Source organism: Quercus robur, chromosome 3 (genome assembly GCF_932294415.1).
Source record: "Quercus robur chromosome 3, dhQueRobu3.1, whole genome shotgun sequence".
Lineage (NCBI taxonomy): Eukaryota > Viridiplantae > Streptophyta > Magnoliopsida > Fagales > Fagaceae > Quercus > Quercus robur.
Genome location: NC_065536.1, coordinates 46296727 through 46368815, shown reverse-complemented (window position 1 = coordinate 46368815; position 72089 = coordinate 46296727). Strand labels below are relative to the sequence as shown.

General features: G+C 36.2%; 3 protein-coding genes and 2 non-coding genes across 9 annotated transcripts; 2 read left to right on the top strand and 3 right to left on the bottom strand.

Moving 5' to 3' along the window:
* The first annotated feature begins 4940 nt into the window (after positions 1-4940).
* Positions 4941-7889, top strand: LOC126718090 (protein TIFY 9). Its single transcript, XM_050420165.1, has 6 exons — positions 4941-5325; positions 5434-5590; positions 5696-5783; positions 5889-6009; positions 6374-6431; positions 7484-7889. Exons 1-6 carry the CDS (start codon positions 5205-5207, stop codon positions 7518-7520), a joined length of 582 nt encoding a protein of 193 aa, XP_050276122.1. The 5' UTR covers positions 4941-5204; the 3' UTR covers positions 7521-7889.
* Positions 7890-18631: 10742 nt separating this feature from the next.
* On the bottom strand, positions 18632-18713 carry LOC126720165 (small nucleolar RNA SNORD36). The gene has a single exon (XR_007653314.1). It is a non-coding gene; the product is annotated as a small nucleolar RNA SNORD36 (small nucleolar RNA).
* Positions 18714-20972: 2259 nt separating this feature from the next.
* Positions 20973-21054, bottom strand: LOC126720166 (small nucleolar RNA SNORD36). Its single transcript, XR_007653315.1, has one exon. It is a non-coding gene; the product is annotated as a small nucleolar RNA SNORD36 (small nucleolar RNA).
* A 15069-nt stretch (positions 21055-36123) lies between these two features.
* On the bottom strand, positions 36124-37957 carry LOC126719666 (uncharacterized). The gene is made up of 2 exons (XM_050422197.1): positions 37154-37957; positions 36124-37026 (listed from the first exon to the last, which is right to left on the bottom strand). The coding sequence occupies exons 1-2, from the start codon at positions 37955-37957 to the stop codon at positions 36124-36126; spliced, it is 1707 nt and encodes a 568-aa protein (XP_050278154.1).
* Positions 37958-39785: 1828 nt separating this feature from the next.
* On the top strand, positions 39786-55913 carry LOC126718089 (putative pentatricopeptide repeat-containing protein At5g13230, mitochondrial). 5 transcript variants are annotated; one of them, XM_050420162.1, is made up of 6 exons: positions 39786-42489; positions 42589-42653; positions 43483-43550; positions 54823-55183; positions 55290-55451; positions 55578-55913. In XM_050420162.1, exon 1 carries the CDS (start codon positions 39869-39871, stop codon positions 42368-42370), a length of 2502 nt encoding a protein of 833 aa, XP_050276119.1. In that variant the 5' UTR covers positions 39786-39868; the 3' UTR covers positions 42371-42489; positions 42589-42653; positions 43483-43550; positions 54823-55183; positions 55290-55451; positions 55578-55913. The 5 variants fall into 5 exon arrangements, with proteins under 5 accessions (XP_050276119.1, XP_050276120.1, XP_050276116.1 ...); XM_050420163.1 differs by lacking the exon at positions 55578-55913 and having other exon boundaries at positions 43483-43542; positions 55290-55553; XM_050420159.1 differs by lacking the exon at positions 55578-55913 and having other exon boundaries at positions 55290-55553.
* Positions 55914-72089: the final 16176 nt, after the last annotated feature.

The following is a 72089-nucleotide window of genomic DNA, read 5'->3' as shown; positions in this document are numbered from 1 at the left end:
CTGAGCATTCACATCCGAGAATGTAAAAAAAAAAAAATATATATATATATATATATTTTTTATATTCTCAAAACCTACTTTATCTATTTTACCATTATATTTTATAACTCACTCAACATCTTAGTTTCTATTTTTACATACAACTTATTAAAATAATATAAACTACACCATTAAATAAAATAAAAAAAACTGATAGATATGTATGAGAAGAGAGAGAGGGGGGATTAAAATATATTATTTTATCTTTACAACCCATGAACAGTAGGTTGTATAAACACAAACTTACTGTTCATGATTGTTAAACATTTTTAGCAACCCACACCCAAGTAAAGCTCAATTTGACTTACTATCACCATAATTTGACTTAAAAATATTTAGCAACCCACACAAACTTAAGTAGCGTTTGAATACAGCTAATTCAAGCAGAGTCTTGCGTCTAGCCCTTTCTTTTTTCTTTTTTTCTTTTTTTCTTTTTTTATTTTTTTTTATTTTTTTATGAGAAGCGCGTTCTGTGGCTGTCCAATAGGTCTCATGCACTGTTCACGAGACCCAAAAACCTCTTTTTTCAACAAAACTTTCATTAAAAATGGGTCCCACGACACTATTTATACATTTAAAAATTATTTTGCTATAGTATTTTTAGTTTTTTTCAGCAAAATAAACGGTATTCAAACGAACCTTTATTATCACTACAACAATTCTCTACCCATATCAAATGTTGTCATTATTACCGCTCAAACACCTCCTCCACACTGCCTCAACCATCATCCCCATCCCCCACCATGATAGAGTCCTACAAGAAATATTACAACTTGTTTAGTAGAGCAGAATATGAGGAAATATAATTCAAAGAGAAGAATTTTTAACACATATCCTTTTCATTATTTGGGAGTTTAATACGAGGGAAATGAATGGAATTTTTTCCCTTATAAGCCCATTTTTAATCCCTCTAAATATTGAAAAATCAGAGGTAATGAAATGTATTTAAATGAATTTTTTTAATTGAAATCCCTGTAATGCCCCTTATGTTTTTCTTAAAAGCCTAGACCCAATTTTTATTTTAAAAAATGGCATAATAAAAATATTATTATAAAATGATTTATTATCATTCTTTTCATTCAACTCGCAAACAAGGTGTTTGGAAGTTTAGGGAAAAAATGATTTAAGCTGTAAGATTAGCAGCATGTTGTAATTATACCTAAAAAAAAAATACTTTTTTTTTTTTTTTTTTTCATTCCTTTACTTAACAAACTCCCTAAGTACAATGTTAATGATCTCCGAGCAAACCAAATGGCATGAAATATTTTTGGAATCATTTTCAAAGTTGTTACCAAATACAAATATATTTTTATTTCCTTTCTTTCATTAACTTTTTTGCCATCTAAATCATTTTATAATGAAATTCTCTTTTTGATAATTTGATAGTTGCAATGGGAGTTGGGAATTTGAACATTAGATGTTTCCATACTATCTATTCTATCTATGAGACAATTCCACTCCTTGATTTGGACTTTTTTTAAGGTCAAAAATACCTTCTTCCAATATCCAATACTGTCACAATATTTTCCATAAAATTCTCTTTCTTGGACTGGATTTTATGTGGTTCAAAAAATACCCTGATTAATAAATAGTGATAGTGAGTAGTGATTTCTCTTAAAAATAGGGACAACAATGTCAAATAACAAGTTCAAAATACACGTTTTCTACAACACCTATAGCTACTATTGTTTTGAATTCAAAAAAGAGAACTCCTAAAATTTAGGTTTCTTTTCCCTTCAAGTTCATTTTTTCTCCTAAAATTTAGCCTTTTTTTATTCCTTTTTCCTTCACGTTGATCCCCCCCCCCCCCCACCCCCTAAAATTTCTCTTTTTCTCAAAAATTTTTTCCTATTTGAATTCAAATACTCTCAATTACTCCAAATATATATATATATATATATATATATATATCTATCTTAATTAAATTGGTTTCTTTAAAGCAAAGGAAAAAAGAAATGAAAAAAAATTTATTCTAAACAAATCAAGCACGTTTTTATTTTATTTATTTTATAATCTCAAACAAATTGATAAACTTCAAAATCCTTGGTCATACGTTTTATAATTTAAAACAAATTGATAAACTTCAAAATCCTTGGTTATAGATAAATTTCAATAAACTTCTCTCCCATTACACAGATTCAATTCAAATTGAACCAGTTTCCTCCATGCACACCTCACACAGGTTCAATCCTTGGTTTAGCCTCTCTTTTTTTCCCCCTCATTTTTCATCTAAATAAAACACCTCTAGTTAAAAAATTCAAATCCATTCAAATATTAAAATTTTTTTTTTCCTCTTTGAATTCAAATACTCTCAATTAATCCACTATCTCTCTCTCTCTCTCTCTCTCTCTCTCTCTCTCTCTCTCTCAATTACATTCACTTCTTTAAAGAAAAGAAAAAAAAAACTATTCTATCAAAATCAAGCACGTTTTTCTTTTATTTATTTTATAATCTCAAATAATTGGATAATCTTCAAAATCCTTGTTCATATGTTTTATAATTTAAAACAAATTGATAAACTTTGATAAACCTCTCACTCGCTAGTCACTGCACAGATTCAATTCAAATTGAACTAGTTTCCTCCAAGCATGCCTCTCACAAGTTTAATCCTCGGTTTAGCTCTTTTTTTTTTTTTTTTTTTTTAATCTTAATAAAACCCCTCTAGTTAAAAAATTCAAATCCTTTCAAATATTAAAAAATTAAAATTTTTTCCTATTTGAATTCAAATACTCTCAATTACTCCAAAAAAAAAAAAAAAAAAAAAAACTATTCAATCAAAATCAAGCACGTTTTTCTTCTATTTATTTTATAATCTCAAAAAATATAATTACTCTTTCATGATAATTATTTATCCATTTGTTTGAGGCCAGTATGTAAAAAATAGACTTTTAACATGTGACATTTGTTCTATAATAATTACTCTTTCTCATCATGTCAAAATACTAATTAATTTTTTATATAACCCTACTACATACAAGAATTTTGGCATCTAATGAAAATATTTTTCTTCCGAAACAAACTGTGAAAATGATGCATGTATGTAGAAAGATGAAGACAACTGTATTAATGGTTTTACCTAATTTTTAGCCTGCACGTTTTTGAATTGAGAAGCGTAGTCAAGATTGTTCAAAAGCCAAAGCATTTGCGCTCCCTCTCAATTTCTTGTTGTATGCTCCAAAACTCTAAAAACAACACTCTTTATTCCAAATTTCAAAAAGCCAAAAAGGTTTTTTTTTAAATTGTAGAAATTGAGTAATTTACGCAAATGAATAATGTAAATAAAAGAATACAAGTCAAGGACTCTATAGACAGACCTGTGATTCATATTGTTTATACCTCAAAGACTCGGACCAAAAAGAATAGACCAGATGCAGAATAAGTAAAAGCTGGAGACCATTCAAAAAGCCAAAAGAAATTGGACAAAACTTGGAAGTTACTGTCCATTTGCTGAACATGGCATCTAGAAAAGGCAAACGACCAGGGGCTACAGTATGCTGCATACCAAAATAATGCTTCAAACAGTACGCTGCATACCAAAATAATGCTTCAAACCATAAATGGGCAGACTTGTCAAACAATCCCATTGGTCCCACTTCCCCAAAACAAATAGTAATAGATAACTCCAAACTCACAATAATGTCACTCCAACCATAATGTTACTCCAACCATGAAACCCACATTTTTATCTTCACACTTTTTAGTTTTTATCCTCTCACAAAATAGTTCACAATTTTTGAAATGTCAAGTTTATTTATTATGAAATGTTAACAAGCCAGTTAAGGTGCTCTTTGTGAATGAATTATTATGAGATCTTGTTAATAAATAAAATTAAAAAATTGGCATGAATTAGTAAAAGGAATTGAAAATACTACTGAAAAAGTTGATTTCATTGTTTGTTTCATTGATTTCACACCCTGTAAAACTAAAAAAAATTTGATATAAGGGAAAAAAATTGACATAAAACAATTCCTTACTATGCATCTTATGGTGCCAACTAACTCTACCCTATTAATAATAAATGATAAAGTGATAACATGGTGAGAGCTCGAGAATCAATATAAACTAATAAAATATGTAAACATAATTTGCTTGTCATGTGATTGATTGTAAGTAGTAGACAAAAATTAATGAGTTTATGTATTAGTAATAAACAACTCTTCATATTTTATCATGTGAACTGTGAAAAAGGCTGTCTATTTTTATTTTATTTTATAAGTCTTAAAAAAATTATAGTAATTATTAAAGAACTCAAATAAATTTGCTAACTTAATAAGGGCAGGTTTTAATTTCTGTATCCCACAGAAATTATCAGAAATTATTGTGTTTTTAGTATTACTTTTATTCATAATAATATTCAACAAAATTATGCCAACCCAACAAACAAGTCAAGTCTGTTTCTCAAAAAATAAAAAAAACAAACAAACAAGTCAAGTCGATCACGAGTACAGCCCAAACATGAAAAAGACCAACAACACAACTAAAAGGTACTAAAACTTGCGTTACGGGGCGTTTACCATATATATAATAATAAATAAATATAAAAAAGTTATAAATGAGTATATAAAAAACCACAATTTTTATTAAAATTATTTACCTAAAAGAGTAAAAGGCTGAGTTATAAAAAAAAAATAATAAACTCAGGTAAAAGTAATAAACAACTAATTACTACAATTTAACATAAAAAATAGTTGTGAAAAAATTATAATTATTTATGTGATATTACTATTATCTCACGTTATAATAAATTATTATGAAATTTATTAATGTATCGTTAATATATAGTTTAAGGACGCATATTAATCAGACCTAATTATTATAATACAGTAATTATTAGTCTGAGCCTGCCTCTTTTATTGACGACACCTCGTGGAAGACGTGTGACAACATTTTGGAGCAAGCTTTTAGCTACCGCTCTCAAGTCTCGACACAACACAACACAACACAACACAAGATTCTCTCTCTCTCACGTTTGTTTCAAAATCTCATGTACCTCGTGCCTTTCTTCAACGCCTCTTTATTTTAGCTACCTCTCTCTGTCGCTCCTGTTCTTTACTTTTTTTTTTTTATATAAACTTCTCTTTCTTCAACCTCCCGCCTTAGCATTTAAGTTCCTTACCATTCACCAACATTGACTCATAGAAAGAAAGAAAAAAATTTGAGAGATTATGGCAAAGGCAACCGTTGAGCTTGACTTTTTTGGAATGGAGAAAGAGGGTTCTTCCTCTTCTTCCTCTTCCTCCAAATCCCAGTTCCAAAAGTTTCTCGATCGCCAGAGAAGCATTCGAGGTTTGTTCCGTTCTTCTCTTTTTCTTTGCTCTTTGTTTTGGCTTTTCATTCTCATATAGGTGTTGAATTGAAGGTTTTTTTTCCTTTTTGGGTTTTGGGTTTTGACAGGAATGCAGAGTGCCATTTCGAAGATTAACCCTGAGGTTCTGAAATCTGTGATTGGGTCTGGTTCGGTGAACAATGGCTCAGGTTCAGTGCCCTCGAGTCCAAACAGAGAGCAAATTCTCTTCCCTGTTTTGCCTGTCTCTTCTGCTCCTACACTCAGGTACTAAATTCACAATTTTCATTCTTTGAAATTACAAAAAGAAAAAAAAAATTGAAAAAATTGTTTATATTTGTACTGAAAATAATTTGTTATGTTGAAATTCAGGCCTAGTTCGGAGAACCTTTCAGATTCAGCCCCTTTGACTATATTTTACAATGGTACTGTCTCCATTTTCGATGTGCCTCGAGACAAGGTTTGTTTTGTTCAAGTTAACTAGCTAGCTAGCCCAGCTAGCGTTGTTTCTAATTTTGGTATTATTAATTTAATAATGACACAAAGATTTGCATGATTTGATTAGGCGGAGACCATTTTGAAGCTTGCTGTGGATGGAACCTCGAAAGCTGTTGAAAATACATTGGACCCAAAAATTGCAGTTCCTTCAAGCGGCCAAGAACAACTACTCCATACACTCAATGGAGGTTAGTTTCAGCTAAACCTCTTTTTACCTTTCCTTACCTATCAAGAATATGGGGTTTATTAAATGGTGTATTAATAAATAGTGTGCTAAAATAGGTTTTTTAATTTTTTTAAAATGCTGATGCTTTTAGAAATTGAATTAATTTTTTATTTTTTATGGAATAAAATCTAATATAAGGGATTTATTACTGTGGAATATATGTGTAATTTTGGTATAAGGTTAAATTTTGACAAAATGCTGCTAGTTTCTATTTTTTTGGTATCTAAGAGTGGATGGTAGGCAAGGTTTCAAATCATAACATATAAAGTCATAGGATTATTATTTTTCTTCCAAGTAAGGTAATTATTGTTGAATGTTATTTGCAGATCTGCCAATAGCGCGACATAAGTCGTTGCAAAGATTCTTAGAGAAGCGCAAGGAGAGGTAAAAACACATCCTTTTACTTTTCTTTCCTCTTCTTTTTTCATCTTTACACTGTTTAGTTTTTTTGGAGGAAAAAAGTTCCGGACTGCTAGGAAAAAATAGAGTAAAGGATAAGGTTTTAATTTTAAATCTAATTAAAATTACCAACTTAAGATCTATTGTAAAAATATTGAGGATATAAAATTTTTCAAAATATAAATATTATGGTTTAAAGTGGATTTTGTTAGATAGATTTCAAGGGGTTGTTAGTTAGTTTGTTTGATCCATGTGGTAATGAGGAGAGGAAAGATTGATTAGAAGCCATGATTGACCTCTCCATATCTTCTACCTAAAGGGATATCATATCGTCTGTTGAGATTTGGATTAGATTTAGTAGATTTACTCATATCATGTCATAGATTACGGTTGATTTCTTTTCTATTATTAACATCTCTTACCTATATGAAATTAGATTGTATATCTTAGTATAACTTTTTTTTAAAATGTACTTTAATCATTTCCATTGTAATTCCAAAAATAATTTCTATAATAAAATCCTCTTTCCATCAATAATAATGAGATTAAAAATTGGGTACTTAACCCAAAAAAAAGGGATTAAAAGTTGGGGTGAATAACATGGACTTCCCATCAAAAGTTATCAAAAAATGGTTCAAGTACATCCCCCTCAGTATTTATTTATTTATTTTTTTAAATCCTCTTTGAATCCCATAGGAAATTTGAGCTAATGTATTTGGTGGTGTTGTTTAGCCAAAAAAGAAATAATTAAAAATTAAAAACTATTGGTATTGCTACAAAGCTTAGGTAGATGAGGGAGCTGTTGGGTCTCATTAAAAATGCACCGAAAGACGAAAAGCAATTGAAAATGCACGCGCTTTTTGACTGGGTTTGCCGTACCGATCTGAAATGTTTTTTGCGTGTAAAAAGAAAACATTTTCCACGAATGTTTGAAAGTCTATATTATCTCCCTTTCCCATAGGATAAGCAATTTAGCTTAATAGTATTATTATGCTATTTCAAAATTTAACACGCGGTTTTGATTCTTTTGTGTGCAGGCTGACTTCCGTTTCGCCTTACAGTTGCTACACCTAAATATACGCGTTTTTAGAAGACCAAAGGAAGGAGCTATATCCATCCGATGAAGTTGAAGAGGATGAACCGCACATATATAATATATATATAATACTAGTAGTTTTAGAATACTTTTGTCCTTTTGTCCTTCAAGGATTTCAGCCTATTATTGTAGTAGCCTTTTTTTACTTGCTTGGACAAAATGGTACTACTGGCATTAGAATTAGCTTTGCTTAAGTAGGGACCGCTTTTGGGTGGTTCACGTTTTAGTTATGGGTGTACTGAATAGTATTTCTTTCTTTCCTTCTAAGCTTTTGACAATTTCTCCGAACTCTCCTTTGGTCTTTCCATGTGGATTTGAAATTGAAGCTATTCATTTGTTTATTATAATGTTCTAATTGCTGTCACATCTTTAATTTATACCTTCCTGTATTATTTATTTTGTTGAATTGAATTTCGTAGAATATTTTATTCAATTTGTCTCTTTCTTTTAAGAATGGTTTATAAGTTGTACTTGTACCATGTGCATCGTTTGTCCTTGATGTCCAATATAATTAAGGATCAGTTGACTTTTCTTTCTCCCCCGATTGTATTTTTGTTTGGATGAAAATTTCTTTAGGCAGCAAAACCAAACAGATTACTAGAGTGTAGCAAAATGATACAACTTTTTTTGGTAAAATGATACAAATTTCAGTTATGGGAATATCATGAACAGAATTCCTTATTCCCATCTTTACCAAGAGATCAAAACGAGAATTCCCTAATACCATGGTAGTATATTAATCAGGCACATGAGAGGCTTACAAGCAACACTCCCAACACATAGGAGCAACAAGTGTAGCTAAACAGGCTCTTAGAAATGGATCATCATGATAGAGAAATACTGAAATGGCTGGGAAGGGCGGGGAGGTGTAGGTAGGAGTGTGCATCCAACCTGTCAAAACCGACCCGACTCAATCCAACCTGCCGGATTGGGTCAGTTTTTAGGGGTGGGTGGGTTGGGTTGGGTTATGAAATTTTTTTTAATAGTGGATTGGGTTGGGTTTGAGTCATAACAATCATAACCCGCCTAATCTGACCCAACCCCCCTATATATTTAAAACTATATTATATAATTAATTTTTTTATTTAATTTTTTCTCCTATTCAGTTCTTCCTATATAAAACTCAATTACTTCGTAAACTCTAACAATCTTATTTCTCTCTCTGCCGCCTCTCATTCCCACTCTCTCACTTCATTCTTATTTGTTTATAACTGAGTTGGGATACTAATTTATGTATATTTTTTTTATTAACTCAGTTGGATATATTTTGTTTATAACTGAGTTAAAATACTAGTTTATGTATATTTTGTTTATCAACTCAAGTGGCAAGTGAGATATATATTTTTGCTCAATTTAATAATAATAGTAATAATAATAAAAATTGTAGTTGGGTTGGGTTGGATTTTTTTTAACCCACCATGATGAGTTGGGTCAAAAAATTCCTTTAACCCAACCCAACCCGACCTATGCACACCCTAGGTGTAGGTGGAGGTGGTTGGTACCTAGCATAAAAGTAGTTTTGATATTCGGATCCACAGTAGGATCTTTTTTGGGAGTCAAAAAAATGAAAAACTTGAGAATCAAATTAAAAACATGGCCAAAGTATATAGGGAAAAAAAATATATTTTTGCCACCCAAAAAAACGCCTAAATCGTTTAACAAAACTTCAACTTCAACTTTTCTTTTTTCCGAAACTTTTCAATTTAACATTTGTACACATATTATATGTGTAGCATATATGTACTTGTAAGGACTCGATTTGTAACGACCCCAAATTGGTGTATTGGGCTCGAACGTTAAAGACCCAAACAATAAAATTTGTAGAGAGTGGGCTAAAAGGCTAGGCCTTGGTGAACGGACAGCCGTTAGTCATGGTGTTCGTTATGATTGCACTGCGGTGAACCTAGCGTATCTAAGAAGACTTTCTCCTCGGCGCGGCCTGAGTGGCTCCGGTCCTTGGACCTCGTCCGAGGAGCTTAATGTTCTTATTATTCTTTTTTACGTTAGGGTTCAATGGCCCTGGAGACGATCTGCCTCCCACTCTTCTGGACTGCTTTCTTCTCCTTTTATACTAACTTTTCCCCTCCCTCCAACGTCCACGTGTAAGTTCAGTTTTCTAAGGCTGATACTTGTCCTATCAGCCCATACCCAAAGTGATTGGGAGTGGTTGTAAAAGCTGAAAAGCATGGCTCTGTCAGGCGCAGAGTACTTAATTGCAGTGATGGCAGCCTTTCCCTTGTCCTTTATCGTCACACTGTTCAGGGGTCCTTTCTCCATCAATGTGGAGGTGTTTAGCTTTTCCTTGAACCGCTCCTATACCGTACTCACCCTTTCTTCTAGGAGCGCTTTGGGATGCCGAGGACAGAATTGTCCTCGGTTATACCACTTGGCCATTTGGACTTCCGTTGCATGTCCTCGGCAACGCCTCTCCTCGGCGTGGGTCTTGGACCCTAACGTAAAGTGGGCCGGGATCACAAATTCTCTGGCCCCACAATAGCCCCTCAAAATCCTACTGTCCGACTCTTCGGACGGAAAGGAGGGTTTTGATGATGTAAGGCCTATGTCACGGCTTGCCAAGTCTTGTCCTTCATCAATGCCGAAGCTTCTTCGTTTGCCTGGGACACGCTCTTGATTATGAGACATTCTTTTAGTTTTACCTACACCGCGTTCCTATCGTTTTGGTGCACAAGGCACGTCTTTAATAAGGTTTCTTTACGAGGCGACGCAAATCCAATGGCCGAAGACGGCTTTGGGAATTGAGCGGATCTTATCTCGTTTGTAATTTTTCTTGGAGATTTGTACAGATTAAATGCCATCAGGCTTGCCCTCCATATAAGAAGCACGGTGGAGGTCATTTCCTTTATGTATAGGCCCTTTAGGCTTTTCAAGTCCCTAACGCTCCAGTTGTGCTCAAAGTCCTCACTACCAGTGTGTCTAAGTCCTAGGGAGTGATATGGTCAAGTCCAGGATGAGGGTAAATGGACCACACCCTCTTCAGAAGCATTGGGTTTCTTTGAGACTCAAGATGGCCCGGTCAGGGCAAGGGAGAGAAAGACTCAAGACACTTCTTCCCCTTGATAAGGCAAGAAAGGAGTCTTTTCTTCCTTCAGCCAAAATCCGAAGCAGGTGGAGGTCGCATCAGATTTTTGGTGCGACAGCACTGAGGTTTCTCATCGTCGGTACCATCCGCTCTCACTCGATTACTGCTAATGTAATACTTGCTCGATTGCAATCAGAGCTGGTATGGGGATTTGGCAACCCCGCTTCTTCCTCTCTTCCATCACTGGTGCTACCTAGGTACCTCTGCTTCTTCTTCTCTTCCATCACTGGTGCTGCCTAGGCGCCTCCGGTTCTTCTTCTCTTCCATCACTGGTGCCATCCGTACATGCTTAGTTGCTGCTAGAGCAAAATTGAAGGATTTATCGTTCCCATTTATCTTTTTTTTTTTTTTTTTTTTTTTTTTTTTTGCTTCTGTAGTTAGCTTCTGGTATAGGCTTGTTTAAGCCCCTTATTGTACGTTGTACTACTTCTTTGTCTTAATAAAAGATGACTTTATCCCATTTTGCGTGTTTTTTTTTTTTTTTTTTTTTGCAATAATTATTTTGTGAATGGATGTGCTGGTGTCCTTTTCTTTTGAACAATACTTAGGGCCGAAACCCTTGTTAACAAAGAGCTATCACTTTGAACTTATTAAAACTAACGGGCACAATAATGCCGACTTGAAGTAGGTTAACCATATGAGACTAACCGAGATACCAGCTGAATGCTCTGTATCGCATATGGGGTGATCACCTGAGGATGGGTAACTCAAAATGAACTATCTGAGAGGGTTGCCGGGCACTAGGGTGCTTTGCCGCGTTCCTGACAACATTCATAGCCTTAACTTGTTTTTGGCATCTGGTCTGAAGACCGAGGTATGACTGTATCGGGTCTAAACGCTCGGTTGTGTTAGTTTCCTTAGAGTCAGGGATCCGAGGATCGTGAGGGATTTCCATTCTGTCTAGGACTTAAGCCATTTTCTAGTGACTAGTTTCCCATAGGTTTGAATTTGAGGACCATACAAGACCTTGGTTCTGTCCGAAACTTATATTTTTTCTTAAAGTAGTTGGTTTCCCCATAGGTTTGAGTCCGAGGATCATGCAAGACCTTGGTTCTGTCCAAAACTTATATTTTTTCTTAAAGTAGTTGGTTTTCCCAGAGGTTTGAGTCTGAGGACCATGCAAGACCTTGGTTCTGTCCAAAACTTATATTTTTTCTTAAAATAGTTGGTTCCCCCACAGGTTTGAGTCCGAGGACTATGCAAGATCTTGGTTCTGTCGAAAACTTATATTTTTTCTTAAAGTAGTTGGTTTCCCCATACGTTTGAGTCTGAGGACCATGCAAGACCTTGGTTTTGTCCAAAACTTATATTTTTTCTTAAAGTAGTAGGTTTCCCCATAGGTTTGAGTCTGAGGACTATGCAAAACCTTAGTTCTGTCCAAAACTTATATTTTTTCTTAAAGTAGTTGGTTTCCCCACAGGTTTGAGTCCGAAGACCATACAAGACCTTGGTTCTGTCCGAAACTTATATTTTTTCTTAAAGTAGTTGGTTTCCCCATAGGTTTGAGTCCGAGGACCATGCAAGACCTTGGTTCTGTTCGAAATTTATATTTTTTCTTAAAATAGTTGGTTTCCCCATAGGTTTGAGTCCGAGGACCATGCAAGACCTTGGTTCTGTCCAAAACTTATATTTTTTCTGGTCCCTCGGGGATTAGCCCCTTGGCATATGTGTGGAGTATAAACTTTATATTAGAAGCCCCTAGAACTGCCCGTGCCACTGACACTTCGAAGTGTAGCCTCGAGTAGGAGCTGCGTTAAGGCAACCACCGTGCATTGCTGGAAATGATAGAGGGGCTTTCGCATAGCTTGCACCTCTACCAAAGTTATTTCTCTCGAGGGGCCCTCGTTGACAGGGGCTTGATCCTACCATGACTAATCGCCGCCTGCGCCAACGCACAAGCCTCCCCACAGATGGCGCCAATTGTAAGGACTCGATTTGTAACGACCTCAAATTGGTGTATTGGGTTCAAACGTTAAAGGCCCAAACAATAAAATTTGTAGAGAGTGGGCTAAAAGGCTAGGCCTTGGTGAACGGACAGCCGTTAGTCATGGTGTTCGTTATGATTGCACTGCGGTGAACCTAGCGTATCTAAGAAGACTTTCTCCTTGACGCGGCCTGAGTGGCTCTGGTCCTTGGACCTCATCCGAGGAGCTTAATGTTCTTATTATTCTTTTTTACGTTAGGGTTCAATGGCCCTGGAGACGATTTGCCTCCCACTCTTCTGGACTGCTTTCTTCTCCTTTTATACTAGCTTTCCCCCTCCCTCCAACGTCCACGTGTAGGGTCAGCTTTCTAAGGCTGATACTTGTCCTATCAGCCTATACCCAAAGTGGTTGGGGGTGGTTGTAAAAGCTGAAAAGCATGGTTCTGTCAGGCGCAGAGTACTTAATTGCAGTGATGGCAGCCTTTCCCTTGTCCTTTATTGCCACACTGTTCAGGGGTCCTTTCCCCATCAATGCGGAGGTGTTTAGTTTTTCCTTGAACCGCTCCTATACCGTACTTGCCCTTTCTTCTAGGAGCGCTTTGGGATGCCGAGGACAGAATCGTCCTCGACTATACCACTTGGCCATTTGGACTTCCGTTGCATGTCCTCGGCAATGCCTCTCCTCGATGTGGGTCTTGGACCCTAACGTAAAGTGGGCCGGGATCACAAATTCTCTGACCCCACAGTACTTATTTCTCAAGGAAGAATAAGAAAGTATAAAACACTTTAATTTTTCATAGATTTGTAAGAGGAAAGGAGAAAGACATTTACTTTAGGCATATACATTAAAAAAAATAGATTTATAAGAAAGACATTTTAAATATTTAAATGAAAATTTGGATAAATTTAAATACTGTAATAAAATCCAAATCCAATTCGATAGAAATTGGGTTCAATACTCTTATTTTAATAACATGTCACAATCCTGATGAGTTTCAGTGCACCAAATCACTGGATCAAGCCGAATCCAATCTTAAATGCATATCCAAACTTTTACAATTAAAGATCACTACAATTATAGAGTAGTTTGAAGTCCAAACCCTCTTCAAAAATGGCAAAACCCAAATAGTTGGTGCTTTAAATCTTTTGACATTTTACTATAATGGCATGAAATACACGAATCCGCTACAACCAAAATGTTGATTTCAACGAGTGCAACCCTAACCAAAAGATATCTAGCAGTGATGGTCCAAGACGATTTAATGGGCAAATCTCTTCAGCAACCTTTTTTCTATCTTTAGAAAAGAAATCAAAATCTGAATCATGTATAAGTAGGAACGTGGATGAGGATGTCAAATTCATTTTTGGTAGGCTAAAGTGGGAAAGGTTGGGTATTATGTCGTCCATCTGTGACTATATAGTATATCCGGGCTGAGTGTTGAGGATTCCTTACCTATAATAGGTAACGCTTCAATTGGAATTTTTCTTCTTCTTCTCTTATTTATTTATTTATCCTTTTGAAACTTTCTTGAATTTTGGCTTGATAAATTCGTTAATTGCTGACGTTGACAAGTAATTCAGTCACGTGGAAATCATTAATAAATCTGTGAAGCAAAAATTTGTTTTATTTGATTATAGACTTATAGGTAGATGATATTCCATAAAAAATAAAAAATAAAAAATAAAAAATCATAAAGAAAACAAAGATAGATAGGTAGTGGAGAAAGTAGAAGTAGAGTTCGAACAAGTGACATATGGTACTATAAAAGATGTCATAATTATTACACTATTACTTAAACTCTAGTACATTAAGCAAATTAGGGTAGGGGTATGTATATTACAAAGATTAGGTAAAATTTTATTATTCGAGATTTCTTTCTTTATTTAATTTTTTTTATTTATAATTTTTATAATAGGTTGGAGAGAGGGGATTTAAATTGTGATTCTCCTTTTAAAGAAGACCAGTCAATGCCACTGAGTTATAAAACTTTTGGTTTGTGAGATTTCTTTTGTCAATAAGTAACTATTAAGTAAATCACATCTTACAATTTAATTAAAATCTTTTTGCTTTTTCCTTAAACGAGAAGCTTTAATTTTTTTTACATGTTAACCAAATACAAAAAGGCTGCAACTTATTGTGAGAGATGGCCACCTTGGGGTGCACTCAGGTTTGGTTTGAATCAAAGCCCACCTAAATGGGTGAGATGTGTCTCTCAAAATGTATGGCTGGAATATATATCATTCTATTGATATGAATCAAAATTTACATTTGATAGAAAAATAACATCAAAAGCTTTGGTCATCGATACTATCCAAGAATTATAGCACTTTGGTCCTAGTTACGTTCTAAAAAAGTAAAAATACAAGATAGAGCTTAGTTTAAGAACCAATGTTGATTTCAACGAATGCGACCCCAGCCAAAAGATATCTAGCAGTGATGGTCCAAGACGATTTAATGGGCAAATCTCTTCAGCAACCTTTTTTCTATCTTTAGAAAAGAAATCAAAATTCGGATCATGTACAAGTAGGAACGTGGATGAGGATGTCAAATTCATTTTTGGTAGACTAAAGTGGAAAATTATTAGGTACTCCTGGAGTATCATAAATGTGTACTCCCTCCTCTCACATGAATGGTGGGTACCACTAATTAAATTCATGGTGGGACCCACCATTCATGTAAGAAGAGGGAGTACACATTTATGGTACTCCGGGAGTACACAATAATTTCCCGACTAAAGTGGGAAAGGTTGGGTATTATGTCGTCCATCTGTGACTATATGGTATATCCGGGCTGAGTGTTGAGGATTCCTTACCTATAATAGGTAACGCTTCAATTGGAATCTTTCTTCTTCTTCTCTTATTTATTTATTTATCCTTTTGAAGCTTTCTCGAATTTTGGCTTGATAAATTTGTTAACTGCTGACGTTGACAAGTAATTCAGTCACATGGAAATCATTAATAAATCTGTGAAGCAAAAATTTGTTTTATTTGGTTATAGTCACATGGAAATCATTAATAAATCTGTGAAGCAAAAATTTGTTTTATTTGGTTATAGACTTATAGGTAGATGATATTTCATAAAAAAATAAAAAATCATAAAGAAAACAAAGATAGATAGACAATGGAGAAAGTAGAAGTAGAGTTCGAACAAGTGACATATGGTACTATAAAAGATGTCATAATTATTACGCCATTACTTAAACTCTAGTACATGAAGCAAATTAGGGTAAGGTTATGTATATTACAAAGATTAGGTAAAATTTTATTAAGGTAGGTTTGCGAGATTTCTTTCTTTATTTAATTTTTTTTATTTATAATTTTTATAATAGGTTAGAGAGAGGGGATTTAAACTGTGATTCTCCTTTTAAAGAAGACTAGTCAATGCCACTGAGTTATACAACCCTTGGTTTGTGAGATTTCTTTTGTCAATAAGTAACTATTAAGTAAATCACATATTACAATTTAATTAAAATCTTTTTGCTTTTTCCTTAAACGAGAAGCTTTAATTTTTTTTACATGTTAACCAAATACAAAAAAGCTGCAACTTATTGTGAGAGATGGCCACCTTGGGGTGGGCTCAGGTTTGGTTTGAATCAAAGCCCACCTAAATGGGTGAGATGTCTCTCAAAATGTATGGCTGGAATATATATCATTCTATTGATATAAATCAAAATTTACATTTGATAGAAAAATAACATCAAAAGCTTTGGTCATCGATACTATCCAAGAATTCTAGCACTTTGGTCCTAATTTCGTTCTAAGAAAGTAAAAATACAATATAGAGCTTAGTTTAAGAACCAATGATTCAAGATCAAAGGTTAAGTTTTGAAATAGTAAGATGTTAAGCATCTACCTCAACTGGTGAATTGATTCTCTACAATATGGTGGCCATGCTCATGTGATGTAATAATTATCCAAATATGTCACAAATAAGAAAACATCACGTTACTACTGAAAAAAATGATGAGAGTTTTGAACATATAAGCTTTTTATTTACCCTAATTTAAGCTAGCATATTCATTGTGTTCATCCTACATCGTTGAATATAAAACATTTTGGCATACCTTAATCAACCAAAATTTAGATCTAGTCGAGTTCGGTTCAAGGTTTATCATGCCTAATTCCACATTCAAAAATATAAACTTCAGCTCTTCATACGACATTTAATTTAATTTTTCCCCAAATACTTCATTAGAACCCCTTATCTTATGAATTAAATCTTATGTTGCTTCAATAACTTCATGTTGCTTCAATAAAATTCCAGGTAAATCTGGCAGGAAATTGGGTGGGCTAGACAAGTTAATCAGGCAAAAAGTTGGATGGATCCGAGCAGCAAATTTTCCTGATCATTTTGGTGTTCAAATGCCAAAATTGTTAGGCTTATTTGCTGATGTGGGCTGCTTTTGCTGTGAAAAGTCCCTAATTTCTGCAACTTATTGTCGAAATTGTTCTCTCTAATTTGGGTCCAACATCTAGTTTCCAACTCCAAAAGAAAGGCCCATTAAAGTGAAGATGGTGATTGATGAATATTATCATAGAAGCCTGAAGTCGATTGCCATTCCTTTTTATTTTGTTGCTAAAATCATAGGCATTCAAGCATCTTTTTTTTTTTTTTTTAAAAGAAAAAAATTATTGAAAGGTAATCAAGCCAAGAAATTTGACAAAAATTGTTCATTAAAGGTAGGTAATATCAGGCTAACGTAAATATTTGCTGAGATTTCAATTGGGTCGTGGCCGAGGCCAAACGGGCCATTTAGCCATGGTAATTTTTTTTTTTTTTTTTTTTTTTGATGAACAAAAGGGGGGGCGGGGGCGACCATATGTGACTTACCCCCCAAGGCGTGACCTAATAGGGGCACCCCCCGCTAGGGAATGTTGGATTGAGCCATAGCTACTGTGACCGGGACGCCACAGACCTCACCCTAACACCCCAAGAGAGCCAGAGTGTGGGGCGCATTGCATGCCATAAATCCCCCCCCCCACATGGTACCCGCCACGACTCGAACATGGGACCATGAGCATGCATGCGGGATCCGCACCGCTGGGCCACCCCTCTTGGGGCAATGGTATTTATTGCTACATGGTCCGAGCAGACTTTTGATTGTATCCTTGTTTATCTTAAAGATGCTTTCTTTGAGGAAAAAAAAAAAAAAAAACTGACTGTATTTGAACAAAGTTCCTATCTAAACTCCTTAAACTTCTAATATTTTTTTTTAGATGTAAATTTTAAAAATTTAACCATTAAATTTTATGTTTCTTATGATTTTAAGATGCATATCAAATTTCGTTTAAATCGAATGTTATTTACTCTTCAATCAATAAACTTATTTTCTATAAACAACTTTAAATTACATAAACTTGACATTTTAACATTAATTTGATAAAATAGTAATTTATCTTTGATTTTCATAAAATTTAGTAAGCAGAGAATACAATAAAAATATGAAATTCAACTTATTAAATTTTCAAAATCCACCTTCAATATAAATAAAGATAAATTTATCTCCATACTTTATTGATTATTATTACTACAAAATAAATGCAGGCATAAAACTTTTCAAATTTCAAAAATCCTAATTCCAGTTTTTAATTCCCTTTGTGCCTCTAGTTCATTAGCATGATATATATTTTTTTTTTTGGTAAACACATTAGCATGATATTAGAAGTATAGAACTATGCCTAATTCGATTCTTTTTCTTACTGTATTACATCATCTTTGTCAACTGAGGTGCCTAATACGCTTTCACTATGATGAGAAAATATCAAACACAGCCACAGATTTCTACCAAAACAGAATTACCTTATCTAATTTGATTGCATTCTATTAATTAGATTAGATTTCGGTAAAAATGCCGATTCTCTTTATGCTGTCAATCTTGCTACAATTTTTACGACCCAATAATCGAAATTCAAAAAAGAACATCACGAAAGTCTTAGCAGTTAATTAACTCAGCTCTAATTCTAAATAGATCGAAGGTGAAATTAATCAAAAAAAAAAAAAAAAACGAAAATCAAATAATTAAAGAGATTAAAAATGAAAGAAACTGTTAACTGTGGATTTTGGGTGAGCATCAGTTTTAAAAAGCTCGGTTTGAAAAGCTTCACGGAGTGTCAGCATTCAAAACTAATAATTCTCATCATCTGCTCAGATCCCAATTCCATCTCACATAAACCAAACCTAAAAAAATTAGACCAGAGCCAAAGAAAGATACACACAAAATCAAAGAAACACGAAGACAAAAAAAACATAACAACAAAAGTAAAAACGAAGACTTTGTAACGGAGGGGAGATACATGTACTTGAGTTCAGTTTGCAGAAACTTGAGGTTTTGCTATCTACAAAGCTCCTTATATATACTGCATAGAGTGAGGAGGGAACCCCGGAAACCCTAATTGCTAAAAACCTGCTAAAGTGACGTCGTTTTACTCGCATACTTAAGCTTGACCGCCGCACCGTTTCACTTACTCATCGCACCCTTTCACACATGCTATCTTTGAAACGCTGCCGTTCAACTTCTATCTTTGAAACGCTGCCGTTCAACTTCAACTTTTCTTTTTTCCGAAACTCTTTCAATTTAACATTCGTACCCGTATTATATGTGTAAGCATATATGTACTTATTTCTCAAGGAAGAATAAGAAAGTATAAAAATAGATTTGTAAGAGGAAAGGAGAAAGACATTTACTTTAGGTATATATATTAAAAAAATAGATTTATAAGAAAGACATTTTAAATATTTAAATGAAAATTTGGATAAATTTAAATACTGTAATAAAATCCAAATCCAATGTGATAGAAATTGGGTTAGGTATTATGTCGTCCATCTGTGACTATATATAGTATATCCAGGTTGAGTGTTGAGGATTCCTTTACCTATAATAGCACTTTGGTCCTAGTTTCGTTCTAAAAAAAAAAAAGTAAAAATACAAGATAGTTTAAGAACCAATGATTCAAGGTCAAAGGTTAAGTTTTGGAGTAAGACCTTAACTGGTGAATTGATTCTCTACAATATGGTGGCCATACTCATGTGATGTAATAATTGTCCAAATATATCACAAATAAGAAAGCATCACGTTACTTTTGAAAAAAATGAAGAGAGTTTTGAATATATAAGCTTTTTATTTGCCCTAATTTAAGCTAGCATATTCATTGTGTTCATCCCTTAATCATTGTGTTCATCGTCGAATATAAAACATTTTGGCATACCTTAATCAACCAAAATTTAGATCTAGCTGAGTTCGGTTCAAGGTTTATCATGCCTAATTCCACATTCAAAAATATAAATTTCAGCTCTTCAGACTACATTTAATTTAATTTTTCCCCAAATACTTCATTAGAACCCCTTATATTATGAATTAAATCTTATGCTATCTCCCTTTTCTGCCCAATTAATTAAGTGTTGAAGACTTGAGGGTAGAACACTATAACTTCATGTTGCTTCAATAAAATTCCAGGTAAATCTGGCAGGAAATTGGGTGGGCTAGACAAGTTAATCAGGCAAAAAGTTGGACGGATCCGAGCAGCAAATTTTCCTGATCAGTTTGGTGTTCAAATGCCAAAATTGTTAGGCTTATTTGCTGCTGTGGGCTGCTTTTGCTGTAAAAGTCCCTAATTTCTGCGACTTATTGTCAAAATTGTTCTTTCTAATTTGGGTCCAACATCTAGTTTCCAACTCCAAACGAAAGGCCCATTAAAGTGAAGAGGGTGATTGATGAATATTATCATAGAAGCCTGAAGTCGATTGCCATTCATAGGCATTCAAGCTTCTTTTTTTTAAAAACAATTATTGAAAGGTAATCAAGCCAAGAAATTCGACAAATTGTTCATTAAAAGTAAGTAATATCAGGCTAACTTAAATATTTGCTGAGATTTCAATTGGGTCGTGGCCGAGGCCAAACGGGCCATTTAGCCATGGTATTTATTGCTACATGGTCCGAGCAGACTTTTGGTTGTATCCTTGTTTATCTTAAAGATGCTTTCTTTGAAAAAAAAAAACTAACTGTATTTGAACAAAGTTTCTATCTAACCTCTTCAAATTAAATTTTAAAAATTTAACCATTTTTTAAATCCAATGTTATTTACTATTTCACCAATAAACTTATTTTTTATACACTATTTTAAATTACAAAAATTTAAAATTTTAACATTAATTTGATAACATAATAATTGATCTTTCGTAAATTTTGAAATTTAAATTTGTAAGTAAAAAATATAATAAAAACATGAAATTTAATTATTAAATTTTCAAAATTCAAAAAAAGAACGTCGCGAAAGTCTTAGCAGTTAATTAACTCAGCTCTAATTCTAAATTTAACGAAGGTGAAATTAATCCAAAAAAAAAAAAAACGAAAATCAAATAATTAAAGAGATTAAAAATGAAAGAAACTGTTAAATGTGGATTTTGGGTGAGCATCAGTTTTAAAAAGCTCGGTTTGAAAAGCTTCACGAAGTGTCAGCATTCAAAACTAATAATTCTCATCATCTGCTCAGATCCCAATTCCATCTCACATAAACCAAACCTAAAAAAATTAGACCAGAGCCAAAGAAAGATACACACAAAATCAAAGAAACACGAAGACAAGGAAAAACATAACAACAAAAGTAAAAACGAAGACTTTGTAACGGAGGGAGATACATGTACTTGAGTTTAGTTTGCAGAAACTTAGGTTTTGCTATCTAAAAAGCTCCTTATATATACTGCATAGAGTGAGGAGGGAACCCCGGAAACCCTAATTGCTAAAAACCTGCTAAAGTGACGTCGTTTTACTCGCATACTTAAGCTTGACCGCCGCACCGTTTCGCTTATTACTCATCGCACCCTTTCACACATGCTATCTTTGAAACGCTGCCGTTCTGATAGTCTCCACAGTCTTGAGAGTTTTGTTTTGTTTTTGTTTTTTTTTTTGTTTTTGTTTTTGTTTTTTTTGTTTTTTGTTTTTTTTTTTAATTTTTAATTTTTTAATTTAATAAATATTTTCGATAATACAATTAAAAACAGTGAGAATTTCCCAATAATATTAATGGACGGAAGTATAAGGTTATGTTTGGTAACAGTTTTTGTTTTCTATTTTCAAAAACTTGTTTTGGGAATATAAAGAAAAAAAAAATTCTTGTATTTTTTAAATCAAAAATATGTTTGGTTAGTTGAAATTAAAAAAATAGTTTTTTGAAGAAAAAAAATAGAAAATACTAAAATATGTTGTTACTAGAATTTGAACTTTAATGCTAACTCATTAAATGAAACAGATTCATTAAATTAAATACGTGTTTTCATTAACTTTTGAAAATTAGAAACTGAAAATAGTCTTTTGCATGTTTTCAGTTTCCTTCACAAATTGAGTTTTGAGATCAGTTTTTGTTTTCTGTCCATTTTGGGTTACCAAACAAGTTTTTTAGTCTCAAAAATAGAAAATTATTTTTGGAAACAGAAAATAAGGGGAAAAAACAGTTACGAAACATACCCTATTATTTTTGGTCCTTGAATTTTTGGGTTTTTTACTTGGCAAAGGAAAACGAGCTGAGTTACAGGTCAAATTGGGTCAGGTCATTAGTGGGTTGTCCTAAACGGATTGCAAGTGAGTTAGGTCAATCGGGTTGCGGGTCAGGTTGATCGAGTTACGAGTTGACTCGTACTTTTCCATATACATGAAAAAATAAAGTAATAATAATAGATAATAGATAAACTAAATATGATCATATTGTATTTATCTCACTTTCAATATAAATGAAAAAATAAATAACTAGTTACTTAATAAATAAAAGTTAAATAATACATAAATTTTTAAAGGACAAAATTTTGTTACAAAATTGGTTATAGCATAAGACTACGACTTCTTCTTATATTCTTCACACTTGCAAAATTTATAAAAAATTAAATATCAATAGCTATATCATCAATATATTGTTTAAATTGTAAGTTTTTGTAGCCTAAAATTATGGATAAAATACAAGCTTACAGATTATATAGTAAATAATATCTGATTGACACAAAATTTGATATGTGTATTAACAACATAAAGAACATGCAATTCAATGGTTAGATTTTCAGAATATGTAGTAATATTTATTTTATTGAATAAGGTTGTAACCTTATTCTACAACTAATTTTGTAGCTAAATTTGGTTCATTTTTAAATATACACAATTCGTAACAAAGATGGGGCACAGTTTGACTTAGGGGACAATGGCCATCCCCCAAATTTTTTTATAAAAATATTAGTGTATGTATATATATATATATATATATATATATATATATGTAGTAATTATAACAATTTTGTTTTATAAAATTACATTTTGCTTTCTCTTAAGAGAAATGGTTTTATTTTATTTTATTTATTTTATTTTATTTTTTTAATTTTAGAATACTAAGTATTTTTAACACACACACACACATGGGGAGAGGGGAGAAAGTTTTTTTTAAAAAAACTTACAGTGAAGTATATTCAAAAGGGTCTAATTCTTGGATATACAGCACAAAAAAGAAAAAAAAGAAAAGAAAAAAAAGAAGAGCATTAGTGTTGGTGGTCCTAAAATATTTAGTATTTAACAACTCAAAAAGCTACTTTATCTATTTTAATACCTCACTTTATAATACACTCAACATTAATGGTTCTATTTTTTTACCACTTTATTTAAATATTATTTCTTTATTCATTTTTTATTCTTCTTCCATGCATCTTTCTCTCTCTTCCTATCTATCTATCTCTCTCATTTGAAGATTTTGAAGAATAACCAACAAAGCCACAGCCACCTCCATAGTCACCTATAACCTACAGCCACTTCCACTGCTCATAGCAAAGCCACAACTACCTCCATAGCCACCCACAGCCTATAGCCACCTCCACTGCCCACCGCAACTTTGATTTAAAAATTAAAAAAAAGAAAAAAGAAAAAAGAAAAAACCCACCTCAACAACCACCGCAAATAGCCATAAACCTAGCAACCCACCACCCCTGCAACCCACTGGAGCCAAAACCAAATACAACCAAAACCAAATCAACCAAAACCAAAACACATCAGATATAACCCAGTCAAACCCACCATAACCAAAATCAACCACCACCACTACCGTTGTAGCCAAACCCATGAAACCCACAACCACAGCCAAAATCAACCACCACCACTACCGTTGTAGCCAAACCCATGAAACCCACAACCATTATCACTACCACCACCACAATAGCCAAAACCCACACCCAAAATCAACCACCACCTCTAAATCCACAGCCACCTAACCCTTATGAACAAGTCCAACCATAACCAACACATGGTCAAATCAGGTCAGGTCATTAGTGGGTTTTCCTAAACGAGTTGTAAGGGGGTTATGTTAATCGGGTTGCGGGTAGGTTGATTGAGTTACGAGTTGACTCGTACTTTTCCATATACATGAAAAAATAAAGTAATAATAATAATAATATATAATAGATAAACTAAATATGATTATATTGTATTTATCTCACTTTCAATGTAAATAAGAAAAATAAAACTAGTTACTTAATAATAATAAAAAGTTAAATAACATAAAATTTTAAGTTAACACAATCCTTAGTAGAGATGAAGCATAGTTGGACTTAGGGGGCAATGACCCTCGTCCAATTTTTTTATTTATTTATTTATTTTTATAAAGTATTAGTATATATATAGGTAGCAATTTTGTTCTATAAAATTACATCAATGGTTCTATTTTTTTACTACTTTATTTAAATATTATTTCTTTATTCATTTTTTATTCTTTTTCCACACCTCTTTCTCTCTCTTTCTAGCTTTCTCTCTCTTTCTAGCTATCTCTCTTTTTCTCTCATTTAAAGAATTGAAGAACAACTAGCAAACCCACAGCCACTTCCACTGCCACCCACAACCTACAGCCACCTCCACTGCCCACAGCAAAGCCACAGCCACCCACAGCCTACAACAAACCCATAGCCACCTCCACTGCCCACCACAACTCTTATTTAAAAAAAAAAAAAAAAAAAAAAAAAAAAAAAAAAAAAAAAACCACCACCACAAACCCACCTCCACAACCACCACAAACAACCATAAACCCAGCAACCCACCACCCTTGCAACCCATTGTAGCCATAACCAAATACAACCAAAACCAAAACACATTAGATGTAACCCAGCCAAACCCACCACAACCAAAATGAACCACTACCACTACCACCAACACCACCACCATCACCACCGCCTTAGCCAAACCCACAAACCCCACAACTACAGCCAAAATCAACCACCACCACTACTGCTGTAGCCAAATCCATGAAACCCACAACCATAGCCAAAATCAACCACCTCTACCACTACCACCGTCACAATAGCAAAAATTCACAAAACCCACACCCAATATCAACCACCACCTCTAAATCCACAGCCATCAAACCCTTATGAACAAGTCCAACCTTAACCAACACATGGTCAAATCGGGTTAGGTCATTAGTGAGTTGTCCTAAACGGGTTGTAAGTGGGTTAGGTTAATCAGGTTGTGAGTAGGTTGATCGAGTTACAAGTTGACTCATACTTTTCCATATACATGAAAAAATAAAGTAATAATAGTAATAATAATAATAGATAATAGATAAACTAAATATGATTATATTGTATTTATCTCCCTTTCAATATAAATAAGAAAAAAAAAAAACTAGTTACTTAATAATAATAAAAAGTTAAATAATACATAAAATTTTAAGTTAACACAATCCTTAGTAAAGATGGGGCACAGTTTGACTTAGGGGGCAATGACCCTCTCCCAATTTTTTTTATAAAGTTATTTGTATATATATAGGTAGAAATTTTGTTCTATAAAATTACATCAATGGTTCTATTTTTTTACTACTTTATTTAAATATTATTTCTTTATTCATTTTTTTATTCTTTTTCCATGCCTCTTTCTCTCTCTTCCTATCTATCTCTCTCTTTCTCTCATTTAAAGATTTTGAAGAACAACTATCAAAGCCATAGCCACCTCCACTGCCACCCATAACCTACAGTCACCTCTACTGCCCACAGCAAAGCTACAGCCACCCACATCCCGTCGCCACCTCCTCTGCCCATAGCGAACCCATAGCCACCTCCACTGCCCACCACAACTTTTATTTAAAAAAAAATAACCACCACCATAAACCCACCTCAACAACCACCACAAAAGCCATAAACCTAGCAACCCACCACCCCTGCAACCCATTGCAGCCACAACCAAATACAACCAAAACCAAAACACATTAGATATAACCCAGCCAAATCCACTACAACCAAAATCAATTGCCACCACCACCAACGTTGCCGCCACAGCCAAACCTACAAAACCCACAGCTACAACCAAAATCAACCACCACCACTATCGCCGCAGCCAAAATCCACAAAACCTTCACCCAAAATCAACCACCACCCCTAAACCCACAACCACCAAACCCATATGAACAAGCCCAACCATAACCAACAGATACCTAAATTACTATAGTACAAATGAGGAGAGAGGGACGAGGTGGAGAGAGAGAGGGGGGTAAGGCGGAGAGAAATAAGAGCAAAAAGGAGAGAGAAGAGAGATGAAAGAGAAGAGAGAAATAGATAGGAATGGGGAAAGAGAGAAATAAAGCCACGAGGAATGAGAGAAAAGAAAGAAAAGATTAAAAAGTAGTAGCAACTTGTTACAGTAGTCTGTTACTTGTAACAAATTACTGTAGCAAGTTGTCAATTTTTTTTTTGGCTTTACCACTATTGATGTAGTGTATATTTTGGTTGTTTAGAGCTAAAAATTAGCAATTTAGCCTTTTAGCTTAGCACTATCAATGCTAATGCTCTAACAATATCATTGAATTTTTTAATAGTATATAGCCATACATTTTTTATAACATTTTTACAAATTGTTGAGGTAGAAAACTCTTATTGGTTCGCATATAGGTCCACCACTTATACAACTTTTTTACTTATCAATAATCACTCACCATATCAGCAATTTGTAAAAAAATTTACAACTCTAACATTTTCCTCATTTTAAAGACCAAAAAAAAAAAAAACTATAGATCTAAAGTCTAAAACAAAATATAAAGCCCCAAAAAATTAGCTCAACAACAAAAATTACCAATAGTAAAGCTAAAAAAATTAAACTCAATCAACAAAATTTACTAAAGACAAACAACTCAACCCTTTAAAAATTTTAAACAAAATATTTTTGTCCTTACCCAATAGCCACCAGTAGCAAAACCGCCTCAACCAATAGCAGAAATGACTCCTCTAACTCCAAGTCTTGACTTCGTCCCAGATCCATAGTTCACTATTACCATAAAAAACAGGAAAAAAAATTAAGGGTAAAGTTTAGCTACAAAACTTGTTGTAGCCTAAGGCAATTTTACTCAATAAAATAAATATTACTACATATTTTGAAAATTTAACCGTTGAATTGCATGTTCTACGTGCTTTTATTACACATGTCAAATTTTGTGTCAATCGGATATTATTTACTATATGATTTATAAATTTATATATTGTGCATAATTTTAAACTACAAAAACTTGTAATTTGAACAATTAATTGATAACATAACTATTGATCTTTAATTTTTTAGAAATTTTGTAAGCATGAAGGATATAAGAAGAAGATGTAATCTAATGGTGGATTCCTCAAAATTCACTTCTAATAAAAAGATATTGAGTAAGTTTGTAACCTTAGGCTATAATCAATTTTGTAGTTAAATTTTGTTCAAAAATAAAAACTAAATGAACTAGACCATATATATTTGTTTTCAAATATGGTATATCATTACCACGACGAATATTGTTTTCTCAAAAAAATAAATACCATTAATACTAAATGTGCATGCGAAATTATGAAAAATGAATGTACTGTAATATCTCATCTAAATTTAATATGTGGGAAAAATAAAAAGTAAAAATGGGTCAGATTGAGTCACAAGTTGACTTAACTTGACCTAAAGTTAAACTGGCTAGGAATAAATTAACCCGTTTTTCACTCTTGGTCAAAAAGTCCTATGTAGGAGTGTGCAGCTAACTCACCAAAACCGACCCAACCCAACCAGCCGAGTTGGGTCGGTTTTTAGGCTTGGTGGGTTAGGTTGGTTTACAATTTTTTTTTTGATAGCAGGTCGGGTTGGGTTTGGGTCATAAAATTTCAAATCCACCAAACCCAACCCGACCCACCCATATATTTAAAATATATTATATAATTAATAAAAATTTTAAAATAACTAGCTCTTCCTGTCCTATATAAAAGCCAATTAGTTCACACAAACCCTAGTAAATTATTATTGTTGTTTAGTCTTTAGTGTTGTTTGCCTCTAAGGAGTTACATTGATACTAATCCTTGGGTTTTTGAAATACATTTATGTAGGGACTGGGGTCGAGCACTTCTACTGTTGGATGAATAGTCTTAAGCCCAACTAGCCCAATACAATAAATTTGTAGAGAATGGGTTTAAGAACTAGGTCTTAGTTTGGACTACAACAACTAGACGCAGTTATATATGAATTGAGTAATAAGGATATGGGTTAAAGCATGAAATTTTGTTCTCGGGCGCTTCGTCCGAGGAACTTAGTGTTCTTCTTCTTCCTTCAATACTAGGTTACAAAGGTTTCCAAGATCATGCAGATTGCTACCGTCTTCTCATTTTTCTTTTCTCCTGCCCTTTTTTTTCGATCCCCATTCTTGGAGGGTCCCTATCATTATATATCTCTTTCCAGTTGATCTTGGCCCTCCATTTGTTGATCATGCAGGTCATCACTCGAGTGCTTGTCCCATCAACCACCTTCCCAAACCCTCTGTGAGTTGCGGCAACCAAGGCCGCACTGTTCAGGGGTCATTTCCTCATCAATGCGGCCAGAACGTTAGTTGGGTGCATTCAATGCGGATGTGACAGTTTCTCCTTGAATTGCTCCTACACCATACCCCATGGGTGTCCTACTATACTTGTCCTTTTTCTGGGGCCGCTCTAGGAGGCTGCCTTTGACGACGTGCCGTTCTTTCCTCTTGGGATTTGGGATGTCGAGAACAGGATCGTCCTCGGCAACGTTTCTAGGTTATTTGGGCTTTCTTTATTTGTCCTCGACCATTTCTCCCTCTACGGCATGGGCCTTGGGCTTAGTATGAAGTGGGCCGGGGTTGTCAAATTCTTTGGCCCTACAATAGCTCCTCAAAATCTTGTTGTCCGGTTTCTTGGGCGGAGAGGAGGGTTTTGGTGTCCTCGGGCTTTTATCATGGCTTGTCAAGTCTTGTCCTCCATCAATACCAGGGCCTCTTCGCTTGTCTAAGGCACGTTCCTGGCACCTTGGTATACGAAGCGCGTCTTCATTAAATTCTGGTGGCTTTGTGGTCCCCACATTCAACGGTGCGATGGTAATCTAACGGTGGAGATTTCCTTAACTATATGGGCGGGAAAACCCGCACAGTTACTTTTAATGGGAGGTATAAATACCCATTTGAATTGATGCGTTTATTTACTTTTGCACTCAAGAGTTCTTGCGCACATATCCTGAGTTCAATCAAACCTCCAGCCAAACTTAAGTCTCTTTCCAACATAAAAAGTCTGTTCGAGGAGCTTCTCCTCAATTCTGTAAGTTTTCCTCTCTCTCGAACTCGCGTTTTCTCTCTTCTAAGTTTCTTTTTCTCTTGCTCCTCTCCCTCTTTCGTCATTCCTTGAGTCTCTTTAGCTATTTCTAGGGATAGGTAAATTAAAAAAGTTGGTTGGGACTGAAGAGGCGATGGAAAAATTCATCACTGATTATAGGATACCCCCTAATGTAGGTTTGAGGTATTGTGAGGAAGGGGAGTGGCATTTTAGGAGAAACGAGGGCGAAGTGGTGATTCCCCTAATCGCCTTTATAGAAGGTGGTGTGAGGATCCCTATGGGGCTAGTAATGAGGGATTACTTTAGACATTTTCGATTAGCTCCCACCCAGTGCGCTGTGAATGTGTTTAGGATCCTGGGTTGTGTGGATGCCTTAAACGAGAAAATGGGACTGAGATTAACTCATCACGATGTAAACTGGTGCTACAACCTCCAACACCTGAAGGGAAAATCCTACCATATGAAGACGAGGGACGATAAGGTTCGGCTTATTCAGTGCCTCTCCGAGACTAGCAAAGAGTTAAACAAGGACTTTCTCACTGTGTCTGGGGAGTGGCACGATAGCCTTCATTGCCCAACAGAGGAGGGGGAACTAGGTGGGGTATCGAGAGTAGGAGAGGGTTGATCTTTTGTGCCTTCATAATTTGCACGATTCGGTTACTAATATGAACATGTTTTCTTTTTGCAGATCCATACACTTTTGAACGACACTTTCACTTGACCAACCGGGGAGATTTAGAGAATATTCTCAAGGCGGCGGTTTTTGTGAACGAAGCTGACAACCAAGTCAAGGCCGCTCATAAGATCTTAGGGTACAATCCCATCCAGAAATCATTTGCCGCCCCGAAGCACGTGATCAGATCTAACGATCCTCGGCTTCAGAAAATCGCTGTAGTAGAGCACGGATTTTTGATCCCCAAAGGATCTCCTGTCCCCGAAGGCATCCCGTTGGCAAGCTCTTCTTCATCCCACCAAGCAGCGGAGGCCAAGGGTGATTTGGGTCTGTCCGAGGAAGAATTTGGTGTGTTTGACCAAGTTAGTCCATCCAAGGATCCTTCTGGTGACTTGGGCGACCCCGATTTGTCCGAGGTGGATCTCTTGTCAGTTGGGACATCTTCTCAGGCAGAGATAGGCTTTAAGAGGAAACCTACGACCAGCTTGTTCGACCTTCTTAAGGGCCAACTGGGGAAGGACGCGCCGTGTAAGTCACAATCCAAGCCTCCTCCTCCTCCTCTCCCCAACCTCAGTCTGCCCAGACCAGGTCGTCTTCCACCCAATCACAGCCACCATCTCCACAATCTGGACTTCCTCCTCCCCACCAATCGACTTTGCCTCCTCGGCCCGAGCCCACCGATCCAAAAAGGAAGAGGGCTGCCAAAGGCAAGGAGCCCATGGACAGGGGGAAAGCTCGCTCCTTTCGGGAGGAAGACAAAGCCCCACGAGCTTCAAAACAATTGAAGATTGGGCATCAAGGCCAGGGAAAGGAGGTCAATGTTTAATTTGCGCCCCAGGCCTGGTTCCCTACCCCAATGCTCTACGGGGAGCCATTGATGGACAACGCCTCCCTAAGGGACTTCCGAGGCGGTGAAGGCACTTATGTGGCCGACGCGTTGGAGAGAACCCCGCTTCTCCCCACTGATATGGCCGAATTGGGGAATCTGAGGAGGCAGGAGGTCTTCCTCAGCATCAAGAGGTATTTGGGCATGGTAAGGCTTCTAACATTTGTGACTCTGTTGATTTTTGCTCCTTGATTTCCCATTTATCGCGTGTTTGTTCCAATTGGCAGGCCGTCCAGGCCACTTATAGGCTAGAAGATGAGGCTAAGAAGCAGAGCAAGTCCCTAGAGCTTGAGCGTAACAAGCGCGTGGGTGCTGCGCAGACCCTCAAAAACTCCGAGGCTGATCTCTTGAAGGCCAGGGAGGAGCTAAAGGAGATGACTAGGGCCAGGGACAGCGCTGAAGCAGGCCTGACTGGTGCCTAGAAACAGGCCGAGGACCAAATGGGGCACTTACTTGAAACCGAGGAACAGTTAAAGATTGCCAAGGCGCAGATTAATGATTTAAAGAAAAAACTGTCCGAGGCAGAGGGGGCCAAAGGCGTCGCGGAGTGGGCCAGGGATGAAGCCTTTAGAGCTAAGACAGAGGCGGAGTTTCCCAGGACAGAGGCCGAGAGCTCCAAGGAGAAAGCCGAGGAAGAGGCTTATGACTTGGGGGTGGCTGAGACTCAGGCCACTCTCAAGGCTCAAATCCCAGGAGTATGTAGGATCTACTGCTCCCAGGTCTGGAATAAAGCCCTCAAACAGGCTGGGGTTGAGGCTTCATCCGATCTGTGCAAAGTGGAGAAGGTATACTATCCTCCGGCAATCCGTGAGACCGCCCCTGTTAGCTCCGAGGCTGAGAGTGCTCCGGAGGAGGCTGAGACCGCTCGGCCTGAGGCTGCTCTGGCTGTAATCACTCCTAATGAGCCAGCCGAGAAGGGCGAGCTTCCTGGGGCGACGGAAACACAGAGAAGTTTGAATCCTGAAGCGCCCCAAGAGGCTGCCGAGTCTACATCCGGTGCCCAGGCCTCTCATGTCGAGGAGCCAGCTCTCTTGGTTCAACCCCTTCAGACCGTTCCCCCGTCTGATGTCTCCCAAGGTCCTGAGGTCACTCCTGCTCAACTCCCCAAGGAAGGGGCCAAGATAAAGTTGAAAAAGTAGGGGACCCGGCCAATTTTTTTATTAGTTATAATTTAGTATTTTTTTTTTTAGCAAGTTCTTTTTTGTTTTAAGGACCTTGGAATTGTTGTAATTAACATTTTTTGACTATGTGTATGAAATTCCTTTCTTCCCTCTTTTTTTTTTTTTTTTTTTTTTTTTGCATTATGTGTTTATTGTTATCAATGCTATTGTTATTACTGTGAACCTTGTGCCTCGTGAATTGGTTACCCTAATGGGTAAGAATGGCTTTGTTCATGAACAACTTTACAATCCTAATTATCAAAAAATTGAACTAAGCAATTGGTAATAAAACGTTACCATCCGTCCATGAATTGCTTGACAAAGCGTATGAGAGAAGGTGAACTTTAAACTGAAAGAAATAATTCTACCAATTTGAACTTTAAGTTCCATACATACACTATTGCTGCCGAGTGTACGTATCATAATTGAAATCAAAACTTTGAATTCTAACTCATCGGCATTAAGGGGACACTTAGTTTATGTCTACCCACATTTTTGGGGGCAGGGGCCAAGTCTATGATCCAAGGTACCGAGCGCGCACTTAGGCCATGTTCACAACTCTTGCGAAACTTGAAGTAGCTAGTTTCCCCATAGGTTTGAGTCTGAGGACCATGCAAGACCTTAGTTCTGTTTAATACTTGGACTTTTTTTGAAGTAGCTAGTTTCCCCCATAGGTTTGAGTCCGAGGACCATGCAAGACCTTGGTTCTGTCTAATACTTGGACTTTTCTTGAAGTAACTAGTTTCCTCATAGGTATGAGTCCGAGGACTATGCAAGACCTTGGTTCTGTCTAGTACTTGGACTTTTCTTGAAGTAGCTAGTTTCCCCATAGGTTTAAGTCCGAGGACCATGCAAGATCTTGGTTTTGTCTAGTACTTGGATGGTTGCCAAAATGCAAGACATACACTCATGAAAGACTTAAGATTTGAACTAGAGAAATGCTTCTGTTAATAATAATACCTTTTCAGGTTATTTACATTCCATGGACGAGGTATAGCTTTTTCATCTAAGTCTTCCAAGTAGTATGCTCCTATTCCTGCTACTGAAGTAATTCGGTATGGTCCTTCCCAATTGGGTCCGAGCTTTTCCCAGGATGGGTTCTTGGCAGCACCCACGACTTTCCTCAGCACTAAGTCCCGTGGCACTAACGGTCTAAGCTTTACATTGGCATCATGTCCCTGCTTGAGCTTCTGGTGGTAATAGGCCAACTGGATCATTTCCTTTTCTCTTCGTTCGTCAATCAGGTCTAGGTTCTTCCCTAGTAGTTCATCATTGTTGTCCGGGGTGAAGGAGTTCGTCCTTAGCGTTGGGAAGTTTGCCTCTAGAGGGATAACAGCCTTGGCCCCATAGGTCATGGCAAAAGGTGTCTCCCCTGTTGATCGCCGTGGTGTAGTTCGATAAGTCCATAAGACGTGCGGCAGCTCTTCCACCCATCTTGCCTTGGCTTCATCTAGTCTCTTCTTAAACCCACTGACTATGACCTTGTTGACAGCCTCGGCCTGCCCATTTCCCTGAGGGTAGGCTGGAGTTAAGTACCTGTTAGTGATTCCTAGTTCGTAGCAGTATCTTCTGAAGGTCTTGCTGTCAAATTGGAGTCCATTATCTGAAATGAGGGTACGAGGGACCCCGAATCGGGTGACAATGTTTCTCTAGATGAATTTCTTAGCATCCACGTCTTTGATATTTGTCAATGGCTTAGCTTCAACCCATTTGGTGAAGTAATCTGTGCTGACCAGCAGATATCTCTTATTTCCTGCTGCCTTTGGGAAAGGGCCTACAATATCCAGGCCCCACTGGGCGAACTGCCATGGATTGGTTAAAGGGTTGAGGACCCCGCCTGACTGATGAATATTTGGGGCAAACCTTTGGCACTGGTCACACTTCTTAACGTATTCCAAGGCTTCTTTCTGCATCCCTGGCCACCAATATCCTTGGGTAATGGCTCGGTGCGACAGAGACCTTCCTCCTGTGTGACTCCCACAAATCCCTTCGTGCAGCTCCTCAAGCAGTAACTTTGATGCTTCTGGGTGAATACACAGTAAATATGGCCCAGAATAGGAACACCTATACAATTTGTGGTCCTCGGACAACTAGAACCAAAGGGCTCTCCTTCGTATTTTTTCAGCTTCTGATTTCTCATCGGGTAGGACATCATTTTTGAGGAACCTCACTATAGGGTCCATCCAGCTAGGACCCACTCTAACCTCACGGACATGGACCATGCCTTTGGCTACTTCATTTGCTCTATCCAGGTGCTCGACAGGAATAATTCAAGGCAGACCCCCTGCCGAGGAGGTAGCAAGCGTGGCCAGTGAATCTGCATGAGTGTTTCCACTTTTGGAGACGTGTGACAGGCTGAAAAGATCGAAGTCTAACTGCAAGCGTTTGACCTAGCTTAAGTACTCCTGTATTCTCGCGTCTCTGGCTTCGAACTCTCCTTTTACCTGGCCTACTACTAGTCTCGAGTCTGAGAACATCTCCACTGCTTTTCCTCCCATTTTCTGCACCATGGCAATTCCTTGTAGCAAGGCCTCGTACTCGGCTTCGTTGTTCGTGGCCGAGAACCCGAGTCTTAGGGATTTCTCTATGATAGTCTTCTCAGGAGATATTAGGACTAGCCCCACTCCGGACCCCCTTTGATTTGCTGCGCCATCAACGTACACCTTCCAACATGGGGGTCCTGGCGTAGAGATAACTCCAACCGATTTTCTATCCATGTTCCGCTCCTTTGCTAATATCTCTACTGGTGGTTCAGCAAACTCGGCCACCAAGTTAGTTAGGACCTGGCCCTTTATGGAGGTTCGAGGCATGTACTTGATGTTAAAAGCTCCCAGAATTGTGCTCTATATGGCAATCCTTCCAGTGTAATCAGCGGTCTGAAGCACAGACTTCAAGGGTAGTTGGGTTAGAATAACCACTGTGTGGGCTTGGAAATAATGGGGAAGCTTTTGCGTAGCGTGGACTACAGCCAGTATGGCCTTCTCCAGGGGTAGGTATCTGACCTCAACTTCATGCAGCGACTTGCTCACGTAATAGACTGCCTTTTGAAGGCCATTGTCATCCCGTATTAGCAACAAGCTCACAGCATGGGGGGTCACAGCAATATATGCGTATAGAACTTCATCGGCCTCGGGACTAGACATGATAGGTGGCCGGGATAGGTATTCCTTGAGTTGTTGGAAGGCCACAATACAGTCCTCGGACCACTCAAACCCCTTCCACTTGTTGATCAAGAGATAGAACGGTCTACATCTATCCGTTGACCTGGAAATGAATCGATTAAGGGCTGTGATCATCCCAGTAAGTTTTTGGACCTCCTTTGCGTTTTGCGGTGGTTTTAGATCTTTTATAGCCTTGATCTAGTCGGGGTTAACCTCAATTCCCCTATGAGTAACCATATAGCCCAAAAACTTGCCTGATCCCATGCCAAATGAGCATTTGGAAGCATTTAGGCGCAACTTATGCTTCCTTAAGACACCAAAGGTGCTGCCGAGGTCCCCTAAATGCTCGGACACCACTTTACTCTTCACCACCATATCATCGACATAGATTTCGATGCTCTTGCCCAACTGCAGCTCGAACATTCTTGTCATCATCCTTTGATAAGTGGATCTCACGTTCTTCAGACCGAATGACATTACCTTGTAGTGGTAGTTCCCAGTTGGTGTCACGAAAGCTGTTTTCTCCTGATCCTCCAGCGCTAGTGTTATCTGATGATAGCCTTGAAAGGCATCTAAGAAGCTCATCCGGGGATGGCCTGCTGTCGCATCCACTAGCTGGTCTATCCGAGGCATAGGGAACGGGTGTTTTGGGCACGCTTTATTTAGGTCCGTGAAGTCCACACAAACCCGCCATTTCCCACTTTTCTTCTTGACCACCAAGGTGTTGGCTAACCATTCGGGGTAAAAGACCTCTTTGATAGCCCCAGCACGCTTAAACTTCCCCACTTTGTCCCTAATCGCATCGGCATGCTCTCTTGACGGGCGACGGGGTGGTTGCTTCTTGGGAGTGATGGTCAGGTTGACATTGAGATGATGACAGATGAAGGTTGGGTCAATCCCGGGAGCATCGCAGGCATCCCATGTAAATACATCAATATTTCTTTTGAGAAACTTAATCAGCTCCTCCTTCTCTTGAAGAGGCAGCTGAGCCCTTACCCGAAAGAATTTCTCCAGGTCAACACCAATAACCATCTCCTCCAAATCTTCGCATTTCGCCTCCTCGGCAGTTGTGTCAGGAGGCTAAACCGGGGCTCTTGATTACTATAAATTCTTTTTAGCAGAGGCTGAGGATTCCACATTGAGCCGATGTGAGACAGTAGCCACCACACATTGCCTTGCCGTGGATTGGCAACCACGGATTTCAAAAACTTGGTCTCTTGACGGGAATTTCACCTTTTGATGCAAAGAGGAGGCAACGGCCCCTAAGGTATGGAGCCAGGGCCTATTGACGATGGCTGTATAGGGAGAGTAAGTGTCCACCACGATAAAGTTCACCTCTACTATCTCTGGGCCGGTCTGAATGGGTAGCCTAATCATGCTTTTTGGAATGACAAGCTTCCCGTTGAAGCTCATCAGAGGAGAGTTATAGGGTATCAAATCTTTTGGTTTTAACCCCAGCCCTTTGTAGAGGTCAGGGTACATAACCTCGGCCGCACTGCTAACATCCACCATCACTCTTTTCACATCGTAGTCCCCGATTTTGAGAGTGATCAATAGCACATCGTCATGGGGCTGGATGGTTCCGACCTTATCCTCTTCTGAAAAACTCAAGACGGGACGAAAGTTCATTCTGGCCCTCTTCGGCCCTGGCTGGGACTCCTCGGCAGGCAGTTGAGCTACCGATAACACTCGTGAAGGGCGCGTGCCTGTTCTTCCTGGTGCAGCCACAATTACATTGATCATCCCTGCGGGTGGCCTTAGGGCAGCATCCCTCTCGGCTTCTTGATGGGCCTGGCCTTGATGACTACTGGAATGATGCAGAAGGTGCTTTAGCTTTCCTTCCCGGACTAGTTGGTCCAGGTAGTTCCAGAGGTTCCTGCAGTTCTCCGTGGTCTTGGTGGTATTGGCAATAAAAGTTCTGATCACGCCTCGAGGACTCTCCCGCCATCTTATTCGGCCATCTAAAGTATGGCTCGTTCTTGATTTTCTCCAACACTCGATGTACTGGTTCTCAGAATACAGTATTGACAGTCTGTGTGTTGGCTGTTCCGGGTTGCCCTGCGAAATCTCTCCTTGGGCGGTTGTCGTTAGACCGATCCAACCTGAAATCCCTCCTCCCCTAAGGGATAACCTTCTCTTTTCCTTTACCCTGCAACTGGTCTTCCTCCACTAGTTTATATTTATCGATCCGATCCATCAGTTGGCGCATACTGGTGGCGGGCTTGCCAGTCAGAGACTTTCTCAAGCCGTGATCGGCTGGGTGACTATTTTTGAAGACGATAATGGCGACATCGTCAAAATTGTCTTTCATTTCATTGTACGTCTCCCAATATCTGTCAGAGTAGGCCTTTAGGGTTTCTCCATCTTGCATGAATAGCGACAACAAAGCACTTAAAGGCCAAGGAGCTCTGCTGTTTGTAACGAAGTGGGAGCCAAAAGCTTGGGTTAGCTGCCTATACGAACCTATGGAATTTGTCTTTAGGTTATTAAACCACCTCATCGCCACTGGTCCCAAACTAGATGGGAAAACCTTGCACATCAGCGCCTCATTTTTAGAATGGACAGCCATCCTTTGGTTGAACTGGCTCACATGCTCCACAGGGTCTGTTTTACCGTTGTAAATGGTGAAGGTTGGCTGCTGGAACCGTCGAAGAAGTGTAGCCCCTTCTATGTGATGCGTGAAAGGCGACTTGGAGAGTTGATCCAATGCCCTGCTCATGGCATCGTTTCCCAAGCCCCTAGGAGATGGGCTTTTGTGCCTACGCCTCCGGTAGTGCTCTTCTTCATGAGAAAAGGTCTTACTTGGGGGAGTCCTCGATCTTTGTCTATAGTCATCGTCACTTTCATCGTCGGAGGGCATGTCAGGCCTAGAACGAGATCGCCTTTGCTGTGCATGATGCAGCTTTCTTTTCAAATCGTCTATCTCTGGCTGCATGGCCCACTTATCGTTCTGTTTCTGAGATATATGGCTCCTAACTTCTTCTGGTTGCGGGGCCCGGTTGTTATTTTGTCTCTAAAGCACGTGATTGCTCGCGTGAGAGTAGCTTTGCTGGTTTGAGTGGTGTTTACACTTCCCTCTCGAAACCTTCCATTCTCTTTATTTTGATCACGTTCAGTGTTAAGAAAGTTACCTTGTTGTTGGGATTTGGCTGGTTCGGGCTGATGAGAGCCTGTTTGATAAGAGCCTGATCCTACCATGCCTAATTGTTGCCCTTACTAACACACAAGTTTTTCCTACAGGCGGTGCCAATTGTAGGGACTGGGGTCGAGTACTTCTACTGTTGGATGAATGGTCTCAAGCCCAACTAGCCCAATACAATAAATTTGTAGAGAATGAGTTTAAGAACTAGGTTTTAGTCTGGACTACAATAACTAGACGCGGTTATATATGAATTGAGTAACAAGGATATGGGTTAAAGCATGAAATTTTATCCTCGGGCGTTTCGTTCGAGGAACTTAGTGTTCTTCTTCTTCCTTCAGTACTAGGTTACAAAGGTTTCCAAGATCATGCAGATTGCTATCGTCTTCTCATTTTTCTTTTCTCCTGCCCTTTTTTTTTCGATCCCTATTCTTGGAGGATCCCTCTCATTATATATCTCTTTCCAATTGATCTTGGTCCTCCATCTGTTGATCATGCAGGTCATCACTCGAGTGCTCATCCCATCAACCACCTTCCCAAACTCTATGTGAGTTGCGGCAACGAAGGCCGCACTATTCAGGGGTCATTTCCTCATCAATGCGGCCAGAACGTTAGTTGGGTGCATTCAATACGGAAGTGACAGTTTCTCCTTGAATTGCTCATACACCATACCCCATGGGTGTCCTACTATACTTGTCCTTTTTCTGGGGGCGCTCTGGGAGGCTGCCTTTGACGGTGTGCCGTTCTTTACTCCTGGGATTTGGGATGCCGAGAACAGGGTCATCCTCGGCAATGTTTCTAGGTTATTTGGGCTTTCTTTGTTTGTACTTGGCCATTTCTTCCTTCTCGACATGGGCCTTGGGCTTAGTATGAAGTGGGCTGGGGTTGTCAAATTCTTTGGCCCCACAATTTATATTTATATTTTTTTTCTACTCAATTTAATATTAATAAAAAAAAATTTGTTCAACCTATGGGTTCAACCCTACCTAACCTGATCCATGTGGGTTGAGTTGGACTTATGTGATGAGTTGGGTTGAGTTGAATTTTTTTTGACCCACCATGGTGGGTTGGGTCAAAAATCCCCTTAACCCAACCCATATACACCCCTAATCCCATGTTAGGTTGAATATTTTTCTCTGAGTTAAAGTCAAGTTATTGGGTTCGGTCCAATTTTATAAGGTTTAATTGTTTTCATTTTGTTATATTATAAGATTTTTATTGGGGAAATTACGCTTTATTTTGTTCTTTCATGTTTGATTCATTACATATTGACCTTTTTCCTCTCAAAATTTTCATAATGATCATTTATGTTTGATTCAATTTTCTAATAAAGCACCTTAGGTTTTACAACTTTGATTTTGAAGCTCCATTTTAACCTTGAGTAATGCTACAGACACAAACTATTTTATAATATTTTTACAAACTGTTGATGTAGCAAATTCTTACCAGTTCTAATATGGGCCAATCACTAACATCATATTTTTACTTCCAATAACTATTTAGAAAATATTAAAGTTACATAAGCAGTTTGTAAAAATATTGTAAAATAGTTTGTATCTAAATCATTACTCTTTAACCTTTGCCAAAAGGATACCATCCATATGGTCTGCTATTGTTATTTATTCATATGTTTTCTTCTACTATTTTTTAGAAATTTTAGATTCGAATTTGTGAGATTGAGAATCCAACCCCAAATCTCCAAGGCGCATGATCAGATTGTTTTGTTACAGAACTCTGCCTTGTATAAATTTCTTAACACATTGCAGAAAATCCAACGCTTGGATATGCTTCTCACAACGTTATTTCTCAGCCCAAGTGGCCCATTTGACCCAGCAATGCACGACTTGTATGGAGCTTCCAAGCTCAGAGTTCAACTCTCACGCATACGCCACTATGCTTCAAGATTGTGTCCAAAACGGTGACCCAACTTCAGGGAAGGCTCTCCACTCTGAGATTCTGAAAAGAGGTGGCTGTTTAGACTTGTTCGGATACAACATTCTTCTCAACATGTATGTGAAATCCGAGTTGTTGTGTGATGCTATTAAACTGTTCGACGAAATGCCTGAGAGAAACACGATCTCATTTGTTACGTTAATTCAGGGATACGCGCAGTCCTTGCGATTCGTTGAGGGTGTGGAGTTGTTTGCCAGGTTACATAGAGAGGGTCACGAGCTTAACCCTTTTGTTTTTTCTGCTATTTTGAAGTTGCTTGCGAGTATGGGATGGGGTGAGCTAGGTTGGACACTTCATGCTTGTGTTTGTAAGCTTGGTCATGACTCTAATGCATTTGTTGGGACTGCTCTTATTGATGCTTATTCTGTTTGTGGGCAAGTTGATAATGCTAGTGAAATTTTTGATGGGATTGTTTGTAAGGATATGGTTTCTTGGACCGGGATGGTAGCTTGTTATTCTGAGAATGGTTGTTTTGAAGAGGCATTAGGAGCCTTTTCTCAAATGAGGATAATTGGGTTCAAGCCAAATAATTTTACTTTAGCTGGTGTGCTCAAGGCCTGTCTTGGACTGGAGGCTTTTAGTGCGGCAAAGGGTGTTCATGGGTGTGCATTGAAAACTCGCTATGAACAGGATCTTTATGTGGGTGTTGCATTACTTGAACTGTACACGAAGTCTGGAGACATTGATGATGCTCAGCAGGCATTTGAGGAGATCCCTAAGAAAGACGTGATTCCTTGGAGTTTCATGATTGCACGTTATGCTCAAAGTGATCGGTGTGAAGAAGCTGTGGAATTGTTTTGTCAAATGAGGCAAGCTTTTGTTGTACCTAATCAGTTTACATTTGCTAGTCTTCTGCAAGCTTGTGCAACTATGAAAGGTTTAGATTTGGGGAAGCAAATCCATTCTCATGTACTCAAAGTTGGTCTCAACTCAGATGTGTTTGTTTACAATGCCCTCATGGATGTCTATGCTAAGTGTTTGAGGATGGAGGACTCTATGGATCTATTTTTGGAATCGCCAAACAGAAATGATGTTACTTGGAACACTATGATTGTTGGCTACGTGCAGTCAGGTGATGGGGAGAAGGCACTCAAGTTATTTTTAGATATGCTTGAATACCAAGTGTGTGCGACAGAAGTGACATACTCTAGTGTACTTCGAGCTTGTGCTAGTCTGGCAGCCATGGATCTGGGAGTCCAGATCCATTCCTTGACAGTCAAAACCATTTATAACAAGAATATTGTTGTTGGTAATGCTTTAATAGATATGTATGCTAAGTGTGGGAGCATTAAGGATGCCCGTACTATATTTGACACATTGAATGAACGAGATGAAGTTTCATGGAACGCTATGATCTCAGGATATTCTATGCATGGTTTGGGTAGGGAGGCTCTAAATTTTTTTGAAATGATGCAGGATATGAAGTGTAAACCAAACAAGTTAACTTTTGTTGGCGTTCTGTCAGCTTGTAGCAATGCTGGGCTGCTAGATCAAGGACAAGCTTATTTTAATTCTATGGTGCAGGATTATGGCATCGAACCATGTATAGAGCACTATACTTGTTTGGTCTGGCTTCTAGGGAGATCAGGACATCTTGATAAGGCTTTCAAGTTGATTAAGGAAATCCCATTTGAGCCTAGTGTTATGGTTTGGCGTGCTTTGCTTGGGGCTTGTGTTATCCATAATGATGTTGAGCTTGGTAGAATTTCTGCACAGCGTGTCTTTGAAATGGAACCCCAAGATGAAGCAACCCATGTGTTATTGTCAAATATATATGCCACTGCAAGGAGGTGGGGAAATGTTGCCTCAGTTAGGAAAAACATGAAGAGGAGAGGGGTAAAGAAGGAACCAGGTCTCAGTTGGATTGAGAACCAGGGAATAGTTCATTATTTCACTGTTGGAGATACTTCACATCCTGAAATGAAACTAATTAATGGGATGCTGGAATCTTTGAAAATGAAAACTAGGAAGGCAGGATATGTTCCTAACCATAATGCAGTTTTGGTTGATGTGGATGATGATGAAAAGGAGCATCTCTTATGGGTACATAGTGAAAGATTAGCTCTTGCTTATGGGCTAATAAAAATGCCATCCGGGAGCCCTATTCGTATCATTAAAAACCTCCGAATATGTGTGGATTGTCATGCTGCAATGAAGTTAATATCAAAGGTTGTGCAGCGAGATATAATTATCAGAGACATGAATCGGTTCCATCATTTTAAGGATGGGGTTTGCTGTTGTGGTGATTATTGGTGAGTGTAGGTCTTTAACAAGATCTACCTTTCTTGAAAGACCGAGGTTTGTATTTCTTCATGGAGGTTCATAATTACAGAGGTTCATTGGTAAGAAGCAGGCAAGAACTTGCTGTCTTCTAGGTAATTCTGCATCCTTTATCATGTAGAATAATAGTGCTTTGCCACAACCATTTGATTATTGATCTGCAGTTATTTGACTACTCTATGTTGGGTTAGTAGGAAACACTAGAGAAGCAAAAGAGCCAAAAAGGGGAAAAATAGCAGTCTCTTAATAATGCAAAGAAGTGAGTTAATTTCTGATTATAAGACTTAGTAATGTATTTTCAATTACTCATGTGTAGACCAGTGACATATGGAGTTCATGAATGAGTATTGATGACATTCTGTCTCAAAAATTGTATTATATGTTGGGAATCATATCTCTTGTATTGTTTTATATGTTGGGTAATCATCTCTTTTGTACATATACTTCCTAATTTGGTTGTCTACTCTATCTATTGAGTTATGGTCTATGCACTTGAAGTTAAATAGACTGAGATTTGGTTATTGGACTCCTCTCCTGGTTTTGTTTCTCATATAACGGTCCTACCTTTTTATTGATATCTAGGAAGGACTTTGACCTGCGATATTTGCAAGTGAAGTTATTGGCAGTGACATTTGCCATTATTACAACAATACCAGTAACTTGGGATTTTAAATTGAAGGAATATACTTGTTTGAATACTAGTTGTCATTGTAAGGGAAGAAAGCCCCAACCAGAGACTAAAACCTTTAAGTACAATAAGTAAATTGGCTTTATGACAGTTGGCTCTTAATATAGCTATAGTTTGATCCTATTGTGTTTTAGAGTTGTAAGGGGCCCACCGTCTAATGAAGTGAAAATTTCCAGCATCATCAATAAGTTGGAACTGATTTTAGTGTATTTGTGTTTGTCTAGAACACTACGTTTGAATTTTTATGCAGTCAAGTTTTGCTAGTTTGCATGTGCTGCATCACTGTATCAAGGATCAAAGTTTGCTCTTTTGTCCTATTTTTACAAGAGTTCACAGTGATGGGTGCTAGAACCTGATTCTGATGCAATTTTAAAGGCTTACACCATTATTTTATTTGCAGCTGTGATGTCCAATGTGAAGAATGGGTCATGATTTTGTCTAACAAGATGTACTAGACAAGGTGTGAAGGTATGACTTGTTTGTTGTTTGTGCTCACTTTGCTTTCTTGTCTTGTGGTCTTATATATAAAATATTTTTCTGTAATTCATAAGACCTTTGGTTATACTCCTAGTGTGGTCTACTGTTTATACTTCAATATGTGTGACCTGGTATGGTTTTCTTATTTGGTTTTTGCAAGTTCTTTTCTCCCTAAAATAATCCAGATTCAAGATCCGTTGAGAGCCTCCATCATCCCCCCCCCCCCCCAAACCAAAGTATTAATACTTTTATTTGGATTCCCTAACAGTTTATCATGACTGACCTAGATGAATGCATCACTCACCGTTCATTTCTGAAAGAAATTTGCTTCTGCTACTTAAAAACCTAATAAATATAGCTGATCTAGAATTTTGCACCAATTCAAGGATTTCAGACTTTATATCCCCTTTGTCCCACAATAGATGAAAGTTTGAAAATGACACAGATTTTAAGAATCAAAATAAACATAATCTTCATAAAATGCTGAAAGTCAAGTGATGGGTATGAGTGCAGAGTATTTCCAAGCACACATGGTTCACCTAACAGTATTTTTGGAATATTGTTATGTATATTTTGTTTCATTAAAACACATGGCATTTTGTAAACTTTCAAATATTTTGAGACGGGAATATTTCTTTTCCTAAGCTTATTCTTGCTTAAATTATCTAATTGTTTGAGGTTTGTGTGATAACGTTCTCAAAGGAAATCCTAGGTGCGGTGCCTAGATGTTTATTGTTTTTCTTTTCTATTTCTAAATTCCCAACAACTTAAAACCTTGCAAGTGCGCATTGATTTGTCACATTTTAAAACCTAAAATTCAAAACTTCAAAATCCTAACCACCCATCCATCAAATTGCCCAAATACCCCACAAAGTGCCAAAACTTTGTTCACTGGTTACCATTTGCAACCCTGGAACAGCAACCCGGACCTTAGCTTTTGTCCTTTATTTCATCCCCAAATCCTTCTAATTTCTTTTCACCATTAGAAACCCTATATTCCTTACTATTTTCTGGCCTTTTCCCACAAAACCCTAACCCTAATTCCTGCCAGACCTGACTTAGGAATTCTTTTGTTCTCCTTTTTCCTACATCAATTTTGGTTTCAAAGTGGGTTACACCATATGTTTTCACATGGTGGTAGATTTTACATGCCTTCAATGATGGGATAGAAGGAGTTACAGATGCGCTTAAAGAAAAGGTTCTTCAATATAGATTTAGACAAAGACTTTACAATGAGATGGTTTTCACCAAGGTAATGTATGAGTAATTGCTTATACTAGAAAGTTTGATGAGCTAACTATCAAATGTGGAGTAGTTGAATGTGAACACATGACAATTGCTTGATTCAAGTGTTGGCTAAGATCTGATATTTGAGAGAAAATTTCCCACTCTACAGGTTTTCTGATCTCCAAGAAGTTATTGATACAACTATCGTGTGGAAAACTATCACTAGGGTTTTTGGATCTAATCATAAAGTGAAGGAATCCACTATATGTATGACAGAAAGCTGATTTTCCATGACAACATTCGAAAAAGTTAGAACATCTGCTGTTAAATTTGAACAAGCAATCAGGGAAAAAGGAAAAAAGAAAAAAGAAAAATAGGTATTAATCTTTAGTTTAGGCTTAGTAGTAAAGCCCAAGGAATCCAAGTCCAAGTCTTATTAGGGTTTCAAGAAGTCCAAGTTGTACTGGGAATAGGTATTAGTCATCTATTAATGTGGATGCAATGCTTTCTATTCAAGAGAAGGAAAATAAGTTTTCTAAATTTTCAGAAGGTATGACGCTTTATTTGAGTTTTGTGTGATACAACTTTCTCCGACGTGGTACCAAGGAAATCCTAGGAGTGAAGCCTTAAAATTTATTGTTTTTCTTTGTTGTTCTTAAATTCCTAGCAGCTTAAAACCTTGCAAATATGCATTGATTTGTCACCTTTTAAACCCTAAAATCCAAACTTCGCACCCTAAATCACCCATCCAACAAATAGCCCAAAATACCTCATGTAGAATCAAAACACTATTTGGGTTACTATTTACAACCTTGGAACAGCAACCCTGGATCTTGGCCTTTTGTTTTATTTCATTCCCAAATCCTACTATTCCTTTTCACCATTTGAAATCCTATATTCCTCACTATTTTCTTGCATTTTTTCCACCAATCCCTAACCTTGAATCCTCGAAATCAGAGCTGTCCAACCCATGAAATCTAAATCTGATTTGACTTTGTGATGCAGGTAGTGAGAATTCAATCTCTATTTTATTTATTTCTAAGTGTCAGGGAAAATTTTGTAATTTCCTAATCACTGGACAGGCTGTAGTAATAGTCCATTAGGTCTTATTCTAGGATTTTATTTTAGTGTAGTTATTTAGTTGGGTTTAGTAGTAAAGGCCAAAGCGGTCCAACTCTTATTAGGGTTTTAAGAAGTCCAATTTCTTTTAGGAATAGGTATTAGTTTTATATTTAAAGGGATGTAATTCTTTCATTTTAGAGGGAAGGAGAATAAGTTTTCCAAACTTTTAGAGGCTATGAGCTTTATTTGGGGCTTGTCTGATACAACCTTCTCTAAGTTGTGATGCCAAGGAAATCCTAGGTGTGATGCCTAGAAGTTTATTGTTTTTTCCTTTTCCTTCTTAAATTCCCAGAAACTAAACCCTTGCAAATATACATACATACATATATATATATATATATATATATATATATAGAGGTTTGTTTGTCACCCTAAAATCCAAAACTTCAAAATCTTAACCCACCCACCAATCAAATAACCCCAAATAATCCTTAGACCACCCTATTACTGTTCAAATGTTATTTTTCACAGACCTTGAACGCCACTCCAAATCTTGGTTTTTCCTTTTGTTTCATTCCCAAATCTTACTATTTACTTTCCCTATTATATTCCTATAATCCTTATCATTTTCCAGCTTTTTTCCCACCAAACCCTAACCCTAACTCTTCAAAATCCAAGCTGCCCAAGCACTGCCAGATGATTTTGCTTTGTTCACCCTTGTCCTATATTTTAGTATCAGAGCAGGTTGCATTTCACATAGTTATAGATTTTACGTGACTTCAACGATGCGTTGGAGTGACAGATGCATCTTAAGAAAAGATTTTTCAAGATTGACTTAAACTAAGACTTTATGATGAGATTGTTAGTTTTCACAAGGTAATCTATTAGTGATTGATTATGCTAGAATGTTTGGTAAACTAACTATCAAATGTGAGTTGTTGAATGCAAGCACTTGACAATTGCTCAATTTAAGTGTGGGATGAGATATGAAATTCAAGAGAAGATGTCTACTACAATATTTTAATCTTCAAGAAGTTATTGATACAACTATCATGTGGGAAATGATAACAAAAGTTTTAGATCTGATCATAAAGTAAAGGAATATGCAATATTTAGGAAAAGCTGAATTTCAAAGACAGCATTCTAAAATGCTAGAATAGCCTGGTCTAAAATTTGAACAGCAAGAAGAAAAAAAGCTAAACAGGATGTCCAAATGCTTAAAAAGCATGAAGAGAGCCCAAAAACAGAAAGAAGGTCAAAAACAGAAACTTCTGATGTAAAGAAGGTTTCTGAATTGCTTGGCAAAGGGAAGTTTCAAGATAAAGGCAAAGAACCAGAACCTATAATTTCTGTTGTAGCAACAGAAGCTACCAAAACATTAGCCGACCATCCTAGAGAAATGCCTCGAATTCAAGCTAATATATCCAAGAATTGCATTGATTTGTTTTTGAAAAAATTATCGAAATATTTATGTCATATGTAGCTGTTGATTTTGTCAAAGGTACAAGTTATCTAGTAACATAGGAGAGATACAAGCATATTAGCAAGAGGATTTTGAGTGACAATAAATGGAAATATGATAAAGGATCAATGCATTTATAAAGTGCCATTTGTTCAAGGATTGGAATTGCAGAAATCAGTCTCAACTACCATTCTCAATAAGGTCAAAGCTGAAACAAATGAAGATCTTATAATAAAACAAGACTCTAAAGGGATGGAAATTGCTAATGAAGCTGAAATTGAGCAATCGATGTATAAATACAAGGCAAAAGTGAAGGATATAAAGGTCGAAGCATCTTATTCCCAGGTTCATGTTGCTTAGCAAAGCAAAAAGCTCTATTGCATACATCAACTTTTCAAGATATTGATTTTGTCATACCTGGAAAGTTTAATGGTTCAACGGTTTAGTTAGTTTGGTGGGTGTATCATTATCATCATTGATACCTTAGACAAATAAAAGAAAGAAAATTCAAATTCAATTGTTTTATTCAGTGTTTATGGACGCACTTCAAGAAGTCAAGATTCTTATTTGAACACCTCAATGGGCTGTATCAATGGTCCATAAGTTTTTGAATTTTATTAAAGTTGTTTTTTAGTTGGTCTTAGTAGTAAAGGCCCAAGGGGTCCGACTCTTTTTAGGATTTTAAGAAGTCCAAGTTCTACAAGAATAGGTATTCGTTTTATATTTAAAGGGATGTAATGCTTTTATAGTTTAATTTGAGAGGGGAAAGGAGTATAAGTTTTCTAAATTAAGAGGTTTTGAAGCATTATTTGAGGTTTGTGTGACCTTCTCCGAGGTGTGATGTTAAGGAAATCTTAAAGTGTGAAGCCTAGAAGTTTATTGTTTTCCCCTGTTTGTTTTTAAATTCCCTAAAACTTAAACCCTTGGAAACGCACGAGTTTGTCACCCTTTAAACCCTAAAATCCAAAATAAGACCTAGTGGCCCATGTCCAAGAATTAGGAAATTACAAAACTATCTTTGACACAAAAAAAAAAAAAATTGAGATTGAATTTCTCACTGCCTTCATAAAAAATTCAAAATTCAAAACCCTAAGCTACCTATCCATCAATAACCCCAAATAACCTTTAAACAGCCCCATTACTGTTCACAGCCCTGGAACAGGAAGCCAAATCTTTTATTTATTTATTTATCCCCATCCTATTGTCAAATTACTGATTGTTCTAACCACACAATTCTAACACTCTCCCTCATATGTGGGCCGAAACTACCTTTTTAATAGGTGAGGCTTAACATGTGGGAATTTAAATGGAAAGTAGAGTGGAGGAGACAAGGATCGAATTTAGGACCTCTTGCTTTGATACCATGTTAGGTTACTGATTGTTCCAAAAGCTTAAGCTTTTGGAATATGATAAATTTGATCATTTAATCAACCAATTCTAACACCTACTATTCCTTTTCCCTATTAGAAAGCCTATAATCCATATTATTTTCAGCTTTTTTCTTTTCCGCAACCAAAACCCTAACTGTAATTCCTCTAAATCCAAGCTACTTGAGCGCTACGAGATCTGACCCATGAATTCTATACATGATTTTTCTTTGTTCCCCCTTGTCCTCTGTCACTTTGTTTCTATTTGTCCTACTTAACCATTGCATTTTAATTCTTGTTGTATGCAATGATAGTTTTACTTGTGCAAAATAGCATCATTGCATTGTAAACATGAATGTAGATCTTGTATATAAGTCTTCTTGTTCTGGCTGCTGGTCTATAAGATACGTGCAGGGGCAGAACTACATTGCCCCCCCAAAAATTTAAAACAATTTTTTCTACTATATATTAGTGAAAATTTCTAAAGGATTCATTACAAAATTAGGAGCTGGGCGCCCCCCCTCCTCCCCCCCCCCCCCCCCCCCCCACAAAAAATTTTCAAGTTCTCAAACAATGTTCTAAAAACAAAAGAAAAAGAATTGACTAACATACCAATAATTATAGAAATAATGTACTTTTTTCTCAATTGCATTTGTTTCTTAACAATACTCTTAAAGTTTTGAATCATTCATAATTTTGAAGACTTCATTGGTTTCATTGTAAGTTTATTTATTCACTTTGGTAGAAAACTTAGTAATTTATATTGCCAATGAAAATTTTAATAATTCACTATGAAGATGATAATAATTGAATTTTATTCTATGAAATATCATTGTTGAGATTCTATAAATTTTAAAGATACCGAGTTCTTTTTTTTAATTAATTATTTATTTTGTTGTACAAACCTAATATCAAACTAGACAACATTTATATAATCACTAGAGTTTAAAAGATTATAAGTTCTCTTCAGTGGGTGATAATGACAGAGTGTGGAGTTTAAGATTTCAGAGGGAATTCAATGATTGGGAGTTGGCGGCTTCCTACTCCTTTCTTCATTTCATCCAAACCCGAATCCCTAGGGATGGAGGGTGTGACAGGCTTTGTTGGGATCTTAATGGCAGTGAGAAGTTTGATACTCCGTCTTTCTATCATAAGATTTGAAATGCAGCTCCCTCCACCTTACCTTGGAAGGGTATTTGGAAAGTTAAGGTTCCTAAAAGGGTGGCTTTTTTTATGTGGACAGCAGTTCATGGTCAGATTCTAACTTTGGATAATCTTATGCTTCGTGGTCGCTCTTTGGCGAATTGTTGTTATTTGTGCTGTTGTAATGCGGAATCTGTGGATCACTTGTTACTTTTTTGTCCGATAGCTCATTCTTTGTGGATGTATATGTTTCGGTTGTTTGGGATCGATTGGGTCATGCTAGGTTCAGTTGAGGACTTATTATTTTGTTGGTTTCATTGGCTTGGGAAGTATAGTTCTGATATTTGGGATTTGGTCCCAGGCTGTTTAATGTGGATTATTTGGTTTGAACGGAATCGGCGGGCTTTTGAGGATGAGGGGAAAACTGTGGTTCAGTTATTAGAGTTTTGCCAGATGACCCTCTTTGATTGGTCTCGATGTTGGGGTTTCTCGGATTGTTCTACCCTTACAGATTTTATTTCTTCTATTAGAATAGATTAGGGGCTGTTTTTGTCTTGTTGTTTCTTTTTTTCCTTTGTTCACTATCATGAACTCTGTGTGTTTCTCTTGCTTTTCTTTTATTAATAATATTCTCTTCTTACTTATCAAAAAAAAAAAAAAAAAACAGTTAGGAGTCAAATTCATGGTTCCTCCCTTGGGGACGTGGACAAAAGCAAAAAACGGATGCAACAGCAAATTGAAGGGCACCGAAAGTTATATTAGAATTTATTGTTTAAACTTTCCTTTGAAATAAAACTAAATTATGAATGTTTTTCTGTTGTTTGGTGGTGATGCCAAACACCCTTTGGTGGAGATGCCTAAGGATGTCAGGCAGATTCTAGGTGGTAAAGCTTAGGATTTGTCCCATTTATCTTCTTTTCCTCTTTTATCACTATTTTCCCACCACTGTCCTGCATCATTAGGATAAGAATATCTTTGCACGTCCTGCATCATTGTTCCCTGGTCGGAGAAAACTTGATCTTGAGTTTTCAAGTGTTGAGGGATACGAGATCTGGCATCTGACACTTGCACCAAATTTTGGATCACTTTTGGCAACACTAAGAACATAGAAGCCATGCATTCCACCACATCATTAAATTTGTCTCAGGTTGGAATTAGTGTCGCAAATAATACAACCTTATATTTAGGCACATAGAGCACCATTGTATATGTCCTTTCCACTTCGTCAAAATATTTAACTTCATGCACCATGGAAGGTTGATGTAGTAGATGCATCAAGTTCACTTTTCACAACATGTGCACCCTCTAATTTATTGCTCTCTTGTTAAACTTTCTTCTCATTAAGTAGTGGAAAATCTTCACTTTCAGTGGTAAACAACATATTTGACTCTTCAACAGGCTGAATCTATTACACATAGTTTAGATATTTCACCTTGTTTTAGGCTCTATAGTATATTCTTGCTCCACCAACGTTGAAGCAATAGCTCTTGGCACTTGTACTTCTCTTTCAACACTAAGTTTTGTTGGTACTTGATGTTCCTTCATTACTAAGATATCTCATTTCAAATGTTGTCTCTTGTGTGGGAAGTGGGAATTTCATTGGGTCCTGAGTGAGATGTTTTATCATGACTAGTCATCCTAGAGGGTTCTAATGACTCAAGCTGGGTGTTAATATTGTTCGAACTTTACAAACAATTCTTGAACATCAATAACATTTCTTTAATCCACAATTGAATTTGGTCTGTTACCAAAATTGACACAACATAAAATCAAATTGGATGGAAACAAAGACGGAGAGTTTGGGGGGGGGGGGGGGGAGAGGGGTGAGGAGATAACCTAGGAATCAACATCTACGCTTACTTGGAGTCAGTGCCAAGCAAGAGAGAACAAACTTAGGAGTCAGCACTTCAGTTGGCTAAAGTCAGTACCACATCATTGGAAAAATCCCCATCTATATAATACACTTATATAGACTACTAAAACAAACCTAATAACATGCTCATATAGACTACTAAAGCTAAATCCTAATTCTAGTTAACTTAGGAAAGCCAATTACTAAATTACAAAAATAACCTGGACTCTAGGAAATTAAATAAAGTACTAACCTAATTAACTACTAAGACCTAAAATAAAATTCAATTGAACAATCAACTTACAGTTGACTACTAAAATTAAAAAAAAGACTAAACTAGAATATTCTTTTTGCATCATGCATCCCTCTTCAAGATCTTTTGCACAGCAGGTTTAAGTGACAGAGTACTCCTTATATATATATATATATATATATATATATATATATATATATAAAGTAAGCACATGATTGAGTATTCGTCTTTATTGAGTTCGATTTCTCACCTTCTAAACTTCTTTCTCCCTTGAATGCTTTTTTTTCCCCCAATATACTCCCTTTTTTTTTATTATTATTATTTTCTTTTTATTTTATTATTATTATTATTTATTTTTCTCTTTTTTTGGGGGAAGGGTGCACCGGGGGTGGGGGATGGTTTAGGGGGGTTATAAATGTGGATCTCAGCTTACCTGATCAGCACGACAAGTTGTGTCAATAAAGCATACCCTGTAATGATGGTGGGATATTGCCTTATATTTTTAAATTTGTTTTTCATAGTCATGAATGTTGAATTCGTACTCGTCATCATAGTTTACCAGCATGCCATTCTCATTCTGTGAGTTTGTCGGCATGCGATGTCATTGTCACCATCAAGCTTGCGTGTGGAAGGGGATGTCTTCTAACACCCTATTTATAAGTTGGTCATGTTTACACTAAGATGGATGTTTTGCGTACTTTGAGCCATATTTGTTTTTATTCTTGTTTCCTTTCTCATGCTCATGTTCATACTATTCGCAGTGATGATTTTTTTTGCAGAAATTTATTACTATATATTATTCTTTTATTTGTAAGATATTATAATATCATTTAGATGTTTCAGTGATGCATACCTGCCTACATATGTTTGTCCTTGCATAATATACATAGATTTATGTATATACATAAGTTCATATTCAGTTATTCACATCAAATATTCACTAACAAAAAGCAGGGGAAAAAAAAATCTAATATATGTGGGATCTTAGCTCAAAAAAAGAAAAGAAAAAGGAAGAGTTGAATGATTCAATCCTTGACTGAATACACAAACTTGCATCTTACATATTTCACTAGGTAGGGATTATTTTTTGCGATATATGAAAGTAGCGTGGATATATCAGCATATTGTTGCACTGCAAGTGCAATTGTCACAGTTCACTAATTGCAATATTTGGTGTCATATCGCACTTTCAGTAAATGCAGTGATTTGTGGTATTTAAGACCATGATCTTCCAAAAACTTAAAACATCTTATTCAGATTTCTAAAATCATCAACATTTTGACTTTAATCTTTAATATTTGTTGGTTACGTTGTAGGTGGTAATGGTTTGTGAAAAAATAATACTTGGCAAGATAAAAAGCTTAGAATAATCTTATCCCAAAAATATATAGAATATTCTAAATTCTCCTCTATCAATAGCCAGTAGTAAAGGGGAGGCTTCATATTTTTGCTATTGGTTTCAAGGCTGGGACCAGAGGCCAGAGGTCTTCAAGTATTTTGGTCAAAGGGTTGGAAATAGAGCATGTACATCATATTGAACACCAGATGTTAACAGCCACCAATGTTTAATACTACTTTACTACTGTTAATTTACCCTATCTACTAAGCCTCACGCAAGTGTCAGTTTTCATCAGAAATTAGATTATAATATGAGTGGTGGCAATTCTAAGAACTAAAGACAAGTGATTTATATCTAAGGTAACATATTTACTCTAAGGAATGGTGCCAAGATTTAGTGGTAGAACTTTGTTATCTTTATGTTTAAGCAGAATATTATATGTCTGGGCATTTCTTCATGGATAATATTCTTTAGTGAATGCAGTTTTGTTTGTAATCTATTACGGATGAAGTGCTTTTGCATTGCTCCAAAAGAAAAAATCTATAACTATTTCCATTATACTAATAGAATGTTAGCTTTTGGAAAGCAACGGTTGATCTTGCAGAGCAGAGAATTTAGTTTGTTGGTAGGGTTAAGCTGCAAAACACAATTGACAAGCCAACTACAACGTTTTCTTTTTACTCCATAGTTGCCACTATCACCTGAATTATACAACTATTTCAATCCATTTTGTAATACTATTTGACTTCTGTGCATATTTCTCCCAATAAAAATAATATTTTGAGTCCTAATCTACCCTCAAATGGAGCGTTAAAGTGGAGTAAAAAATTGTATTAGATTTTCACCTATCACTTTCAAAGAGAATTAGAGTGTATGTTTCCTAAAATCAACTGATAACATATTATAATGTTTGCATATCAGCAACATACTTGTTCTCCAGAACTATTTCTTGTAAAATTGCTCATTGATAAAAGTAGGAAACTGTCCTTGTCAGAGGCTTGATGAAGATACTCATACTTGCTTTCAAAATTAGCAAGACTAAAATATATTTTAAGATTTAAATTTGTGGAAAAAATTATATACTATTCATTATCTTTTTATAAAAATCTCTCAGTTTTGTACCATTGGTAAGTCAATTCACTTCTCTAGGAACATTTCACTAATTAAACATGCCACATTTTATAAACGTTCTGCCATTTGTCCATAGCATATCTAAAAGTTGGCCTAAACCTCATCCATGTGATCCCTTTTCATGAGTTGCTGTAATTTTCAGAATAGCCTTCCCCGTCTCCTATTGATATGTCATTTTCTATCATAGCTCAAATTGCAAGCAAAAGTTGTCTTTTGTTTTTTTTTCCCCTCATTCTTTCTGAAACTGTTAGATAGAATAGAATGGAGGAAAATAATACATGTGACTGACCCTAACTAATATGTTGAGGATCCATAGCCGACGCCAAAATTTTGGGACTAAGGCTTTGTTGTTGTTGTTACTGTATCTTTCCAAAACTGCAAAATAATTTCAATCAAAATATACTTATTGTATATGTTTTGGTTTCAGGTTGCCGATAAATGACTACTGTGGAAATTCTATACTTTGAATGTAAAAATCATAGCTATAGAAAATGGGGTTAATACTTTGCTAGCAGTCTATAAATATACTGCATGGAGATTGGTGAGATCAGCTGCAGAAGCAGAAATAATATTCTCAACGGTAGCTCTGGGTAAAACTTACAACTGGCCATTGTGATGACTTATCTTTGTGTGTTTGACCTTTGCAACTGAAAATTTCTTGCATAAGTTCCTTTACCAGATTAGAATTTTCGGGTGTGATTGAGCTTCCTTTGAATTTAAAGATCCTGGTGATTGATTGAAGTCACATAGAAAATCTTGCTATAATCTCTTCTACAAATGGTTATCTGGTGAGTCTCATCTTCTGCAGTGTTTCAGAAAAGATTATTCATCACTTATACACTGAAGCTGCATTTGGGTGTTTCTGGAATTTAATGGCTCTATTTTTTGTTGCAGATTGAATAAGAATGAATGCTGCATTTGGTTGTCTTGGCACTTTCCCTTAAAGTAAACATATACTCCCCTGTTGCTGTAACTATCCCAAAAAAAAAAATCCGCAATGGAAATTTTGTGGCTATAGAACTGATAGTACAGGTCTAGTTTTGAGCTACCATGGAGGTACACCCTTCTTCACTATGATTTGCTAGATGGTTGTTTTTGTGATGTACCTTTTCAAGTGAATTTTCTATTTAAGATCAATGTAATATACAATTTGCACTCTCCTGTAATCTTATTTCAAAGCAGTGACTGCATTGGAGAGGGGGTGGTAAGTCTTATTGCACACAGTTTGTTGCATCCTGTCGTACACACTCCCTTGAAATCATGTTTTCAGCCTGCGTGGCAGTGTGTACGAGCTGTGTGCAATAAGTGATGCGCAACTTTCACTACCTGAGAAAAAAGGGGGGGTGGTCAGCTGTTTTCTTTTCCTTTTTATATACTTGAAAGCAGCTATTTGAAGAACAAGAGGACATGGGGTGAGGCTTAAATATGCAGTTACCAAGGTGTAAGGCTTAGTTGGGTCAACTATCCATATGCAAGTAACACAATTTTGAAGGGATTCTATCACCCTTTACAGATTCAGTTTTGGTTGTCAACATTTTCTTTTCTTTGTGATTGAAAAAAAAGTTATGCTGACCATTCTAATTGTACCTAAAAGCTAACTCAACGACTTAACATTCTGAAATGGCAATAAGGATTCTCAATAGTGATCGAGTTAAAAGTGTTCAGGGAAGACCTACGTATCACAATGTGAATTTATAAAAGAACAATACAGGATGATGATGATGATGATGGTAATAATAATAATATAATGGAAAGGAATTAATAGAATAGAACATATTATTAATTCTCTAGTGTGTTTTGAAGTTTATGAAAGAATCATTGAAAAGAAAATAAGTATATAATTTTACCATCACATCATTAGGAACAAAATCAATATTTCACTAAATGAGTGTTTCTTGATTTCTCCTTCTTTTAGGAGAGAATGGAATGAAATATAATCATTCTTTTATAGTTATTTCATTCCTTCCTACTACTAAACTCTAAACGTGAGAATATGTACGTATGTAACATGTTATTCAAAAATCCATATCAATCTGTTTCAGTCCATTAAGTTTTTATAATCAATTTTGATGTGTTTTTTGCATGCATCTGTGTGCTTTTAAAATAGTTTCTATATTCAATTATTTTAACTGAAGGGACAAAAAAAAAAAAAAAAAAAAAAAAAAACCTATGCACTCAATCAAAAAGGTTTATAGAATATTTCTTTATAATAAATTAATTATTCATATTAAACTTTTATATATTTTCTACTCATCAAATTTTACATAACCATATCAAAAAGAAATTAACATAATCATATTGTTTTTCTTGAGATAATATTTGGACCAAAATTTTGGATGAAACTCTTTACATTCACATTTATCCTTTACAATATTCTAAATATATTCTTTGAGAGAGTACTCATTATATGTTTGTACATCATAGAAATTGATGATAATATTATCTAGCATGTATCACCATAAGCTTATTTGGTTCTTTCTTTAACGAGTAGTCCAGGTTTAGGAAGCCTGTCATTAGTTGATGACTGATTGTCATACATGTTTAAGTTTAACGCTTGTAAGCCTAACATCACGGACAAAGAGGAATGTTTAGAGGAAGAAAAAGCCCAAAAAATAATTGCAATTTTAGATAAATTTAAAGCTGACATTATCTTGATTCTAGTCTTTTTTGTGCTTGATTATACAGACTTTTCCCAAATACAGAGATGGGCGGATAACAATCTTCCAAAGGATTGGCGGTGGGCTCCTCGGCTGTCTCTCTCTCTTTCTCGGGTCAAATGTCAATCGTGCTTCTCTGATGTAAATGCATGCAATCATAAAATGAAATCCATGCAGATGATTCAGTGCTTGACCATTGATTCATTATGGCCCCATTTGTTTTTTATGTTGTTTCCTGGCCCAAAAAGGACATTCAAGTGCAAAATAATAAAATAGATTTATGTTAAATTATTAATTTGGCCCTCTAATTACCGGACAAACTTTGATTTGATATCTCAACTGTTGATTGTGACAATATTGTCCCCAAGTTTCAAAATCAAGTTACAATTATCAGACCTTAGCAGCAATACCCAAGAATATTGTAACTTAGTGGCATTACATGGTCTCCAGGCCATTTGAAAAGAAATTGAGTTTGAATCCTATCTTTTCTATTGAGTAATAATAATAATAATAATAATAATAATAATAATAATAGTAATAATAATAAATGTGGAAATAACGATGTGCTCCATTGGTTAAGTAAGATAATATTGCTAAGAATTTTAACATAAACCAAAGGAAAAGTTGAAATTGCCTTGATTTTGTTAGTGGGGGAAGATTTAATACAAGCAATAGTTGGTGGACCAAATTAACAATTAACAAACAACTATAAATTAATTTTGTCTTTTCATATAAGTTTGCGAGTACTAGAAAGCACCAAATTGAACCTTGCATTAAACCGGAAGTGTGAACAAGAGAGGGTTGTAAAAGACATATTTTGTTACATTAATTAATGTTTTGATCTGATAGTAAGGAGTAATTATTATAAAGTTGACAATATTTTGGTGTCTTAGTCTGATGATTGCTCTTTATCAGGAGCGGACGCCATAGGTTGAAGCTCTCTCAAAAAAAAAAAAAAAAAAAACCCTATCAACTCATGATGAAAATTCACTGTAATTTCACACCCCTCCTTAATTTACCTACCAGCATACCATAACTACAATTTAATTTTTTTTAATGATGCATGTGTGAGATAATAGAAAAATACGAGGATATGATGAAATGTTATAAATTTTTGTTATCAAATATAATGACTGAAAAAAAGAAGAAGAAAAGAAACGGAAGGTAAAAAAAAAAAAGAAAAAAAAGAAAAAAAAAAAAAAAAAAAGAACGAAAAAGAAAAAGAAAAAGAAAGAAGAAACAAAAGATTTTGTTAATGAGTCGGCTCCTAAAAGCATTCACAATGAACTCAATATGCTTCTTGTTAAATATTTACAAGAAAGTCATTTTTCTATTTTAGCTACATATCGTTTGAATTCACTCCTAACAACACCCCCCCCCCCCCCCCCCCCCCCCCCCCCTTTCTTTATTTTATATTTTATATTTTTTATTCTATTTAAATATTATTTTTATTATTTATATATATTTAATTATTTATTACCAACGAGCAACAAGTTGTATAGATGTAAAAACCCTAAAATTATTTTACATCTCACTCTCCTCCTACACCCCACCACTACCACTCCCACAACTTTGCCCCTCAAAATCATAGCTAGAGCTAACTCATTTGGTGTGCCCTAACACTCTAATCTCTGACCTTCACTCTCTTAACATCAGAATTGAAGTTATCGATACCTCCCCCTACTATTATTACATTACTGCTGAATTCGACCACGATGTCTCCTTTACCTCTTCCCTCTTCCCTCTTCCCTCTTCCCTCTCCACCAAAACCGTGACCTTATCACTTAAAACACTAGCTTGAGCGTAGCCATCATTGCTAAGCTCAAACCAAGGCTTAAATCCTTTGAATACCGGGTCATGGTTCTTGACCTTGTGGCTTCAAGCATTAACATGAAGGCAATCTAAGAGTTACGTTTATACTTCTACACAACTTAACTACCAAAATTTAACCAATTAATTCAAATGTTAACTAGGTAATTAATTAATCAATATTTAAGCACAATGATCAAGATGGATAATGTTATTACGAACACACACACACACATAGAGTATATGTTCACAGCGTGAAAACCCTAAATAATAAAAACATTAATTCCAGGGATAATCCTAAACAACAAATTCACTATAGAAGGTTGTTATGATTTAGACTATATTCACAGGACTTCCCGTACAATTAATTGGACATTGTACCCAAGCCTTCCAAGCTGTTGCTAGCAATTGTTGACTTCTATCTTGTGCCTTTTAAGTTTTCTACTATGCAAGTCGATATGCCACTTGCAAACCAATCTCTCTACTATTCCAAGACTCAGATTTAATGTAGTCTCTGTTGTTTCAATAGCACATCCAACACACTATGGTGATTAGTTGTTTGGAACTATTAAGTCTCAAGGATATTCTCTCTCTTTCTCTCTCTGTTTTGCTTTTAAAGTGCAACTGTCTTCCTCTCTTCTAATTAGGGTTTTAATTTTGGTTTATATAGGTATGTGGTTTTGAGGTTGGAAGGCTTTAGAAAATCCCGTGTAAAACCAAGTTAGTGGTTTCCATAATAGGTTCGCTCGACCAATGGTCAGGTGAGCTTCTAAAAAAAATTTCTACCCAAAACCTAATCAACCTTCATGACTTCTTGCTCAATTGAGGTCTTCAGCGAACAAAAGTTCAGTCTTCAACCTTGATCACACCCATAAATAAGACAATGGTAACAGTGCCCAAAATTACAAATAAATTGTCATGTTACTCAACACCAAAAATCCTAACACAATATAAGATGTTTATTCAAGAGATGAAAAAATGGGTTCGTTAACCAAAATTTGGAAAAAGTTTAGTAGTTATAGAATACTCTAGGAGTACAATATATACATACTCCCTCATTTTCTTTTTTGGCTGAACACCTCCCTTCTTATTTATGTGAGATGAAAAAGTACGCATCTATGACATTCTTAGAGTTTTCTACAATTTTCCATTTGAAAACTCCTAAGAACCTTCTCAAAAAAAGAAAAAAGAAAAAAAGAAAGCTCTTAAGAACACAAGTTAATATGAAATTTAATATTCTATTATTAAAATTTTAAATCTCTTTTAGAAATATTTTATCAATTTTATTAATGAGTGTCATAATGGTAGAAGTCATTATAACATTAAATCTTGATAAAATCAATTTTAAGGACGTGTATCACATTTTGTGTTGTAAAAATGTTGTGCATGTAGTATTACTCATTAATAATCCTAACTTATGTTAGTAGGGTATCCATGTACCATTAATACTCATAACACACATCAATGCCTCTCTCTCTCTCTCTCTCTCTCTCTCTCTCTCTCTCTCTCTCTCTCTCTCTCTCTCTCTCTCTCTCTCTCTCTCTCAAGCAATGGAAAACATGGATCTACTATTAAAAATATGTTCATGGGTTAAACATGGTCTAATCATTTGGGAGAAAGGAGTACAATCAATGTTGATGAATCAGACACACTCCTCTAACATAAAAAAGAATATTGTCCTAACTAAGCTAAGATACATTTAACACTCAATTTAATTTTTCAAAAATAAAAACACTCAATTTAATGATTTTTATTTTTATTTTGTATTTTATAAAATAAAGTCAAATTGTATAAAAAAAAAAAAAAAAAAAATACACATTCACCTTGAACATGTATGTTAACTAATGAATCATTGATAAGTGCATAGTAGGCTTTGTAGCTCATAATTAAGCATTTTAGTATTACTTAATTTGTGTTCTTAGTGAACCTTTATTTAATGCAAATTGTATGAGTTAATAATTTAAATCATTTATCATCTAAAATAAATTAAGGAGGGATACTTGTTAAGTAGTATTCAAAATTCTCTGAATGTTGGTCAATTTTCAGCTAGCAGCTGTTAAATTGTTAGGAGCTAGAATATAACTTAACATACAAAATTCATCGGACTTGAATATAACTTGTGAAACTTAAAGTACGAAATTCATCGGACCTGAATCCGTTTTCAAAGAGAAATTCATAGTTGCTACGGAAACAATTATGACACGTAACTAATAAGATCTTGAGGCGTGAAATTAGCTTGAAAGTCTTGATATTCATGAGATTTCAATATTAAGTTAGGTCCATCAAGATTGATTAAGATTGAGTTTGCTTGAATTCAGATGAACTAAGCCTGAAGAAAGCTAGTTGAATCAAAGTCAACCTTCAAATGAATTTCACTTTGATCTCTGCAGGGAAGTGTCTTAAGCCAATGTATAACCCGTACCATCAAAATAGATGATGAAAATGATGTTTGCTAATTGTCACATCTAGTTTGCATAGTTTTTATTTATTATTATTTTGGGGTAATTGTATTTCTAGGAGTCCAGTTCGTAACTTATAATTTTTGGCTTAATGGTCAACATTCCACGACTGGACATTTTAAACAAAACCTGTTTGAGGTAATGATCATCTTTGGGCTTCTCTGATGAATTAAAAAAGAGTTTCAAACTTTCAAATGCAGAAAATAATTGGTTGAACAAAGATTTGGCCATTCCAAATGTTTTTTTATTCTCTTAGGTTTACACGTAGTTTGTTATATCCCTCTAGAGAAAAAAAGAAAAAGAAAAAAGAGAGAGACAGGTTTAGGTACTGGGGTGACTCAAACATTGCTACCTTAATATAGTATTAGGGGTGGCAAATGGGCGGATTTGGGCGGGTTTGGGGTGGGCATAATTGGGTTGGGTATATAAAACCCATTTACCCATTAAAACCCATTTAACTAATTCCTTCTAACCCAAATCCAACCCAACCCAATTATTATGGGTAAACCCCAACCCACCCAATTGCCCAATTATCAAAATTACCAAAATGCCACTAAAGTGAAAATGACCAAAGTATTCTAAAATCTTCAAAAATGATCAAAATACCCCCAAATTTAAAATTACCAAAATACCCCCGAAACCTAAAAATGATCAAAATACCCCCAAAACCTAAAAATGACCAAAATACCCCAGAAACCTGTAAAATGACCAAAATACCCCCAAACCCAAAAATTACTAAAATACCCCCGAAACCTAAAAATTACCAAAATACCCCCGAAACACAAAAAATGATCAAAATACTCCCGAAACCTTAAAAATGACCAAAATACCCCTGAAACCCAAAAAATTACCAAAATACCCTCGAAACCCAAAAAATGACCAAAATACGCCCGAAACCCAAAAAATTACCAAAATACGGCCGAAACCCAAAAAATGACCAACATACCCCCGAAACTTAAAAATTACCAAAATACCCCCGAAACCTAAAAAAAAGACCAAAACGCAAAAAATGACCAAAATACAATTGAAACCCAAAAAATGACCAAAATACCCCCAAAACCCAAAAAATGATCAAAATACCCCTAAAACCTAAAAAATAACCAAAATACCCCCAAAACCTAAAAATTACCAAAATAATCACGAAACCTAAAAAATGACCAAAATACCCTTGAAACCTAAAAATTACCAAAATAATCACAAAACCTACAAAATGACCAAATACCCCCAGGAATCCAAAAACTGACCAAAATATCCCTAAAACCTAAAAATTACCAAAATACCCCCAAAACCCATAAAATGACCAAAATACGCCCGAAACCAAAAAATTAGTGACATTCCCTCAAAACCTACAAAATGACTGAAATACTCTTAGAACCTTTAATTTAACGAAAATACCCTTGAAACATCCAAAATACCCCAAACCCCTATTTTGGTAATTTTAGAGGCTTCGGGTGTATTTTGTTCATCTTATAGGATTAGTGGTATGTTGGTCATTTTAGATATTTTGAGGGGTATTTTGGTCGTTTTATAGGTTTAGAGGTATTTTGGTCGTTTTAGGGGTTTTAGGGTATTTCTGGTAATTTTAGAGGTTTCAGGTTGTTTGTGGCCATTTTAGAGGTTTTGGGTTTATTTGGGTCATTTCAAAGGTTTAGGGGTATTTTTGTCACTTTATTGGTTTGAGGGTATTTTAGTCATTTTTTAGGTTTCATGGGTATTCTGGTAATTTGTTAGGTTTAGGGGATATTTTGGTCATTTTACAGTTTTAGGGGGTATTTTGGTCATTTTTTAGGTTTCGGGGTTATTTTGGTCATTTTTAGGCTTTGGGGTTATTTTGCCCATTTTTTAGGTTTCAAAGGGATTTTGGTAATTTTTAGGTTTTGGGGGTATTTTGGTCATTTTTTTGGATTTCAGGGGCATTTTGGTAATTTTTAGGTTTCGGGGGTATTTTAGTAATTTTTTGGGTGTCGGGGGTATTTTGGTCATTTTTTGGGTTTCAAGGGTATTTTGGTATTTTTTTTGGGTTTTGGGGTATTTTGGTAATTTTTAGGCTTTGGGAGCATTTTTTGTAATTTTTAGGTTTTGGGGGGTATTTTGGTAATTTTTAGGTTTTGGGGGAGTTTTTTGGTCATTTTTTAGGTTTCGGGGGTATTTTGGTCATTTTATAGGTTTTGGGGGTTATTTTTGGTAATTTTTTGGTTTTTGGGGTAATTTGGTCATTTTTTGGGTTTTGGGGGTATTTTTGTAATTTTTAGGTTTTGATGGTATTTTGGTCATTTTTTGGGGGTTGGGGGGTATTTTGGTCATTTTTTGGGTTTTGTGGGGTATTTTGGTCATTTTTAGGTTTTGGGGGTATTTTGGTAATTTTTAGGTTTTGGGGGTATTTTGGTCTTTTTTGGGTTTCGAGGGATATTTTGGTCATTTTTTGGGTTTCGAGGGGTATTTTGGTCATTTTGTAGGTTTTGAGGTTATTTTGGTAATTTTTAGGTTTTGGGGGGGGGGTATTTTGGTCATTTTTTAAGTTTAAGGGGGGTATTTTGCTCTTTTTTAGGTTTTAGGGGTATTTTGGTCATTTTTAGGTTTAGGTGTTATTTTGGTCATTTTTTAGGTTGAGAGGGTATTTTGGTAATTTTAGTGGGTTTAAGGCATTTTAGAGTTGGGTGATTTGTAGAAATGATAGTTGGATCATAATTGGGTTAATTGGGTACCCCAATTAAAACCCAATAAACATTAATGTTAATTGGGTTAATACCCATTTAACCCAATTAATAATTGAGTGAGTTTGGGTCTAATTTAAGTGGGTGGATTTGGGTGGGCAAATGAGTTTGGGTTGATTTTGCCACCCCTAATAGTATATAGTAACATCACATATCTCAAAAACTTAATTTGTGCATTTTCACCCAATTGTATTATATTAATTTCTCAAATTCTTTACGTCTTTATATTTGAGACTTTTGATGTGTGTACTCAACAATCTCACTCTCATGTATGAGCTATTACTTTTATGTGAGTTTTGAGATCTCTCCCCTTTTGGGCTAAAGAACCTTCCTCTTACCTATGGGCTTTTCCCTTCTTTTGTACATCATCCATGGGAAGCCTTTTGTATGCCATCCATGGAGACCATGTTCTTTTTTTGATTTTGTATTGTTGACAATACTAAAATTGTTGAGCCTTTTTTCAAGATCAGTTGTGTGGGTTTTATGGTCTTTGCCTTGTGCAATGCATAAATGTGCTGGTGTCAAGTACACACACCCTATCTTGCTTTAATTGCAAAAGAGACCTTGGTAACCTTGCCATCCTATCCTTACTACAACTGTGAAAAAGACTTTAAGTAATAACCTTGCCACACATCACAATTAGTACTAATACTACTTTTTGAGAAAATAACACATCGAAGAGACTTCAATTGAGGTATTAATATAACAAATTGGGACAATAGTTAACCTATTAGCTTAAACCTATGGATTTGGGCCTAATTAGGTTAAGTTAATTCCTCAACTTATTTTTTATTTTTTATTTGGGACTTCCACTCATAGATGTATACCCAAAAATTCTAAGAAAAATGTTATTTTTGTATGTGATGTAGATCTCAAGTTAGTCATAAACCTTTTTATTTTTATTTTTATTTTTTTTTAATACTAAAGTTAGGTATAAACTTGATTGTTGGAAAACTACTGCAAATTCCTATCGTGCCTTGGTTAGCTATTTGGGTTTTCTTGATTAACATGAAAAAATTAACTTGGTTATTTTTAGGTTTTCTTGGTGTGGGAGGAAAAAAAAAAAAAAAAAAAACTTTTCCTTGTCAAAGAAGTGATACAATCCTTGTCCAGGTATAAGAACTCAAATATTATATATAGATAGTTATACATTAATATTTTTGGCCCAAGGATTCCACTATGAGGGTAGGAGAAGAATCATAAATTTGAGCCTTAAATCAAGAGAGGAAAATATGGATTTTTGCTTGGGAAATAACACAAGGAGAGAAACAATAAAATGTGATATCAAGTGAACTAAAAGAGATTTTTGCTTAAAAGGTGGCACATGAAGAGTGAGAGATTGAGCATGAAACCAAGACATAGGGTAAAAAACAAAAAAAAAAAAAAAAAGAAAAAAAAAGAAAAGAAAAGATTTTTGCTTTTGAGGTAGTGCAAGAAAAAAAAGACAAGTTTTGGCTTTTTGTTTAACCCACAAATCAAGGAAAATGCATGAAAGTTTGATTATTGTACCATTACTGAGAAGAAAAAATAAACATTGTGGCATGTCTGAGAGTAAAGATAAGTAATAAGGTTTTTTCTTTAACCGTGAGACACACAATGCTAAGAAAATTTAGTTTTTCTCTAGGGAGGAGTTCTTTTGGTAGTTATAGGGTCCGTTTGGATACAACTTATTTTTACTGAAATTGAAAACTGAAAACACTGTAGCAAAATAATTTTTAAATGTGTGAATAGTGTTGTGGGTCCCATTTTTAATATATATATTTTTTGAATAAAGTGGTTGTGGGTCACATGAACAGTGCATGAACAGTAAAACTTGTCTCTAAAAGCTGAAAAGCGTGAAAAGAAAGAAAGAAAAAAAGCAAAATGCAAACACCAGACACAATAATAATTCTTATCAAAACACTCACATAGTATCCCAAGTGACTGAAAATAACAAATGAGGTTGTGTTAATTTCTAGAGGTTTGATATTATTGTATTTGTTGTGCATTCAATTTTCACACATAAAATTGAGAAGATATTGTAACTGATTTTACTATAGTAAATTCATTCGAGTTGGTTTTATGTTTTTTCCCTTCAAGAAGAAAGGGTTTTCCACATACAAATCTAAATGTTCTTTGTATAATTGATTTATTGACATGGTTTTTTTTATTATTATTTTTTATTATTTTTTATTTTTTATTTATGGGGATTGTTTAAAATTCTTCATTGGATTTCTTATTTCAAACGAGATTAGTTTGTGAGGCATAGTAGTTTTGAATAACAACCTTACCATCTACCTATCACTTACAAGGGGATGAGGTGTTAGTTGAGTTAACGCTTATTGACAGGATTCAACATTATTTTAAATCTTGAAAATCATCTATTATTAATTCTATAATAAATTTTGCAGCAGTTCCCTTTCAATGTATAAATCAAAAAGTGTTAAAAAATCATCTTTTGTTTTGTTATGAAGCTTAGTTTTGATAATTTTAATGGCTGGATAAGTCATAGATTGTAATTTGTAACTGGTTTTCCCATCATGTACAAATAAAAAAAATATATTTATTATATCATTATATATTTAATATTCTTCTAGCTAAAAAAAATGATTAATGTTTTCAAGTAAAAACAAACAAACAAACAAATAAATAAATAAATAAATATATATATATATATATATATATATATATATATATATCCAGACATACAAACAAATATTTGAAACTATTTAGTATATATGAATCAACCAACATCATATTTTATAATATGTCTAATATTCCTTCTCATGGGTTGCCAAATAATTTATTTTAAAATAAGCTAAATGAAACATTTAGGTATAGTCGAGTAGCAACATGGAAACATGAAAGTTTCACACATTTCACTTTGAATCCCCAAACAAACAAATAGTAAAAGTGCCAAACACATGATCATTTTAGGTATAGTCTAACAATTCGTTACATGAAAGTTTTTATTTTTATTTTTTTATATTATAATAAATTTGGGATGGGCCGCCAACCATAGGTGTAGTGGGTCAAAATGATAATTATAGATTTAACTCAACCCAATGAATTTATTTCTCTTGTTATAGAAGTAGCGTTCAAGAAAAGCTCAGGGCTAGGGTGCTTGGTTTATGGGTTTTCATCACCCAATTTTCAGTTTTCATCACTTATTTTCCAAATTTTATAGGCCCTACACCAACTTTGTTTGTTTGGATCAGTTTCTTAACTCAATTTCCATAACTCAATACTAAAAAAAAAAAGAGTTTGAGTTATGGAAACTGAAAACAAAATTTTGATGTTTTTAGCTTTTGAGAATTGAGTTTCAGTGGGATTTTTGTAGATTTAAGCAAATAATGGGACTCACCCGTATGACTTGTCCCATCACATAAGCTCTCTCTCCAAAAATTAGTTTGGCATTCTCACTTTAGCTCGTTTTGCTTTTTGTCTCTTCTCCTTCTTCATTTTTTTTTTCTTTTACCCAAATCTCTCTTCTCACTACAAAAAAAAAGGTTCTATGGCCGCGTTTTTAAAACGTGGCTATATGTCAAAAAAACGTGGCTATAGCCTATAGCCGCGTTTTTTTAGGCCACGCTTTCTAGTGTGGCCTAAAACCTGTGACTATAGGACTCACGGTCCTATGGCCACACTTTTTAACCGCGGCCCAAGACCAGGTCCTATAGCCGCGTTTAAAACGCGGCCTAAGGTTGTGGTCTTGGGCCGCATTTTAAACGCGGCCTAAGGTTGTGGACTTGGGCTGCGTTTTAAACGCGGCCCAAGGTTTTAACCTTAGGCCACGTTTAAAACGCGGCTATATACCCTTAAATTTTTTTTAAAAAAAAAAACTTTGATTACCAAAAATTAATTTTCGGTAATCAAAAGTTTTTTTTTTAAATTAAAATTAAAATTTTTAAAATTAATACTTTCAAACTTTAAAATTTCAATTTTAAATAAATAAAGAAATTCAAAACAAAAATACAAACCCAGCAAATTCAAATTCAAACAAAAACCCAGAAAATTTCAAAATTAATCAACCACAACATGTTCTAAAATACAAGAAAACAGTACAAGAACACAAACAAAACATCTCCTTCAACGAAAAAGAGTCCATATGCTCAAACAAAAAATTAATCAAAACACTATCAAACAAAAGAAAATAATTTTCGGCCATGGGTCAAAGAAAAATAAAGCAAAGAGAGATAATTTTACTAAGAATTCCTGACCCAAAAAAAAAAACTTGTCTAATTCTATTGATGCGGCGGAAAGGAAAAAGATAGGGCAAGAGATACTAACCAGAGAAATAGATCAGCACCAAAGAAATTCATTCTTTCGAAAACCAAATAAACCCCAGAAATCATTTTCTTTCTATTCATTCTATTTCCCCAGTAAACAAACAGAACACAAGAAACTCAACAAAACCAAAACTTTAGCTAAAAAAGAAGAAACCCATTTTCCTTCACTGATTCCTGCATTGACCCAGCAGCCAAACAGAGCAAAATCAACAGTAACAAATGAAGAAAATCAAAATGAAACTCAGTAGGCCAACGGCGGCGCTCAAGCGTCGCGATCGACGCCGATCGCCAACGCTCGGCGTCGATCGCATCGCTTGAGCGCCGCGATCGACGCTTCAGCGTCGCGATCGCCGTCGATCGCGACGCTTGAGCGCCGCGATCGACGCTGGAGCGTCGCGATCAGCGTCGATCGCGACGCCGCTTGAGCGCCGCGATCGACGCTGGAGCGTCGCGATCAGCGTCGATCGCGACGCCGCTTGAGCGTCGCGATCGACGCTGATCGCGACGCTTGAGCGTCGCCGTAGGTTCTATGGCCGAGCGTTGGCGATCGGCGTCGCCGTTGAGCTTCATCGGCGACGGCTGAGCTCAACGGCGACGATTTTTGTGGTTTTTGTTTTTTTTTTTTTTTTTTTTTTGACCGAAATGGCTCTGGGTTGAAATGTTTTGTGGCTCTGGGAAATGGGGTTTTAGGGTGTTTGGGTTACTATTGAATGGCCCCAGTTAAGGAAAAGAAAGAAAAAAAAAAGTTTGTCAAAAAATAAAACACGGAGGTCCTTAGGCCGCGTTTTTAGCTCAAATAAACGCGGCCTAAGGTCCCGTCTATGGCCACGTTTAAAAAACGTGGCCACAGTTAAGGAAAAGAAAAAAAAAGTTTGCCAAAAAATAAAGTACGGAGGTCCTTAGGCCGCGTTTTTAGCTCAAATAAACGCGGCCTAAGGTCCCGTCTATGGCCACGTTTAAAAAACGTGGCCTAAGAACCTGTCTATGGCCACGTTTTTTAAACGTGGCCACAGTTAAGGAAAAGAAAAAAAAAATTTGCCAAAAAATAAAGTACGGAGGTCCTTAGGCCGCGTTTTTAGCTCAAATAAACGCGGCCTAAGGTCCCGTCTATGGCCACGTTTAAAAAACGTGGCCTAAGAACCTGTCTATGGCCACGTTTTTTAAACGTGGCCACAGTTAAGGAAAAGAAAAAAAAAATTTGCCAAAAAATAAAGTACGGAGGTCCTTAGGCCGCGTTTTTAGCTCAATTAAACGCGGCCTAAGGTCCCGTCTATGGCCACGTTTAAAAAACGTGGCCTAAGAACCTGTCTATTGCCACGTTTTTTAAACGTGGCCACAGTTAAGGAAAAGAAAAAAAAAATTTGCCAAAAAATAAAGTACGGAGGTCCTTAGGCCGCGTTTTTAGCTCAAATAAACGCGGCCTAAGGTCCCGTCTATGGCCACGTTTAAAAAACGCGGCCTAAGAACTTGTCTATGGCCTCGTTTTTATGAAACGCGGCTTCAGTCCATCTTGGGCCGCGTTTTTTATAGCCACAGCTTAAAAAACGCGGCCCAAGACCCCCGCGTTTTGTAGTGTCTCACTGAACCTTCATTGCTCCTCCACAAGCCACCACCACCACACCAGTCATCGCCATTACTAGCCACCACCACAAGCCACCATGAGATTAGTTCAAGCTCAGCCCAGATCAAGCCTTCGTTTTCTCTCTGTCTCTGTCTCTGTCTCTCTGTCTCTCTGTTTCTGTCTCTGTCTCTGTCTCTTTTCTCCTTTTGCCAGATTAGTTTCTCTCTCAGTGGTTTTTTTCTCTTTCTCATCCCTTTTGCCAGATCGGTTCATCTCTATGTCTAATTTCGTGATTTGGTTCTCCAATCTAAGGATTTTGAGTTTGAGTTTGGGTTTGCTATGTTTGTGGTTTGGGTTTCTTGTGCATTTGTGTGTTGGTGGGTTTGGATTTTTGGTTGTGGTTGTTGAGGCTTGGGCTGTGGTGGAGGTTGTTGCATTCGTTTGGATTTTTTGTGGGAGGTTATGTTTGTGGTTGAGGGCTGTTGGTGGGTTTGGATTTTTGGTTATGGTTGTGTGTTTCCTGTGCATTCTTTTGGATTTTTTGTGTGTGGCTATTGTTGGTGTTGATGGTAGTGGAATTTGGGTTTGTCGTTGGTAGTGATGATGAAATTGGGTTTGGGTGTGGGTTTCATGTTCTTCGCGAAGAGTTACGCGGGTAAGAGAAGAAGACAGTTGAAAAAGATTGATCGGTGGGCTCCACCATTTTGGCAAAAAATGGACTTAAAAGTTGAGATATGTGACTGGATTTTGTTACCAAACAAAAATTTTAGAGTTTTTGAGTGATAGTGGAGTTTGGGTTATGAGTTATGGGTTTTGAGTTTGAGTTATGAGTTATGAAAACTAAGTCATATCTAAACCAAACGGGCCCTTAGAATTCCGAAGAGATTCCCTTTCCTTCACTTGTGTTTCTACTCTCTTAAGCATTCTACTTTTTTTTTTTCCCTTCACTTTCTCTCCTCCTTACACCCCCCCCCCCCACCCCAAAGTGTTTCTTTGGCCCCGATTCCCTTTCCTTCACTTTCTCTTCTCCTTACCCCCCCCCCCCCCCCCAAGTGTTTCTTTGGCCCCAATATTTATAGGAAATGAAGGTTTGAAATCCTAAGCAGGTAGGGTAGGGGTGTTCGTGGTGCGGTGCGGTGTGGTTTTGGGCCATTTTTAACACCGCACTATCCAGTGTGGTTTAGCCAAAATCATAACCGCACCACACCTCATTTTTACGGTCACATATGCGGTGCAGTGTGGTTTCGAGTTTAGTCCAAATTATAACTGCATCGCACCTCATTTTTGCGATCACATGTGCGGTACGATATATAAGATACAATTTGAAGCCGGTATATTTTTCAAATTTTGAGCTTTTCTTGCCTAGCACAAAACTAATTTTTTCCTTTATTTTAGGCCAAGTTTTAAACTATTGAGCTAGTTTTTATTTATTTATTTTTTAAAATAATTTTGGGCTGGTTTTTCTAATCAACACTTACTAGGGTTATTAATTTTTTTTTTTTTGGTTGAAAACTAGGGTTATTAAATTATTAATAATATATTAATATATAAAGAGGGTACGGTGCGGTGCAGTGTGGTTTATGCAGTTTTCTTATTATATATAAAATCTCAAACTGTACTGCAACATGTGGTGCAGTGCACTGTTACTTGCGGTGCAGTGTAGTTATGCTATTTTGCAGGCAATTTTGGTGCAATTTTTATGATTTGGTGAACACCCCTAGGTACGGGCGAGGTAGTGGGTCTTTGTCAAATCAAGAATGCCATCGTTAGGCTTGCAAACAACGAGTAAGCCTAACATTGCATTGTTGTTCCTAAGGACATCATTAAGCATTTAATGCTTGTGGTTATATGTAGGTGAAATCAATTAATGTAGAGATGACAACACTTTTTTTCCTTTACGAATATCTTCTCTATTCAATCTTACTCTACCTCATTCGACCGTTAATCCATAGGAGTAGTGACTCCTCTAAGTCCCAAATTTTGGGCTTGTTAGGCCAAGTGTAAGGCTGAATTGATCATCAGCCAATACCTCCTTGGGAAGTTTGAGGGTGTGCCCGAGGTGATATCGGCTTGCTCGGGACTCATGCCATAGGGATTCTCCGATCAACAAACTCTTAGTCAGTTTCCTAGGTCTAGTTTGGTGGGTAATTGCCTTAGGCCCGCTCTCTCTGGGCCTACTTTGGTGGATGAAGGGTAACCCCACACAATAGGAAGGGGTTATATAAA

What these genes read in the sequence shown, in the direction of transcription:
- LOC126718090 (XM_050420165.1), top strand. Translation starts at nt 5,205, where the DNA reads ATGGCAAAGGCAACCGTTGAGCTTGACTTTTTTGGAATGGAGAAAGAG. An exon ending in TCGCCAGAGAAGCATTCGAG is followed by an intron (nt 5,326 to 5,433) that starts GTTTGTTCCGTT and finishes GGGTTTTGACAG; the next exon opens with GAATGCAGAGTGCCATTTCG. An exon ending in TTAGAGAAGCGCAAGGAGAG is followed by an intron (nt 6,432 to 7,483) that starts GTAAAAACACAT and finishes TTTTGTGTGCAG; the next exon opens with GCTGACTTCCGTTTCGCCTT.
- LOC126719666 (XM_050422197.1), bottom strand. Translation starts at nt 37,957, where the DNA reads ATGCAGCCAGAGATAGACGATTTGAAAAGAAAGCTGCATCATGCACAG. An exon ending in AGGGTAAAGGAAAAGAGAAG is followed by an intron (nt 37,027 to 37,153) that starts GTTATCCCTTAG and finishes TCTGAGAACCAG; the next exon opens with TACATCGAGTGTTGGAGAAA.
- LOC126718089 (XM_050420162.1), top strand. Translation starts at nt 39,869, where the DNA reads ATGATCAGATTGTTTTGTTACAGAACTCTGCCTTGTATAAATTTCTTA.